This window comes from Spermophilus citellus (assembly GCF_964194105.1).
Source record: "Spermophilus citellus genome assembly, chromosome: 14".
In the NCBI taxonomy this organism is placed as follows: domain Eukaryota; kingdom Metazoa; phylum Chordata; class Mammalia; order Rodentia; family Sciuridae; genus Spermophilus; species Spermophilus citellus.
In genome coordinates this window covers 95412424-95484512 of record NC_138194.1, presented here as the reverse complement: position 1 = coordinate 95484512, position 72089 = coordinate 95412424, and positions in this window count along the sequence as shown.

Sequence of the window (72089 nt, the reverse complement as noted above, 5' to 3'; positions counted from 1 at the left end):
GGAGGTGTCAATTCAATCTGCAACAGAGGCAGAAGCTCTGCTAATCTGGGCATGAGCGAGGGTGAAGATTTCAGTGGAGATGTCATTTCTCCAAGAAGTCATGACTCCATCCATTCCCAACATTGGCTAAACACTTGCCTTTGCCCATTTGTACTGCTATAACAAAAGACGGAGACTGGGAAATTTTTAAGAAACAGAAATTTATTTCTCATGGTTCTGGAGACTGGAAATCCAACATCAAGGTACCTGCAGACTTGATGTCTGGTGAAGGTCCCAGTCTCAGCCTCCAAGGTGGAGCCTTTAATATTGTGTTTTCATGTGGTAGAGGGGGCAAAAGGGTAAAAAGGGCCTAATCTAGTTCCTCCCACTCCTTGTATAAGGCACAAATCCACACTCGAGGGTGAAGCCCTCCTGAATTAGTCACTTCCCCCAAAGCCCACTTAGCCTCACCAAAATTGAGATTGTTTCATTCTGATTTTTGGAGGGAACACATCAAAACTACAGAAGCATCCATTGTATGTGACTCATGCTTCCTGCACTGACCTTATTGCTTGTCCTGTAGTACTGGAATCTCTTGGTACTTCCCTCCCACTTATCAGAGTGTAAGTGCTATCAGGGCAGGAACTCCGGCTGCTCCCTGTTTTGTGGGCAGTGCATAGAATATAGTTCTCATCAAATCCATGTGAAGTGCATGAGACCACCTTTCAATCTCTGGGACAGGTCCATGTTCTCTCACTACTTAACCCTTCCAAAGACGGTATTTGCTGCTCTTCGCCTGAAGGCTTCTCTGGCCACCGGAGCAGGGCAGGCTGGAAGTGTCAGGGTATCGACAGCATCTGGGTGAGCCTTAAGATGAAGGCTAAGTGGATAAACACCTTAGGCAGCCTGTACCTTGTATATGCACTGTCCACTGGAGGACAGTGTCCCCATAGTCTGCCAACATAATACACACAGCCCCCTTTCCCACAGCAGAATTCAGCCTGCCTTCCCACAATGGGAATCCACTTGACATTGACCCTTGATCTGCCTCCTTCTTTTCTTTGTCCCTGCTATTTCTCTTGGATGTGGAGCAGTACTCAGTAGATACACTAGTTCTACAGTGATCTCAACCAAGGATCTAAGGGGTCATCTCAGGGAGGATTGGGGGTAACGCTTCTCCCCAGCAAGCCTGTGCATGTTTGCTTGATGTGTAAATTGAGTATTTTGTTTCTACTTAGAATTTAATTAAACAGAAAGAAAAAAGAGAAATTAGAAGAAATCTTCATTTTAGAAGAAAGCCGGAGACTCTAAGAGGAGGAAGGATCTTTCTGTTATTACTCAACTCTTCAATGGCAGGGTCAGGAATAGAATTCAGCTGCCACCTGGGAACTCCTTCAGAGCAGGAGCAGCCGCCATATTAAACGTATGTAGTGTGCATCTACTGTTTCTGCTCATCTCACATACACACACGCTCCTTCTAGAAAGACATTTTCCCTAGGAAAATTACCCATGTCTTAGTGTTCATGTGAATTCTGTGTGTCTGATACCATCCCAAACTACTAGTGAGTTGTCCAGCATTAAACAACGTGCGTATTTCAACAACCTTGGACAATTAATAGCTCAGGACAAACACGTTACCCAAATCAGTTCAATCAAAGCTATTCTTAAAACCTTGTCAGGCTGGGCACAGTGGTGTATGCCTGTAATCTGCTAAGAAGGCTGAGGCTGGAGGATCACAAGTTCAAAGTCAGCCTAAGGTCCTAAGAAACTTAGCGAGACCCTATCTCAAAATAAAAAAAGATGTGGAGATGTACCCTTGGGTTCAAATCCCTGGTATCAAAAGAAAACATAAAACCCAAACCAAATATACAAAAAACCCTTTCCGAGGGTTTCATCACACATGAACTGTGAGTATGACCTTGAGCTATTAGGAGCTGCAAGAGAGATATTGCTGAGAATGAACCCAAGTTGAGAAAGATGGAACAGAGAAATGTAGCATTAGAGACAGTTTTGGAGACATTGTTTGCCCCCGGATCAGGCCGTGTCTGAAGACATCTTAACTCTGAAAATAAAAAACAAAAATTATTTTTTGTTTCTTTTTATCCAAATTGAGTTGTTTTTCATACATTTGACCTGAAGAGAACGAAATGACACATTACGTACCCACCCAAAGAAGAACCTGTAAGTGTTTGGTAAAGGAGCTTGGACTTCATGGAGACTCAGTGTTCAATAATGGGTGGTTTATTGCTGTGTCCTGGGTGCCGAATCCTTTGTCTAGCACTTCAAGACCGCTTCTTATGTATCTGGATTCTGAAAAAGCTTGAATCGCCTCCTTACCGAGGCCCGTCTTGTTTCACAGGATTAGTGAGGATTCTAGCATATGAGTCTGATTGTTATTTTCTTTTTTGCCAAGGTCAGATTAAAGCATTTTCAAAGGCGTCTTGGAACCCCCAGTGCATTCTGGGGTCAAACATGCCCTGTGCCTTGGCCGGCAGCTGGTCTCCAGGTAGAGCCTTTGCCATCTGCAGTGAATGCATTGGTCCCAGAGCTCCTGATTTGCCACTGGCTGAAGTTTCCTTTCACTTTTGCAGGAGGCTTTTGGAGCAGACAGGGATTATTTTTGGCTCAGACCCGTCTTGTCAAGCTCACTGCCATCTACAATTCTCAGCCTGGCAGTCCTGGGGCAGCCACTGAAGCCTCCTACCCAGTGGGTAGCTATTCTGGGATGTCTGTGCTTGACATTCACAGTGGCTTCCTGGCTGATTCACTCCCCAATTGAGCCCCCATTGTGCTGGGCCAGGGTGGCTCAGCAGCCTGTTTGGATGCCCCTAATCAAAGAGCGACATCCTGAAATCTTGCAGTCAGCCATGCAGACTGGACCGGGAAGCAATTGTGGGCTGCTAAATTTAACCACAGCCACTTTAGAAATAAAGAGCTAGGAGACTTTGAAATTGGAAACTGGGGATATTCTTTGTTTTTCTTCTGCTTTTATTTTTCTTCTGATGTTTGAATTAACTGGCTGAACCAGTTCGTTCTAGCTGTGTTATCTTGGAAAAGTTATTTTATTGCTCAGAGCCCTAGTCATCCTTACCTTCATCTGCCACTGGTCAGATGGTAATGACAAAACCCACACAATGGAGTTCTTTGCACAATTAGAAAATATTTACTTGTCTAAGGGGGCTTAATCTTTCACTCTTGCTTCCCATTGAATTTCCAGTGTTTACATTAGAGACTAACACCTACTAGTTGCTCATTGAATGTCAAGAGAATAAATTGATTAAAAAAATGAAAGGATGAATACATGAGTGAATGTTGACCTCATAACCTTATTCTTGTTTTTCTGCCCTAAACTTTAAAGGAGTCAGTGATCCACATAGATGCACACTGAGGTCATTGGATCATCATCGATCTCAGCAAATACGCACATTCCATCCTGACACCTGCATGTCAACTCATAATTTCTCCTCCGTCTTCTCTAGCACTCAGCCTGGATTAGGCACTCCCAGGCTCTCCTTCCGCATGGGATCACTTCCCCGAGAGCTGCTTTGCACACACCACTCTGGCTCTCCCTGAATTCTTCTGTTTTAAGACCCTCCCATGGCCATCCTTCACCTGTCCCTGGAGCTCCACTCTTTCTCCCCTTCAGGGCAGGAGGTGGCAACTTGGTACCTGAGAGGATCCTATCTTTCCATTGTACAGGTCAGTAAACAGGGGCTTAGTGAAGAGACACCAGCAGGCATGGGGTGCAGAAACAGTCCCTCAGATTAGCCACAACCTCCTCTTAGTTTAAATACTTAGCCACAACCTCCTCTTAGTTTAAATACTTAGCCACAACCTCCTCTTAGTTTATAGAGAAGATTAAAAACGATAATCCCTGTAAAGGACTTGTCAGAATGCCTGGCACATGGTAGCACCCGTTAGTGCAGGAAAAGGTGTCGATAAGGACTACGATTGGCCCTCAGAAACACACATGTGATCTTTGGATTATTAATTGGCCTCTCAGTCTGAAAGGCCTGGAACCTTCATTATGCTCTCACCCGTTCTTTTCTGTTAGATTCTGTCTACCTGGGCTTGTAAGCTCATTCACAGGAAAAGAGAAATAAAACCAGCCCAGCTCTAAAATTCTGCTTTCCATGGGCCTCCTCAGTTTCCCTGTCTGGAACTGGAGGCTTGGTATTTCCTAAGAACCTTCCAAATATGTCATTCTCTGATTTTATAAATGCTATTTATTCTGGTCTCCCCCACGATGTGACTTCTACCTTACACACGATAATCACTCAATAAATACGCCTATGTGCACTGAAATTCTTGGGAGGAGCACTTCTATAATAGAGAACCTGCAGGTTCTGTGGATCTTGGCTGACTAGACCTTCAAGATGGTGGAGAGACAGAATATTGTATATTAAGAGCCAAAAATCATCTTGGACTGTCTTAGGCCCTTGAATAACCATTTACCTTTTGTTGACATTCTTGTGACTATTATGCAAACTTCTTGGACTGCATCACTGAGCTTGGCAGATTCCTATCCTTCAGCAACCCTGAACGTAAATGCTATAAGACAACTCTGAAACCTATAGAGGAGGTTCCCCACCCAGCTGTGGCCCACCCACCACATGCCCCTACTGTATAACTAGAAAAGTTACTGATTTATGACTTCCTTTTGTACTGTGACTATAAAAATTCATGGAACTTCTTCCATGGTGGAACATGTCATTCAGGTAATTTGAATCCTGGGCATGCTCACTCATGTTTGGCTCAGAAGAAACTATTTTATTATTCCCTGGAGAATAGCATCATTATTTTACTTTGACACACTAGAGGTGAAATCTCAGGTACAGGGGAGGTTCTTTAATTTGGACTCTGTTGAAGGAAGAGGAGAAAGGTATGCCTGAGTTCTGAGGTGCAAAGTAGTGGATGTCTAAAGACCTCAGCTGAGGGAACTGGAAACTGGGACATTTATAGGTGGCGAAAATGATGTGAGCTTTGAAAGATGAGGAACTTGTTTTCCCAAAGGGGTAGCCAGCTTTCCCTCTGTTCTGTTTTCAGCCAGTTCTGCAATCGTGTCTGCCACTCACTAGCTTTAACAGTCCTGTTGCCTGGCTTCTGCTGAGAAGAAAGGGAAGGGACAGGAGAGCGAAGGGGAGTTAAATTTAGCAAACTGGCACAGGGCTGCAGGCAGAGGCAGCAGGCAGCTCCTACTTACTCAGCCTCTCCTGAGGACAGGAATAAAGTTTTCCTGAAAACAGGGAAGAGGGAGCAGTGATGCACTGTGACATGTGCCAACTTCTCTGATCATTCCCTGTCTTTAGAATTGAGATCTAGAAATAGCCTCAATTGAGGGCTTACCATGTATTGAATACCCAGTGGTAGGTCAAGTCCCATGTTGAACTCTGAGGTGCAGAAAGGAATCGGACACTGTCCCATTTTCATGACTCACCATTTGGCAGGGTAGACAGACAGGAGCATGTGTCAAACTATGATGACTTATGGTACATGTGGAATTACGCGGAAGGAGTGCTGGCATTCTTGAACACACCCGGCCTGGCCAGAGGCAGGGATCAAGGTGGGGCCTCACAGTGGAGCAGGCATATGTGTTGGTTCTTTAAGGATCAGGGGACTGGAAGTAGCATGCAGCTGATGATGTGCAGAGGAACAGCATGTGCAAAGACATGGCTACAGAAAAAGCCATAGCCCATGGTCACATGTCACGTTCGGTGTCCTCTATGGAGACGACAGTCTTCTTCTTCAGAAGAAGCTGAGTGGAAGGCAGCTTCCCCTGCCCTCCAGGGTGGTTCATCTGCTTCTGTTGGTTTTCCTCTTTCTTTCCTTGTTCACCTTCCAGCTTCCGTCGTCATGCCTGGTTCCAGCTTTGTGCAATCGGGAACAAGGCTGCCCTGTTCATGTCTGTGTCCTGCACCCAGAACAGCACCCGGTGCACCTTCTGTTAATGCTCCTTAGTGATTCGATACACCCTAGTCCATTCTCTCAGGTTTCCCAGGGTTCTGTCCCTTGGGGCGTCCTAGGCAGAAGCCTTTTTACTCCCCAGCAAGCCTCTGCCCGCCCATCCTGCGCCAGTGCTTCCTATTCTAAAGAGATAATCTGTGTGAAGCACATGGAATCTTAACTCCCTGTCACTAAGTAGGTGCGTGATATGGAGCAGGTCATTGGTGCTGCGAGTGACTGTCCCTTTGCTGTCTGCAAAATATAGATGCTAAATCTTAGTTTTAGGTGTGTTATAAGGATTAGGTAAAGAGGGGAACATACCAACACATGGTAAGGCATAATAGCCACTTCCTTTTCCTTTTTTTCAGAATCCCCAAATGCCCCCCAGGAGGGCTAAAAATGTCTGACGGGAAGCTTCATCACACAGAAAATTATGTGAAGGATTTGTGGCGGACACAACCAAGGAGACATCCAATGAATCATGCCCTCCTATGATCCCCACTCTTTGAATGTGGGCAGAACCTATGATTTTCTATTAGGACTGGGACCATCAGTCCCTTGTTTAGGTTACATTATATAATACTTATTTTAGCAGATTGGAGGGAACGGTTCTTCTGGTAGCCTTTAACAAGAAGCAAGCTGCTATGAATTCTACACCTGCAAGAAAATGAATTCTACCCACAACCTGAATGAGAGTGGAGGAGGATTCTTCAGTGGACCTCCAGACACAGCCTGGTTGAGACCCCACTGCTGCCTGGTGGGACCTGACCAGGAGACCAGCCATACTATGCCTGCAGTCCTACTCCAAAGAGTGACATCGTCAATCACTATTGTTTCAAGCCACCATGTCTGTGGCAATTAGTTATGAATCCTTGAAAATCCATTGTGGGATAATAACAAGTGGTCAAGCTTCCATTCATTTTCCCAGCTATTTATCATGATGAGTGTGATCAAGATCCAACATTTCCCCACCCTGTACCTTTTATCATGATGGCCATTGTCACTCTAGTGGTGTTCTGAAAGATCATACATGTAAAGAAAATGCAAATTCTTGTTGCTTTTTACATTTAAAAAATGAGATAATTGTAGTTTCACATGCAGTTTTTTTTAAAATGCAATAATTCCATATGTTTAAGTCAGCCTTTTGTGTCACTGTGACCCAAAGACTTGACGAGAACAATATAAAAGAGAAAAAGTTTCTTTTGACTCAGGGTTTCAGAGGTCATCCAACTCTATTGGTCTGAGCCAGAGGTGAGGCAGAACATCATGGTAGAGGAATGTGGTGAAGGAAAACAGCTCAGGACATACTAGGAAGCAGAGAGAGCTCTCCAAGGACAAAGCACAACCCTAAAGACACTCCCCCAGTGACCTACCAGCTTACAGTTACTGCCCAGGTAGTCCATATTAGTGGATCAATGCACTGATTAGATCACAACTCTCACAATCTAATCATTTCACCTCTGAAAATTCTTGTTTTGTCTCACACATGAGTTTCTTGGGGACACCTCATATCTAAACCATAATACTGTCTACCTTTTATTTAGTTTTTCTTAAAGGGCAACATCTTGTATAATTGTAGTTTAATTCTACAACCAGAAAATTGATATTAAAACAATCCGTTGACCTTATTTACATTTTACCAGTTTTATGTGTGTGCATGTGTGTGTATGTGTATGTACATGTGCACAATTGGTTCCATACAATTTTACCACAAGTGCACGTTCATACGGCACTTGTGAGATCAAGACCAGGTCCATCACAAGGGTACTTCATGTGAGCTGTTTTTTTTACCCCCAATTTGTGTCTGACCTCCTGCTCTAGGGGGCCTGGAATCTGATTTCTCTGATCTGAACTAGAGGTCAGCTTTAGTCGGAGGGGCACTGATGAATCACTTGGGAGTTCTTAGTTCCAGAAATCCATGTATTTTTTTATGTTCTTTAAAATGAATATTTTCTGAATCTCATAAAGTCCAAAGGTAGTTCTTGCAGACTCCAGGCATGGCTGGGTCCCGGGAACCAAGTGCTGTCATCAGTCCTCAATTTCGTTGACTTCAGTCGTGATTCTCCTTCTCTCTGTGGATGCTCTGCCGGGCAGCTCTCTCCCTGCTGTGGTAAAATAGCTGCGGGCAGGCCAAGGTTCATGTTCCCACAGCTTAACCACCCAGAGGAATTGTGCTAACAGAAGTCTTGGGATTCTGTTGGTGGGAACTCATTGGTGACGACATCCCCTTGGCCAGTGGGGGGAGGTTCTGATTTTCCAGGCCTGGGGGATGAATATGGTTCATTTCACTTCAACCACAGCAGACTCAGAGAGAAAAGGAAGCGTGTTGGGCTGGAAACCCCGAGCAGTCCGGGGCCTCCTCCTCTCATTCCCTCCCTCCCCCGGGAGGAGAGGCCAGGACCCGTGGTCCCTATCTGCTTTTTGGTAGCCAGACACCAGAGGGAAAAAATACCTTTAAACAGCTGAAAGTGAGGAAGAGACTCAGAGAAAGAATAACACTACAAAAGAAGATCAATGAGAGAATAAGTGCACGAGGGCAATAATCTCCAATGGCCAACCAATTCCAAGACAAGTTCCCTAGGAAGACACCAGGGCCCCTCAGAACCCTTCCCCTGCCCACCCAGCTCTGTTCCTCTGAAGGCCCCAGGTGGGGCTGGGAACCTCCGTCAGGTTTGAAACATACCTTTGATCTTGCTGGCCATGCATTCTCATTTTCAGAAGGTGTGGAAGGATATGGAGGGACTATCTCCAACCACGAAGGGTCATGGGAAAACTTCCCCAGTATAGCCATTTAGGCAGCCACTTTGTTGGGCTTTCAAGAAAAAAAGCCCACTGAGCATTAAATGAATCTTAAGCCCAAACCACGCTTCCTTCAATTTTCCTTTGTATCAGATAAGCTATATAATTAATGATAAAGATGAGTGTCCAAATATTTGTGTGAAGAACAATTTGAAGTCTCTGTTTTATATTCATGAGTTATTAAGTAACTACTTTGTTCTTAGGTACTTTTACCCCTTAGCATAATGATTAATTGAAGTTTTAATGTAGATTTAAAAGATATTTTTCCAATTTTGCTTGGAATGCTGTCTTCTTCTTTCCAGAAATAGCAATTATTCACCATGGAACTTGGAAAGAGATGATAGAAAGGTAGGTTTGGGTTTTCTAGCTGTTATGGTTTAGATGTAAGGTGTCCCCCAAAAGCTCATGTGTGAGATAATGCGAGAAGACTTAAGAGGAGAAATGACTGGGTTAAGAAAGCCTTAACTCAGTGAACTAATCTCCTGATAGGGATTAACTGGGTGATAACTGTAGACAGGAAGGATGTGGCTTGAGGAGGTGGGTCCCAAGGGGCAAGCCTTTGGGTATATATATTTTGTCCTTCTTGAGGACAAAATATTCTTAAAATTTTTTATTTTTGGTTGGTGCTAGGGATTGAATTCAGGGGCACTTGGCCACCGTGCCACATCCCCAGCCCTATTTTGTATTTTATTTAGAGACAGGTTCTCATTGAGTTGCTTAGCTTTTGCTGAGGGTGGCTTTGAATTCAAGATCCTCCTGCCTCAACCACCCGAGCTGCTGGGATTACAGGCATGTGCCACCACACCCAGCCCCTAAAGGATTTTTTAGTATGCTGGGAAGATATTTGAAATGCTTGGAAGATATAGGAAGCACATAGACACACATTTTACACAGATATAGGTACTTGCCATTCACTGTAAGCTTCCAAAATGGCCTTTGGAGAATGTGGTCAGTGAAACCAGGAGAGTTGCCCTGGTTCTGAGTCCAAAGAATTATCATTGAAAAGATCCAGATAGAGATGGTGCCATAATGCATCCTTCTCCTTAACTCTGCGACTCAGACAGGCGAGGTGCTCAGCAAACTCTTTGATTTTCTTCCTCTGCACACATTAGCCTACACCTTTAAATTTTTCTTCCAGTGAGGGAGGTGGAGTAGGATTAAGTTATGATCAACAGGATGAAAGGAAGTGATATAGTCCACTACCCCATGTGACCCATAAAACTCACACAATTGTTCACATTCTTTCAACTATTTTTGGGCACTCTGAATACTTAGAGGATAACACAGCCCGGGCCCCAGAACTACTGCATGAAGTAGAGTCTCCCTGAACCTCCCACTCCTACCTCATCAGACTGTGGCATGAGCAAGAAATATGTTTTTGCTCATTTTGTTAAGACCCTGATATTCTTGTGTTGCTAATGCAACTAATTTTGGATAATCTTGGCTCTGACATCCCTTAGCTAGGAGCAAAATTAAGCAACGTTCTGAAGTGTCAATAGCAACTCCGTCTTCCCCTGATGTCTGCATTTTGGCCAACATGTTGGTTCTCTTACTCCTTGCTTACTTGTGATTTCTTCACCGAACTTGAACTGAATAATGAATAAGTGGCTGAGGATTTTTTAGTATGCTAGGAAGATATCTGAAATGCTTGGAAGATGTAGTGGAGGGACATTTTTCTAGTGCCATAGAAACTACAGATCTGACCCAAACAAACTCATGGAGACAGTTGCTCATCAGGTGCTGCATTCCAGGAGCACCCACCTGTGAGTTCCTTGGTAAGCAACAATTTGGTAGAATACCTGCTGGACCAAGGTCAACTATAGCAGCAGCCAAAGGAAGCTGGAGTCAGTGAATTAGTGACAGTTGATGGGAGTCTGCAAGTAGGTACCCATTTCTGCAGATACAAATAATGTTCTTATACCATAGTTTTTGTTGTTGTTGAAGTTTCTTTTCCTTTTCCTTAAAATTAATATATTTTTTTCTCACTTTGGTGACAGGTGGCTGTGTTGATAGCTCTCACTTCTCTGTATAGACATAAGAGGAAAAATTAATACCCACAGTTTGGAGGGGAGAAAAGAGGTGACATGTTATTTGGATAAGAGGATTGCATGAGAGTACCCCAAGAGGACATAGGCAAGCTGCTGGACAATTAGTTGTGGGTCCTGATTGTGTGATGGAAGAAGGCTTCCTAGAAAGTGGGGAGGTTCCCAGGCTTCCTTGGCTCCATTCACTGAGTTTTTGGTTTTCTTTGGGGCTCTTCCTTACTTTATTACCCCACCTGGGGAGAGTCATTGCCCACCTTCAATGCTCGGGGGTGGGCTATATTTTCATAGTTGAGAGAGGTGGCCATAAGCAATAGATGCCCTCAAATCCTATGTAGCAAAAGAGGAACTTGTGGAGTGTATGGAACCTATGGATACTCACTAAGGATACTCACTGCACAGGCTGAAGTGTTCTCTCATCCCTGTTCCCCTGAGGGTCTCTCTTCTAGGGAATTTGGCTGGATTCTTGATTTTCAAGATAGAGATGTGCTTCTCTTATGTGAGTTCCTTCTCATGGAAACTCTGCCAGAGAGCTGTCTCACAGACAAGGACAAGAACTATTCTCCTCCTGTGTCACAGACAAGGAGGAGGGCTGTCCCCTCCTGATCAAGACCAAGGAAGATGAGATTTTCTTCACTCTTTAATTAGGGCCATCCCTTTCACTTTTCTTCTTGGTTAACTGGTTATCCTCACTTCTTCTGCTACAGGACTGATGTCTCACTTCAACTAAATCTGACCCAATGCATACAGAAAATGAAGTAACTTTTCTTATTGGTCCCTTTCTATCTTTAAACTATTCAGGGGTATGGGGGAGGTACGGGATTTAGCTCAGTGGCAGAGGGCTTGCCTAGCATGTACAAGGCCCTGGGTTCTGTCCTCAGCCCTGAAACACACACACACACAAATGAGCAATTTGGGGACCAGATGCAAATGAAGCATAGAGGGAAAGCAGATCTCTGTCCCATTCTTAGACTTTGAATGTCTTTCCCCAGAGTCAACAACTGTTAAATTTTTCTTGTGTGAATTTCATTTAATTAATGTCATTTAAGAGTCTGGGTCTGTGTTAAGCACTGTTCTGGGCAGGCCTTGTTATATTTAACTTCAGGATAGTGTGACATTTTTTTTTAACCATTTATCATTACCATCCTGGTCTAAGCCACTATTGCCTCTCCTGCTGATTGTTGCAATGTTCCAACAGGCCTCTTGCTCTCACCCCTTTCTCATTTACTCTATCTTTAGAAAAACAGTCAGGATAAGCTTGTTAAAGTGTAAGACAATTTATGTCACTTCTCTGCTTAAAACCATTTGATAGCCTTTTAATCTGTCTTTCCAGGGGACTACAGGGCTCCACACAATATGGTACCCCCATGACTTCTTTGATGAGATTCCCTATGACTTTTACCTTCACTTTCTCATTCCTGGCCACATTGTCCTCCTTTCTGTTCTAGATGTTCTGATCACTTGACAAACATAGGGCTTTGACAGAGATCCTGTTCTCTCAGAAATTCACAGTGATCCACTATTTCATCTTTGCTTAGATATTAACTTCTCAGTGAGGATAAACAATTTTAAATTGCAACATCTCAGATTTTCTACCTACTCTGATTTATTTTTCCAGTGTAAGGAATACAGCGCAGTCAATGTGCAGCTTTTGACCTTGTAAGACCATATGCAGAAGACAAAGCTCAGCTCACTCTAAATTCTGACCTTCACAAATTGTGAAACTGTAAATTTGTGTTGTTTTCAGATGCTAAATTTGTGGTAATTTGATGACCAAAGAAAACACACACAACTCATGCAATCAGTGTTTCCCCCAATTTATCAGAACTATTTAATTTTCAACTAACATTTCTTAATATTTCCAGAAAACACCTTGGAATTCAGTCTGAAAGAAAAGCAATAGTAAATACATCAGAAAATTCCTTGATTTATATGGCCCCATAATGCAGGAATGTTGAGGAAATGTAACCTACTCACTAACTCTCAGGAGCTGTTCAAACTCTTGGTTTGGGTGGATGCTCGATTCGTTCTTTAAATACTTTTCCATTTGAAGTATTTATAGGTTCATTTGAGGGTGCATAAAATGTACAAGACAATCCTAGGCTCAGTTTTCCCAAGTGGTAATACCTTAATAATATATTACACTATCAAAACCAGGAAATTGGCAGTGTGTGTGTGTGTGTGTGTGTGTGTCTATGCAATTCTATTGTGCATATAGATTCACGCAAGCAGCACTGTGTTAAAGGTACAGAGCAAAAGTTCAATCATCACATCTTTGTGCTATCCCTTTATGATTGTGGCTGTCTTCTTTCATCTTCCTTTAATCCTTGATGACTTCTAATCAACTCTTTGTCTCTACAATTTTGTTATCCCAGGAATATTATATAATCAGAATCATATAGTACATAACCTTTGGGATTGGCATATTTCATTGGACAGAATTTTTCAGAGACTCGCTGAGGACATTGTATATATCAGTAGCTCATTCCTATTCTTTGCTGAGAGATATTCTATGATATGGGTGCACCACAGTATGTTTAACTGTCCACCCACTGAAGAGCATTTGGCTTGTTTCCAGTTTTTAATTATAAACAAATAGTTAAATAAATCTATGAATATTCTTGTACAAGCTTTTGTAAAAGTATAAATTTCCATTTCTCCAGACTATATATTGAAGAATATAACTTCTGGGTTATATATGTGCATGATTACTTTTATAATAAACTACCAAATGGCCGCAAATAGAGTGCATCACACCCCGTGTACCGCGCCACTGCGCAGGTGAATAACGAGTTAGAACGACAAAAAACTATCTTGTTAGGAACTTACAGCAAATGGGGGTGCACCGAAACCTAGAGGAAGGATTTCCAGCACCGAGGTCCGGTAATTGAGTCTCATACACGAGCCAACTGTGCGACCAGAGATCTGGGCTGACTGATCCGCGCAGCCTGCCCCTCGGCTACAGATGGCGGGGAGCCGCCGAGAAGCGACCAGCAAGTAGGGAGAAACGTTGCTGCAGATTCTGTGGAATCCTGCCGCCTGAGCACTCACGGAGCCCTGGGCTGAGTTCGGGATTTCAGACGGGGAAGGAAGCAGGACAGTCTATCCCCCACAACGGAAACTCTATCAAGGAAACCAGCGGCCATCATCTTGGAGAGCTGAAGTAACCACCGCCACTCTCCGACGGGTTGCAATAATAAAACAGGTGCGTGCTACGCAGCTCATCTCCCATACAGCAGGGAATTCGCATAAAATCTCTCCTAGGCTCTCGGGGGAGGGATTATCAGAGCAAGCCTGCATAAAGACACGGGGAAAACTAGAGACACCCGACCTTCAACTCCCCCTCCCATCAGCCGGGAAAACGAAACCTGTATTGCCAGTGCGGGGGGAGGGGCAAGCGGAAAAAATCGAAACAATAGAGTGCGGGGGGGGGGAGTTCTCAATAGCCACCCTCCATGCCCAACAAACGCCAGGGCCAGAGTACAGTTTGAACTGCTGAGAGGCATCACTCAGGGGAAATCTGGTCTAGCAGGAGAAACCAGGGGTTTAGAGGCCAGGCCCTCGTGACTGGGCAGCTAGAGAACGCACGACCGCCAGCGAAACTCCACCTGCTGCCCGCGTGACTGGGCGGCTGGAGTCTGCCCCCAGCCGGCGACCGACCGCGCGACTGGGCAGCTAGAGATTGTCCGCCCACCAGCGACAGCCGGCCCGCTGCCCGTGCGACTAGGCGGCTGAAGACTGCACGCCCACCAGCGACCAATCATCCGCCCACTGCCTGCGCTACTGGGCGGCTAGAGATCACCCACCCGCCGGCGACAGCCCACCCGCTGTCCACGCGACTGGGCGGCTGGAGACCGCCTGCCTGCCGGCGTTCGGGAGCTGAAACCAACCAGAGACAGTCGAGTCCCACCCCCACATTCGGACACCCCAGCAAGGAGCCTGGGGCCTGCCATAGCAGAGAGATGACGTCACTGGAGCTCGGCCGTCGGAATTCCTTCCCAGCGAAATCCACTTTAGCAGGCATAGTCTATCAACACAAAGGAGAGACAACAGAAATATAAAAAAACAAAACAAATTTATAGAAGAGAGCAATCAAACAGAGCTGGAAAGTAGCGTGAACATCATGAAAAAACAAGGGAAAAAAGGAGTACAAACAATTCAGGACAACTTAAATCTACAGGAGGACCTAGAAGCATCAGAAACATGGACAGGGAAAGAACTCAAGGCATACCTAACTCAGATGGAAAGGAATATTAGAGAAGACATGAGACAGCAAGTCCAAGCAATAAAAGTATATTTTAAAAATGAATTAAACAAACAAATTCAAATGGCAAAGAACGAGATTTACCAGGAGATAGAGACCTTAAAAAAAATCAAACAGTAATCCTAGAAATGCAGGAAACTATAAACCAAATTAAAAACTCAAACAAGAATATTACAAATAGACTAGATCAAGTAGAAGTCAGAACATCAGATAATGAAGACAAAGTTGATCAACTTGAAAAGAATATAGTCAACACAGAAAAGATGCTTAAATCCCACTAGCAGTCTATTCAAGAGATATGGGATGTCATAAAAAAACCAAATTTGAGAGTTATCAGGATAGAAGAAGGCTTAGAGAATCAAACCAAAGGAATGGACAACCTATTAAATGAAATAATTCTAGAAAACTTCCCAGAGATGAAAGATGGAATGGATTGCCAAATCCTGGAAGCCTACCGGACCCCAAACATTCAAAACCGTAATAGACCAACTCCAAGACATATAATTATGAAGATAGCCAACATACAGAACAAGGAGAGAATATTAAAAGCTATGAGAGAAAGGAGGCAGATTACATTCAGGGGTAAACCAATTAGGTTAACGACTGATTTTTCATCACAGACTTTGAAAGCGAGAAGATCCTGGAACAATGTATTTCAAACGCTGAAAAATAATGGATTCCAACCAAGAATACTGTATCCAGCAAAATTAAGCTTCAGATTTGACAATGAAATTAAAATCTTTCATGATAAATAAAAGGTAAAAGAATTCGCAGCCAGAAAACCAGCACTGCAAAGCATTTTGAGCAAAATACTACAAGAAGAGGAATTGAAAAATAGTGCCCCAAACTAACAGCAGGAGGTATCTCAGTAAAGGGGGAGGAAAATAAACAAAAAGTAAAAACTAGCCAAACTAAAATAAATAAACAAATAAACATGACTGGAAGTACAAATCATATTTCAATTGTAACCTTAAATGTTAATGGCCTAAACTCACCAATCAAGAGACATAGGCTAGGAACCTGGATCAAAAAAACAAATCCAACAATATGCTGCCTTCAGGAGACTCATATGATAGGAAAAGACATACACAGGCTGAAGGTAAAAGGAAGGGAAAAATCATACCACTCACATGGCCCTCGGAAGCAAGCAGGAGTGGCCATACTCATATCGAATAAAATCAACTTCAAACCTAAGTTAATCTAAAGGGATAAAGAAGGACACTATATACTGTTAAAAGGAACCATCCACCAACAAGACATAAAAATTATCAATTTGTATGCACCAAACAATGGAGCTGCAACGTTCATAAAACAAACTCTCCTCAAGTTCAAGAGTCAAATAGACTACAACACAATAATTATGGGTGACTTCAACACACCACTGTCACCATTAGATAGATCCTCTAGACAAAAGCTGAATAAAGAAACTATAGAACTCAATAGCACAATCAATAACCTAGACTTAACCAACATATATAGAATATATCAACCATCATCTAGTGGATACACATTCTTCTAAGCAGCACATGGATCCTACTCAAAGATAAACCATATATTATGCCATAGGGCAACTCTTAGTAAATATAAAGGCATGGAGATAATACCATGCAACATATCTGATCATAATGGAATGAAACTGGAAATCAATGATAAAAGAAGGAAGGAAAAATCCAGCATCACATGGAAAATGAACAATATGTTACTGAATGATCAATGGGTTATAGAAGACATAAAAGAGGAGATAAAAAAATTCTTAGAGACAAATGACAATACAGACACAACATACTGGAATCTATGGGACACAATGAAAGCAGTTTTAAGAGAGAAATTCATTTCTTGGAGTTCTTTCCTCAAAAAAAGAAAAAAACAACAAATAAATGAACTCACACTACACCTCAAAAACCTAGAAAAGGAAGAGCAAAACAACAGCAAATGTAGTAGAAGACAAGAAATAATTAAAATTAGAGCAGAAATCAATGAAATTGAAAAAAAAACATTGAAAAAATTGAAAAAACTAAAAGTTGGTTCTTTGAAAAATAAAATCGACAGGCCCTTAGCCATGCTAACAAAGAGAAGAAGAGAGAGAACTCAAATTACTAACATATGGGATGAAAAAGGCAATATCACAACAGACACTACAGAAATACAGAAGATAATTAGAAAGTATTGTGAAACCCTATATTCCAGTAAAATAGAAGATAATGAAGATATTGATAAATTTCTTAAGTCATACGATCTGCCCAGATTGAGTCAGGAAGACACACACAATTTAAACAGACCAATAACAAAGGAAGAAATTGAAGAAGCCATCAAAAGACTACCAACGAAAAAAAGCCCTGGACCGGATGGGTATACAGCGGAGTTTTACAAAACCTTCAAAGAAGAATTAATACAAATACTTTTCAAACTATTTCAAGAAATAGAAAAAGAAGGAGCTCTTCCAAATTCATTCTTTGAGGCCAACATCACCCTGATCCCGAAACCAGACAAAGACACTTCAAAGAAAGAAAACTACAGACCAATATCTCTAATGAACCTAGATGCAAAAATCATCAATAAAATCCTGGCGAATCGAATACAAAAGCATATCAAAAAACTTGTGTACCATGATCAAGTAGGATTCATCCCTGGGATGCAAGTCTGGTTCAATATACGGAAATCAATAAATACTAATCACCACATCAATAGACTTAAAGACAAGAACCATATGATCATCATCTTGATGGATGCAGAAAAAGCATTTGACAAAGTACAGCATCCCTTTATGTTCAAAACACTAGCAAAACTAGGGATAACAGGAACTTACTTCAACATTGTAAAGCTATATATGCTAAACCTCAGGCTAGCATCATCCTAAATGGAGAAAAACTGAAGGCATTCCCTCTAAAATCTGGAACAAGACAGGGATGCCCTCTATCACCACTTCTATTCAATTTAGTTCTTGAAATACTAGCCAGAGCAATTAGACAGACAAAAGAAATTAAAGGCATAAAAATATGAAAAGAAGAACTTAAATTATCGCTATTTGCGGATGACATGATAATATATTTAACAGACCCAAAAGGGTCTACAAAGAAGCTGCTAGAGTTAATAAATGAATTCAGCAAAGTGGCAGGATATAAAATCAACATGCATAAATCAAAGGCATTCCTGTATATCAGCAACAAAACTTCTGAAATGGAAATGAGGAAAACCACTCCATTCACAATATCCTCAAAGAAAATAAAATACTTGGGAATCAACCTAACAAAAGAGGTGAAAGATTTATACAATGAAAACTACAGAACCCTAAAGAGAGAGATAGAAGAAGATCTTAGAAGATGGAAAAATGTACCCTGTTCATGGATAGGCAGAACTAACATCATCAAAATGGCGATATTACCAAAAGTTCTCTACAGGTTTAATGCGATGCCAATTAAAATCCCAACGGCATTTCTTGTAGAAATAGATAAAGCAATCACGAAATTCATATGGAAAAACAAAAGACCCAGAATAGCAAAAGCAATTCTAAGCAGGAAGTGTGAATCTGGAGGTATAGCGATACCAGAGTTCAAACTGTACTACAAAACTGAATTCCTTTCTCTCGCCATGCACAAAAGTTAACTCAAAATGGATCAAGGAGCTAGATATCAAATTAGAGACACTGCATCTGATAGAAGAAAAAGTTGGCTACGATCTACATACTGTGGGGTCGGGCTCTAAATTCCTTAATAGGACACCCATAGCCCAAGAGTTAATAACAAGAATAAATAAATGGGACTTACTTAAACTAAAAAGTTTTTTCTCAGCAAGAGAAACAATAAGAGAGGTAAATAAAGAGCCTACATCCTGGGAACAAATTTTTACCCCTCACACTTCAGATAGAGCCCTAATATCCAGAATATACAAAGAACTCAAAAAATTAAACAATAAGATAACAAATAACCCAATCAACAAATGGGCCAAGGTCCTGAACAGACACTTCACAGAGGAGGATATACAATCAATCAACAAGTACATGAAAAAATGCTCATCATCTCTAGCAGTCAGAGAAATGCAAATCAAAACCACCCTAAGATACCATCTCACTCCAGTAAGATTGGCAGCCATTATGAAGTCAAACAACAATAAGTGTTGGCGAGGATGTGGGGAAAAGGGTACACTTGTACACTGCTGGTGGGACTGAAAATTGGTAAGGCCAATTTGGAAAGCAGTATGGAGATACCTGGGAAAGCTGGGAATGGATCCACCTTTTGACCCAGCTATCGCCCTCCTCGGACTATTCCCTGAGGATCTTAAAAGAGCATACTATAGGCATACTGCCACATCAATGATCATAGCGGCACAATCCACAATAGCTAGACTGTGGAACCAACCTAGATGCCCTTCAATAGATGAATGGATTAAAAAATGTGGCATCTATACACAATGGAGTACTACTCAGCACTAAAAAATGACAAAATCATAGAATTTGCAGGAAAATTGATGGCATTAGAGCAGATTATGCTAAGTGAAGCTAGCTAATCCTTAAAAAACAAATGCCAAATGTCTTCTTTGATATAAAGAGAGCAACTAAGAACAGAACAGGGAGGAAGAGCATGAGGAAAAGATTAACATTAAACAAAGACAAGTGGGGGGAGAGAAAGGGAGAAAGAAGGGAAAGCATATGGAAATGGTAGGAGACCCTCAATGTTACACAAAATTACATAGAAGAGGTTATGAGGGGAAAGGGGGGGAAACAAGGGAGAGAATTGAACAACAGCAGATGAGGTAGAGAGGGAAGATGGGAGGGGAGGGGAGGGGGGATAGTAGGGGATAGGAAAGGTAGCAGAATACAACAGTCACTAATATGCCATTATGTAAAAATGTGAGTGTGTAACTGATGTGATTCTGCAATTTGTATTTGGGGTAAAAATGGGAGTTCATAACCCAATTGAGTCAAATGTATGAAAGATGATATATCATGAGCTTTGTAATGTTTTGAACAACCAATAAAAAAAAAGAATCTATCAAAATTTTTCCATAGTACTCTATGTCATTCTATTAACAATATGGAATTGGTCAATATAGCTAATTTATTTTTTAAATTAGAGAAGCCCACTTTTCCTATGAAGATTCAAACAAAGGCTTGTGATAAGAGGTCCCAACCCTCACTCTCCTGGAGCACCCTTTTCACTCCCTAGAAGTACCCTGGGTTTCGTTTCACATCATTCCAGGTTTTTTTTTTTTTTTTTTTTAGTGAATGTACAAGCAAATGGTTGTGTGTGTGTGTGTGTGTGTGTGTGTGTGTGTAAAGTATTTTTAAAAAGATGACAATATAATACTGTTTTGTAAGTTGATTTTTTTTCTGAATATATAACTCCACCTCACTTTTAAAGTAGATTTTAACATTTATTGAGGTATAATTACACTCAATAAAATGAACATATTTTAAGTGTACAATTCAATTAGAATACATAACCATCTATGTCCATATATTGAGCACCACAATCAAGTGTCAGAAAATTTCTATCACCTTCAAATTTTTTCTTATTTCTTTTTACAATTAATCTCTTTCCCTCCATGCCCTCCCCTCCCCTACAACTTGAGGGAATGACTCCAACATGCAGAATAGAGAAAACTGATTCAATTGTGTATGTTTTAAAGCATTCAAGTCCAACCTCAGGTCTTAGCATGTAGGATCTGGTGAAATTATTGAAATGCATAGTTCACAATTTATCTTTACCAATCTTCAAGGAAATCTTCCAATGAGTTAACATACCCACATGATAGTTGTTAACAACTGGGAAAACCAAAACTAAAGTAAGGTTATGACCTAAAAAGAGGAAAAGGGGAAGTTTGAATTCCTCACCTTTTGCAGCCAGGTTGAAGATAGACATACAGGGTATATGTCTATCTCTTCTTTGTGGACTTTCTCTTAATTATGAAAACACCCAAGTTATTGGACAAAGAGAAAGACAACAGGTTATGGTATTAAAAGTCAAATTTTGCTAAGGAATAAACCTGATCAGAACTCAAATCTCAGTCAGCAAATATAAACAACACTAAGGATTTCAAGAGATATTTGGAGCTCAGATTCATCATGAAACTGACTTTGTTGTTGCAGTAGATTCTTGAGCAGGTGGTTACTCAAGGGTCTTATGTAGGCATATTAATTATGAGCACCTATGATGTGTTGATAGGCTTCTTGGTGAAATCTTGGAAATATAAAGGTCATTGATGCTATTTGACCAATGACCAATGGAAACATATCTAAAATTTTAAAAAATAGATGTTTTAAATACTCCAGGGGAACTCTAAGAGACCTCAGTTAAGAGGAAATTGGGAGAGGCTTCTTAAAGGATTTGTGCACTCATTGAGTGATTTCAAGGAGGAATAGGGAAGCAAATTTGGAGTAGAATGTTCTCAATTTGGTAAGTAAATATTTAATAACTTTTTGCCTCGCATACAGCTATTTCTCAACTTGTAATGGATTTGAATCCCAATAAATCCATGATAGGCTGGAAAAAATCATTAAGTAGAAAATACATACAGCTAACTATTGAATGTCATAGCTTAGTAACACACTACACCATAGCATATTGGTGGTTTACCTTCATGATCCAGTGGCTGAATGGGTACTATGGCTTGCTGCCAAAGCCCAGTATTGTGAGAGAATATAAAATTGCATATTTTTAGCCTGAAAATAGATAAAAATTGAAAAAGGTACAATTTTCACCAAATATGTAGCACTTTTGTCAGTAAAAAGGTCAAATGGTAAAGTCAAATAATTTTAACAACCAACAGAAGTCAGGACCCATCTGTATTAGTCAGTTCAGTCTGTCATAACAAAATGTCATACTCTGGGTGTTAATTTTTTTTATAGTTCTGAAGTCTGAGATCAAAGTTCCAACATGGCCAAGTTATGGTGAGATCCCCCTCTGTGGCTTGAAGGTATCGGGTGGCCATTATCTTCTTTTATAGTCACACAGTGAAGAGAGAGAAACAGAGAAAGAATGGATAGGGGGAGGGAGAGAGAAGGAGGGGGGAACTCTGGGGTATCTCTTCTTGTTAGGGCAGTAATCCCATAATGAGAGCCCCACTCTTGTAACTACTTCTAACTTAATTATCTCTAAATACCATTACACTGGTGGTTGAGGCTTTATCAACATATAAATTTGGGGAGGGATGCATTTCAGTTCATAGCATCTAGGAAGAAGGGAGATTAAAACACATTGGAGTGGTCATGTTAAGATGCAGCAATGTAATGTTGTTCAGAAGAGGGAATGCATTTGTGTGTGTGTGTGTGTGTGGTTGCAAAGTAGCATTATCAAAGTATTGTTCCATACAGAATCATAAGTTGGGTATCTTGTCCTGAGCAGTGTTTATGTTTTGGGGGAAATATCAATATCTGGTTCTCAGATTATTTTTCTTTAGTTTAGAAATATCTCTGTTGTTATTTATTGTTTTTAGTTCCCCTTGTTCTTTGTCTTTGGTAAATAAAATGAATATGCAGTCAGATATTATTCAAGTTGATTGCAAGTTGATAAAGATTTTGAGAAAAATACAAGTCAACTTTTACCTTTATAAAAGTAATTTATATTCATCATAGAAAAATAGAAAATATAGAGAATCCTCATAGTTCATTTGCAGAAACAAACTACATTCCCATGATGATTTTTTGATTCTGTGGACCATTTGTAGAAAATAAACTACATTCTCCTGTCTTTTTATTCCATGAAACTTCAAACTTATTTTTATAATTTGGACTTTCCTGAATATAGATTTTTGTTGTTGTTGTTTTGGATGTTTTTGACAAAAAAATATTCAAACCACCTAATCTTAGAGTGTGAGGACCTTTGTAGGTAGAAATCCTGGGAGCCACCAACTTTATCTGTACCTTAATTTATTCATGTGAAAACAGATATAGAAGCAACTAATTCTGTATTATCCAAAAGATTGTTGTGAGACTTTTATATTTGTGTAGTGATATGTAAATATGCTTGGGGAACAGTAACATGTTGTACTTTTAAATAGGAATATAATTCACATTGTGGAAAGTGGAGGAGAAAGACTGGAGGATTCTGATTTGCAAGTTGATTAAGGCAGAATAATAAATGGTGTTGAAGTCTGCCTTTACAAGTAATTACTCTAAATTCTCCGCTTCTCCAGCCCCGAGAGGCAGCAAGCCAGGCTATTTGTCAACTTAATGAAGCTGTTCTCTCTTTTAGCCTTAAGAAATATTTTTTTCCAGCCTTAGGTGAATGGATGACCCTCTATTTGCTAGATGGGAATTTGTGTCCAGTTTGTTGAGGGGAAACTTTTGTATTCTCCCAACAGCTCTGCTCAGGGATATAAAAAAGCAGGCAGTGTGCCAAAGGAAGGGCACATAAAGAAGAAGGGAGGGGCCATTCCTGGCGTGTAGACAGTTATTAACTGGTGAAACTCAGAAGCCTTAATACAATAACATGATCTGGAAATACTACTTCATTCATCTTGGTATTTTCAGTGTCTACCATAGCCTGAAACATTAGTAATTGCTTACTAAATAAATGAATAAATAAATGAAATAAAGAATGAAGGCATAAGTGATATTTAGGATTCAACTGGAAGAAGGAAGGGATGGGCCCATTACATACTGAGTGATGATGCTGTGTCAGTTGCCATGGAGAAAAGATGCTCTTTGATGCTCAGAGCATTTTGTGAAGGTCAGTATTATTATCCCTTTTATGGTTAAGGCAACTGAGGTTGAACCCTTCCTTCTTAGTCTCTTTTACAGTGATAGATATTATGGGAGAGAACTTTACAAGCCATGAAGTGCTACCTACATGTGGGGCATTAATGGTGTCACTTGACCTAAAATAAACTTAAAACATGGATATCATCAAGGCAGAAACATTGGGAATAGATTACCTTAATGGACTGTTGTGTAATGTTGATCATATGCTTACTGCAAGACTGGATATTTCAATTTTGAGTCACAGTTTTACCCAAGTTTTCTTTGATAAGTTATAGTTTATTAAAAGGTCTTTGATAATAACACAGAAAATTTTCATAATTTCCTTGTTTAACTGATAAAAAAGTTATCCAATAGGAATAGTTATAATCCCTTTACCTATAAAGAAATTGAATGATCAGGCAATAAGCCCATGATCTCATAATAATGTATTAGGCAAGGTAAACTTTTAATCTTGTTGCCTTCAAAATTTTATTCTTAATTATTGTATAACTCTGCATCACTATTAATGTAAAATTATAACTACAACCTGAAGTCATGAATTTCTAGGTTCAGGGCTCAACTCTTCATAAATTATCCCAGATTATTAGCATACATCGGACTAAACCATTTTATAGAGGAAGAATTGGAAGATTGAAGAAACAAAGGTTATTCAATAACAGGATTTGAATTTGCATTTCAGTCCACAGCTTCCCCAATGATTTCTGAATGGAGCCTTTTGAAATCCTAGGAGTCCCAATGGGGACTCCCACTAGTACCCTGGCTGAAGTCTCCACTAGAGGATGAAGTCCCAGGCCAATTTTTGGCTGAGGGGCAGCCAATGTTAGGAGATGGATAATTAATCTAGGTGGCTTGAGGTGTGCAGAAGAATTGAAAGAAGGGTGGTGGTGATTTGCTAGGCTACTCAGTGTTTTATTTGGAATTTTAATGAGAAAAAAATGTGGGGAAAACCAGCTAATAAATAAAATAAGATAAAAAGGGCACAATTAAAATATAGAACAGGGGCCTAATGGAAAGACATTAAGGACAGAGCAGGGAAAGAAAGATCCATCCAGTAATTAAACCAAAAAGCTATTGTGGATCCTGACTGTCCCTGGATTGCCTGCTGTCCTGTATTTTTATGGTAAACCCTCATTTTCTGTGGCAATTTGCATTAGTTTTAGTCTTTCCAAACAAGAGTCAAAGTTAGCTACATGTTAAGATATGAGATGAAGTATCTTTATTAAGTCTCAAGGCAAACAAGGCAAAACTGGGGATTCCTACATTTTTGTTATTGTTAAAGACAAGTAGGAAAGCTGTAGAAATCAAAGCAATACATTTCTTATTGTCACAAAATCAATGCACTTATGGGTAAGGTGCTGAGTAGCCTCTGGGTAGACTGCTTCCCAGAAATTCACCTGGACACAGAAAAGGAGAAATGACACTATTTCCTGAAGATGGTGATATGGGGGATTGTCCATTATTGTAGCAATTCTGTTATAACCTGCAAATATAATTAGTTAGGATTTGGGGTTGTTGCAAGTCATGGAAACAGACTGAAGGTCTTTTAATCAAAATGAAAATTTACTGGAAGAATGCAGAGTACCAAATGGAATCAGAGGAAATCTGAGCTGCTACCATTTAGAAGAGGTTCCAGGTCAGCTCTGATGATGACACAGAAAGGAACAAGCAGCTACTCATGTGTCCTGCAATCTACTCCAGCCACTTTAGGTCTTCTTTTCTGTGCTTAATATTCAGATTTCTTGGAAAGAATGTCAGCTTTACTGGTTTGAGGGTCATCTGTTCACACTTTGGCCAAAGAAAGGTAGGAAAACTTGACAGATTGTCCAACAAAAATTATATGCAATGGGATCCAAGATGGTGGGCTACAGGGAGACAGCATTCTGTGTCGCTCTGTGATCTTGGACTCAAGAGTGAGAATACTGCTTCTCTGCGAGCGATGCTCCTGCTTCCACACAGGAATCAGGGCCACCATGCCAGTACTGAGCTCTAGGCCTCAGTGTCAGAGTAGGTCTCCCAACTACTCACCCATGCAGGACTACTGGGTACCCAAGTGGGACCATCAGCATCATGCAAAACTTTCAGCCACCAACACAAGCAGAAATCCCAGACACAGCTCCCATGTAGGACACCTGTCAGCCACCCACACACTGGATCTCCAGCCGTCACTTCTGTGGGGACCCCCATCAACCAACATGGGGCTCCCCCAGTGGCCTCCATCTTGGGACTTGGCAACAACAGAGATAGATCCCTATGTGCAGTAGCCCATCTGCACCAGGGACTTCTCAAAGGACCTGAAGGAAGCCATAGCCATGCACTGCATGCCACAGACCCAGTCTCTGAACTCACTGTCCAACTCCATCACTTGGCTCCTCCCCATCTGACCCGACACCCCATCACTGAAGCAAAGGCCTGTATCTTGAGTCACCTTCATCACCATCTTTAGTGGAGGCAACTCCCAGTTTGGAACTCCGGCTGGCCAGGTACCCAGTTTCTAACTCCCCCCTCTCCCCAGTAGCCGCTTATCCAACACAGTGACAGCCCAACACAAAACAGCTCTCAGTGGGGAAGTTGCACAACATGCCTAAAGTGTCACACACAAGAGCCCAGAGAGAAAGGGAAGGGAGAGCGGGTGAGTGCGATATAGTTTAGAGACTAACACAGAGACCAGGAACTGAGACGTCTTCAGGCATGATAAGGAGATAAGACCACATGCTCACATCAGAGGGGCAGGGCCAAAAGGAGATATCTGAGGTGCAGTCTCCTATTGGGGACCAGAGGTGCCATACCCCACTTCCAGGGACCCTCCACCCAGGACCAACCCTCCCTCCCTGGTCACATTCATCATCCTAAGGACGGAGATACCAGCTAACAACAGACAATCCCATCTATTGGATGAGAAGAGAAGCGAGAAAGATACTGATCTCCAACCAAAACAATTTGTACTTCTTCCTATGAGATTATTTTTTTCTTTCTTTCCTTTCTCTATTCTCCCGCCCTCACATCCCGAACATATGTGAAACCAAGTACTTTGTATGAGTTAGGATATTGAGAACTGGAATGAGTGAATAGTATATTATAGTAGTGTTGTATATTCTTTTCTTTTTCTTCAATTTTTACTATTTTTAACATTTTAAAAATTTTATTAATATATATGTGTGTTTGCTTCATTTACTCTACTGTCTTCCCATGTACTTGTCTACCCAAAATTACTTTCTCTCCCTTCTTCTGCTACTAATCTTCCTCTTTAGATTTCTTTTTCATATTTCATAAGATATAATAACTATACCCTCACCTCCTACCTCCTCAGCATATTGTCTTACACCTCACCCCAGGTTCTTTGTTCATCATCAGAAACTGTAAACCCTTTTACAAACTTACTTATTATATTGTAGATAATAATTGAATTTACCATTTCTGTACATTGTGACCAAACTATAAACATCTACTAGCAACTGTTTGTTTTTAGGTGGTATACTATTTACATTGGGATGTGTTAACATTGTCCTTCCCCTCAAAGGAGAGGTATTGGAACCCTGCAGGGGTACTAAAAGCATGTAGGGTAAAAACAGTAATTCCTCAGATCCCCAGTGCTAGAAGGGAAGACACACAAGCAACATGAAAAGACAAGGGAAGAAAGTGCCCCAAACAAATCAAAATACCACATTATTAGAATCCAGGGCCATGATGAAATGACAGATAAGGAGTTCAGGATGCACATAATTAAAATGTTCTGTGAATTAAAGGATGATATAAAAGAGCAAATACAGGCAGCAAAAGATAATTTTGGTAAAAAAAGCAACATAAACAAATACAGGAAGCAAAATATTTCTTCAATAGGGAGATAGAGGTTCTAAAGAAAAGCCAAACAAAAATCCTTGAAATGAAAGAAACAATGAACCAAATTAAAAGTTCAATTGAAAGCTTCACCAATATATTAGACCACTTGGAAGAGAAGACCTCAGACAACAAAGACAAAAATGTATAATCTTGAAAAGAATGTAGACCACACAGTGAAAATGATAAGAAACTATGAGCAGAACATTCAAGAAATATGGGATAGCATAAAAGTACCAAATTTAAGAGTTATTGAGATAGAGGAAGGCATAGAGGTCCAAACCAAAGGAATGAGCAAACTTTTCAATAAAATAATATCAGAAAATTTTCCAAAAATGAAGAATGAATTGGAAAACCAAATACAAGAGGCTTATAGAACACCAAATGTACAAAATCACAACAGATCCACACCAAAGCACATTATAATGAAAATGCCTAACATACAGAATAAGGAGAGAATTTTAAAAGCCAGGAGAGAAAGGAATCAAATTACATATTGGGGAAAACCAATTAGGTTATGTGCAAATTTTTCAACCTAGACTCTGAAAGCTAGAAGATCCTGGAACAACATATATAAAGCTCTGAAAGAAAATGGATGCCAACCAAGAATCTTGTACCCAGAAAAATTAAGCTTTAGATTTGATGATAAAATATAAACCTTCCATGATCAACAAAAGTTAAAAGAATTTGAAGCTAGAAAACCTACACTACAGAACATCCTCAGCAAAATAGTCTATGAAGAGGAAATAAAAACCAACAACGAAAATCAGCAGAGGGAGGTATTACACTAAAGGAAAAACTAATCAAAGGAGAAACCAAGTCAAGTTAAAAAACAGAATTTTCAAACAAAAACTGGCTGGGAATACAAATCATGTCTCAATAATAATCCAGAATGTTAATGGCCTAAACTCACCAATTAAAAGACATAGGCTAGCTGATAGGATCAAAGGGGAAAAAAAAGACCTAACAGTATGCTTCCTCAAGGGGACCATACACCAACAAGACATAACAATTATAAATATATATGTCCCAAACAATGGAGGATTCACATTCATCAAACAAACTCTTGTCAAGTTCAAGAGTCAAATTGCCCACAATACAATAATTCTGGGTGACTTTAACACACCTCTTTTACCACTGGATAGATCTTCTAAACAAAAGCTGAATAAACTAATTATAGAACTCAATAATACAATCCATATCTTAGACTTAACAGACATATATAGAATATTTCATCCTTCAACAAGTAAATATTCTCAGCATCATATGTATCCTTCTCTAAAATAGACCATATATTATGCCACAAGGAAAGACTTAACAAGTTGAAAAAGCAGAGATACTATCCTGCATTCTATTAGATCACAATGGAATGAAATTAGAAGTCAATGATAAAATAAAAAATAAAAACTACTCCAACACCTGGAGACTAAATGATATGTTACTGAAGGAACAATGGGTTGCAAAAGACATCAAGGAGGAGATTAAAAAATTCTTGGAGGTAAATGAGAACACTGAACCATATATCAAAATCTGGGATACTATAAAGGCAGTACTAAGAGGAAAGTTCATTGCATGGAGTTCATTCCTCAAGAGAAGAAAAAGTCAATGAATAAATGACCTAACATTCCATCTCAAAGCCCTAGAAAAAGAAGAAAAAATCAACAGCAACAACTGTAGAAAAACAGGAAATAATTAAAATCAGAGCTGAAATCAATGAAATTAAAATAAAAAGAAAAAATCGAAAAAATTTACAAAACAAAAAATTGGTTCATTGAAAAAATTTTTTAAAAAAATGACAAACCCTTAGCTATGCCAACAAAGAGAGAGAAAAAACTCAAATTACTAACAACACTACAGAAATACAGACGATAACTAGAAATTGTTTTGAAAACTTGTACTTCAATAAAATAGAGAATATCAAAGGCAATGACAAATTTCTATACCTATAGGAGTTGCCCAGATTGAATCAGGATGATATACACAATTTAAACAGATCAATTTCAAGCAATGAAATAGAAGAAAACCAAGAAAAGCCTGGGACCAGATAGATACACATCTGAGTTCTTTGAGACCTATAAAGAAGAACTAATACCTATATTTTTTATATTATTTTGTGAAATAGAAAAAGAGGGAGCACTTCCAAACTCATTCTATGAGACCAATATCACTCTGACTTCAAAACCAGGCAAAGACACATTTAAAAAAAAGAACTTCAGACAAATATCTCTAATGAATATAGAAATGCAAAAATTCTCAATAAAATTCTGGCAAATTGAATACAAAAACATATCAAAAAGATAGTGCACCATGATCAAGTGGGGTTCATCCCCGGGATACAATGGTGGTTGAACATATGGAAATCAATAAATGTAATCTCTCACATAAATAGACTTAAAGATATGAATCATATAATTATGGATGGAGAAAAAGCCTTTAACAAAATACAGCACCTCTTTATGTTCAAAACACTAGAAAAACTAGGGATAACAGGAATGTATCTCAACATCATAAAAGCTATCTATGCTAAGCCCCAAGCCAACATAATGCTAAATGGAGAAACATTGGAAACATTCCTTTTAAAAACTGAAATAAGACAGGAATGCCCTCTACTACTTCTATTTAACATAGTTCTATTTTTAAAAAGAAAGAGAATTTTTTTAATATTTATTTTTTAGTTTTTGGCAGACACAACATCCTTATTTGTATGTGGTGCTGAGTTTGATATAGTTCTTGAAACATTGGCCACAGCAATTAGACAGATGAAAAAAATTAAAGGGATACAGACAGGGGAAAAAAAGAACTCAAATTAGTACTATTTGCTGATGATAGAATTCTATACCTAGAAGATCCAAATAATTCCACCAGAAAACTTCTAGAACTAGTAAATGAATTTAGAAAAGTAGCAGGATACAAAATCAATACCCATAAATCAAAGGCATTTCTGTATATCAGTGACAAATCCTCTAAAAGGGAAATGAGGAAAACTACACCATTTATAATAGCCCCCCCCCAAAAAAAATAAAATAATTGGGAATCAATCTAACAAAAGAGGTGAAAGACCTTTAGAACAAAAACTACAGAATGCTAAAGAAAGAAATCAAAGAAGACTTTAGAAGATGGAAAGATCTCCATTGTTCTTGGATAGGCAAAATTAATATTGTCAAAAGGACCATACTACCAAAAGCACTATGCAGATTTAATGCAATTCCAATCAAAAGCCCAATGACATTCCTCATGGAAATAGAAAAATCAGCCATGAAATTCATCTGGAAAAATAAGAACCCAGAATAGCTAAAACAATCCTTAGCGAGAAGAGTGAGGCAGGTGGCATCACTATACCAGACTTTAAACTATACTACAGAGCAACCATAACAAAAGTGGCATGGTATTGGCACCAAAATAGACTGGTAACCCAATGGTACAGAATAAAGAACACAGAAACTCACCCACATAATTACAGTTATCTTACATTAGACAAAGTTGCCAAAAACATACATTGGAGAAAAGATAGCCTCTTCAACAAATGGTGCTGGGAAAACTGGAAATTCATATGCAAGAAAATGAAATTAAACCCCTATATCTAACCTTGCACAAAACTTGACTAAAAGTGGATCAAGGACCTAGGATTTAAACCAGAGACCCTGCATCTAATAGAAGAAAAAGTAGGCCCAAATCTTCATCATGCCAGATTAGGCCCCAACTTCCTTAATAAAATTCCTACAGCACTAGAATCAGTAAGTGGGATGGATTCAAACTCAAAAGCTTCTTCTCAGCAAAAGAAATAATCAGTGAGGTGAATAGAGAGCCTACATCTTGGTAGCAGATTTTTACCCTTCACATATCAGATAGAGCACTAATCTCTAGGGTAAACACCAAAAAAAATCAAATAGCCCAATCAATAAATGGGCCAAGGAACTGAACAGACATCTCTCATAAGATATACAATCAATCAACAAATATATGAAAAAATGTTCTTCATCACTAGCAATTAGAGAAATGCAAATCAAAACTACTCTAAGATTTCATTTCACTCCAGGCAGAATGGCAGCTAGTAAGAATAAAACAACAATAAGTGCTGGTGATGATGTGGGGAAGGCACACTCATACATTGCTGGTGGTACTGCAAATTTGTGCAGGCAACATGGAAAGCAGTATGGAGAATCCTTGGAAAACTGGGAATGGAATCACCATTTGACCCAGCTATCCCTCTTCTCAGTCTATACCCAAAGGACTTAAAAACAGCATACTATAGGGACACAGCCACATCAATGTTTATAGCAGCACAATTCACAATAGCTAAACTGTGGAACTAACCTAGATGCTCTTCAGTAGATGAATGGATAAAGAAAATGTGGTATATACAATGGAATATTACTCAGCAATAAAAGAATATAAAATCATGCATTTGCAGGAAAATGGATGGAGTTGGAGAATATAATGCTAAGTGAAGTTAGCCAATCCCAGAAAACCAAATGCTGAATGTTTTCTCTGATATAAGGAGGCTGACTCATAGTGGGGTTGGGAGGGGGAGTATGGGAGAAATAGTTGAACTCTAGATAGGGCAAAGGGGTGGGAGGGGAATGCAGAGAGCATGGGGGTAAAAAAATGGTGAATGAGATGGACATCATTACTCTAAGTACATGTATGAAGATACAAATGGTGTGACTATACTTTGGGTATAATCAGAGATATGAAAAATTGCGCTTTATATATGTAATGTGAATTGCAGTGCATTTTGCTGTCATATATAACAAGTTAGAATAAAAAATAAATTTAAAAATGGTATGCAATGGAGAGATAATTTCCAAAGGAAAAACATAGCCTGGCTATAAAACAAAGAAACAAGCCATAATAAAAAAAAAATGATTAAAAAAAAAGCTCTAGAGAGAAAACGATGGTGTCCACCACACATTCTTTGTGTCACTGTATGGTACTGCTTCTGTCTCTGAAGTTTAATTCTGTCATGTCACCTAGACTAGTAACTGCTTGTCCAACAGTGGATCCTTGGCCTTCCTTGAATGTCCTTGCCTTTGTCTTAGCTGTGAGAAATCTCCAATGTACAGACTGAGACTCCTGAGACCATTTGACTTCCTCTAGCCTATCCCGGTCCTTACGTACCCTCTTAAAGTTGGTGGGAGCATGAGTTTGTTCAAAATTGAATAGCTCATGATTCTTTTTTCTATTTATATAAAAACACTACTGGAATTTTGATAGGAATTGCATTGAGTCTGTAGATTTCTTTGGGTAGTATAAACTTTTTGGCAGTATTCATTTTCCAATCTGTGAAATGGGATATATGTTCGTTATTTTGTGTCTTTTTTCAGTTTCTTTAATCAATGTCTCATGGTTTTTGCCTCCATAATTAAATTTATTCCTAAATATTCTATTTTTTTTCTGGTGAAATGGAGTGGTTTTCTAGATTTCTTCTGTGAGTTATTTGTTGCTATTGTACAGAACACGACTGACTTTCATATGGTGACTTTGTATCCTAAAATCTGTACCAAAATTCTTATGGCATTTTTCACAGAAATGGAGAAACAATTTTGAAATTTGTATGGACACAACATTCACTGAAAATCCAAAACAATCTGAAGAAAGAAGTCCAAAGCATCACACTTCCTGATTTCAAAATAGATCGAATAGCTACAATAATCAAAACAATGGGTTACTGGCATCAAAAAGACATGTAGGTCAATGGAACAACAAAGAAAATACAGAAAAAAAATTCACCCGTTTGTGGCCAACTGATCTTTGACACCAAGAATACAGTAGGGGAAGGACAGTCTCCTCAATAAATGATACTGGGAAATAAGATATCCACATGCAAAAGAATGAGATTGGACACTCCTCTTACACTATGTATAAAAATGAACTCAAAATGGATTAAAGACTTAAATTAAAATCTTAAACCACAAAACTCCTAGAAGGATACAGAAACGTTTCTTGATATTGGTATTGGCTATGATTTTTTATATGACTCTGCAAGCAAAAATAAACAAATGGGGTTACATCAAACTAAACAGTCTCTACACATCAATCAGCAAAATGAAAAGAAAAATATTCACAAGCCATATATATCATTAAAAATTGATGTTCAAAATATATAAAGAGCTCATCAAATCTATAGCAACACACAAACAAACAAATAAAACACTAAACAATCTAATTAGAAAAATGGGCAAAGAACCTAAAAAGGAATTTCTTCAAAGAAGTTCTGTTAGTGAACAATAGGCATGAAAGTTGCTGTACACTACCAATCATCAGATAAAATGCAAACTGAAACCATGAGACATCACTTCACATCTGTTCAAATGACAATTATGAAGTGAAGAAAGTGGAGGGGATATGGGGATAGGAAGGATAGTAGAATAAAACAGACATTATCACCTTATGCATATATATGACTGCATGACCAATGTGATTCTACAACATGTACAATCAGAAAAATGATCAATTATACCAATCTATGTATATCAAAGTACATAAATTCATTTAACTGTCATGTATAACTAATTAACACAAATTAAAAACTTAAAAACAGCAAAAGCAACAAAAAGATCATTTTGTAGACAGCCACAGTGGTGTACACCTGTATTTCCAGCTACTGGGGCTGAGGCAGAAGGATCATGAGTTTGAGGTCAGTTTCAGCAATTTAGCAAGACCCTGTCTCAAAAAAAATAAACACAAAACACAACAACAACAAAATCGTGTTTTATATAACTTAAATATTTACAATAAAAATTAAAATTACTATAGGGAATCATTAATGAAATTTCATCCTTATGTACTGCACAGTCTGTATAGTGGGGTATTTTTTCTTAAGCTAATAAAGGAAAATAGATTTAAAGGAGGGGGCAACAAGTCTTCATGTGGACATGGAGGAACAAGAACCCTTGTACCTGGGAATGTAAACTGGTACAGCCATTATGGAAAACACTACAATAGTTGCTCAGAAAATTAAAACTAGAACTACACTGTGATCCAGGAATCTTACTTCTGAACATATATCTAAAGGAAATGAAATCAGTATCTTGAAGAGATATTTGCAGTCCTATGTCCATTGCAGCATTGCACACAATAGTCAAGATAGAGACACAAACTCAACAAATGAGTGAATAAAGAAAATGTGGAATTTATAGGCAATGGAATATTATTCAGCCACAAAAAGAAGGAAATTTTGCCATTTACATCTGTGCAGATGAACCTAGAGGTCATTATTCTAAGTTAAGTAAGACAGGCATAGAAAGACAGATACTGTATTTGTCATTTGTATGTGGAATTTGAGAAAGTTGAACTCAATAGAAAGAGTAGAAGGGTGAAACTGTGGGAGAAATGATAAGGAATTGATTAGAGGGTACAAACTTTTAATAAGAAGATAAACAATTCTTGGGTTCTAATGAACAACAGGGGTGGTGATGGTGGTGTTAATTAATTTGATTATGAAAACATTATGCAACATATATGCATGTCAAATAAATTACCTTCAGTCTTTATCAGGTCTAAGTCCATGAGACATGGATATGCACTGGCATGCTCCATTAGTAAGGAGCTCAGCCATTGCTGTGGACGCAAAGGCTTAAAGAATATTTATGAGCCTAAGTATCAATTAATGAATACACTGAATTAGGATTTCTAGCCACATAATCATGCTACCCAGGAAAAACATCCCAAAATAATTAGAATGAAAAATTAGTCTGGTGGTATATTTGACAGTTAGCTAAGTGCAATGTTCATTAGGAAGATAAGAAAATTATTCTCTCTCCTTTCCAAGCTGGGAGACTGTTTAAGTGCTACAGTGATTTTTAAGATAATTTTTCTGTCTTAATGTTTTTCCCTTTGGTCACATGGTTACTTCCCCGCCAGAAGTTCTTGGCAAGCTTTTTCAGTGTTGCAGGTATAGGGGCTATGTCCATTTACAGCAACTAAGAGAATGGATTTTTGAGACATCGAAAACCCAGAAAGATTAAATGCTGCTGTTTTCTTCACAACTGTGGTCCTCCATTATGGAGCACACCTGGGGGAATTTTGGAAATTCTATTCATGCTGCAGACTAATTGAATTGAGTTTTCAGAATAGAACTCAGGCATGAATATCTTTTTAAAAACTCCACAGTTCATTTCAGCACGTGACAGGATTAAGAAACACAAATTAAAATAAAAAGGAGGCTGAAAGGTTCCTGTCCATGAGAATCATCTAAGCTTCTGTGCCTGCAGGAGGCTTTTGGTTTCCATCAAACCTACTGAACCCAAAGGCAAGGACCAAGGCCATCATTAGGGAATAGTAAGTGCTGCATCCCAAAAGCCAGGCATTGGTCCTAGGAGGAGGAACAGAAGTACACTTGCCCAACCATTGTGGTATTTCTGTCAAGATATTGTGTTCTAGAATGTTATCTGGAATGAGAATTTGGGTTCTGATTTGACCTACAAAGCAAATGGATGGAGAGAATTCCTTTTCTAACTCCCATTGGACAAATGACCTGATACTGGTGATTGAATGTTTCCTTCCAGGACTTTGAGTTGGAGGGAAGCAAACTATGAAGCAGAAGAATGTTAGAGTGCATCTCAACAGAAGTGGCAAGAGATGCAACAGAGTGGGGCATAGACTCACCTGCCAGAGCCGGGGGCAGCAGTGGGCTCATAATGCCTTCGGGGACAGGGGCTGGGCTATTATTTTCATCTCCAGGCCTGCCGTGGACCCTGCCTGTCTTCTGAGCCACATTCTCCTCCCCTCCTTTTGATTTTATAGGCCCTCCCTCAGATATTCTTTCAAAATGATTGTTTTCTGTCTTAATTAGAGTGATTTCTTTTTTCTTATATATCTTTCTTTTCACAATGAAGGGTGTTGCCTAGTATATCATCTTATTTATAGTAGTGGCAACAAAAATAATACTAATATTTTGTAGTTATTTTATGGTTAAAAAATGCTTTTATCAACAATGATTTTTCCTTTTCTGTACTTTGGCTTTCTGAAATTTCAGGTATTTGTGGGCAACTGTGGTCCAAAAATATGATTTGTCTTGACATTTTTAAGAGGGAGAGAGATCACATTCACATAACATTTATTCTAATATATTGTTAAAGTTGTTATATTTTGTTTTTAGTTATTATTGTTAATCTCATCCTTTGATGGTTTATAAACTAAACCATCATAGATATGCATGTTGTGCATATCTATGTTAATATGCATATCTGTGTTAATTGGCTTCTATGCAGTTGTGACCAAAATACTCTACAAGAACAACTTAGAGAAGGAAAAGTTTATTTGGAGCTCATGGTTTCCCAGGTCTCAGCCCATATCGGCCACATGCATTACTCTGGGTCCAAGGTAAGGCTGAGCATGATGGCAGGAGGGCAGGGCAGAAGGAAGGAGCAACTAGAAAACAAAGAGAGAGGAAAAGCACAGGGACATGGGGAAGATGCACTCTTCCAGGGCACACCCCAGTTACCCACCTCTTCTAGCCCTGCCCCATCTGCCTACAGTTACCACCCAGTCAGTCTGTTCAAATTAGAAGAACTTTCATAATCCAATGATTTTACCTCCAAATATCTGCAGCAGGAGATTTGGGAGGACACCTCATTCATCTCCAAAACAAACAAACAGATATATATATATATCGTATATGAGGAGTTCAGTACAATTTTATTTTCAGGTAACTATTAGGGTTCTTGGAACACGTATCCATGAATAAGGGGCTGACTAGTGCATAATAACCCTGTGAAAATATAAACATAATATCAGAAATATGGCTCACTACTTTTCCCACACCCACTTGGAGGGTTAGAATTTTAAAAAAATAGGTAATAACAGTTATTGGCAAATAAGAGAAAATTGGAACCTTCATAATTTATTGGCAAGAATGTAAACTGGTGAAGCCACTTTGGAAAACACTTTGGCAATTCCTTTAAATATCTGAAAATATTTGTCCACACAGAAACTTTCACATGAATACTCATAGTAGCATTATCAACAATAGCTGAAAAAAATGACGTAACACAAATGTCCATCAACTGATGAGTGGATAAATAATATATAGCTCTTTCATGCAATGGAATACTATTCAGCTCTAAAAAGAATAAAATTCTGATACATGACACAACATGGAAAACACTAAAAAGCCACATATTGTATGATTGTATTTATATAAAATTCTCGCAATGAACAAATATATGGGTAAAATATAGAATAATGATATTTATGGGCAAATGGGAGGGCAGAATGGGGAGTGACTATTAATCAGAATGGGATTTGCTGGGGTAGTGAAAATTTTGTAAAATTACATGGAGGTGATTATTGCAAAACACAGTGATTTCATACTGAACTGTAAAATTTGAAAGGATGATGTTTATGACATGTTACTTGTATCTCCATAAAGCTGTTATATGAGAAAAAGAAAGCACATATGGAAGAGTTATGCCATATGCACAATTAGCTTGCTGGAACTCATTTACATTTACTTGGCAAAAGAAAAAAAGTAAAATGGCATTTTTATATCACTGAGTTCCAAAATATGATTTTTTGGGGGGTACTCAAAGAAATAGTGATCAGTTTAGTATTGAAGGCAAAACTGGCTCTATCTAAAGAAATGAAACAGTATCACAAAGTCATGTGCATGATGATCTGTGGATGATCAAAAAGTTTTAAAGGTTAATTTTGTTTTTCTTATGCACAGATTTAACCCCTTCTTAAGATACAACTACAGGAGTTTTTCAAGAAGTTGGAATAGAGGAGGTCACTTTCCTGGATGCTCCATGGTATGAAACTAAGAAAGCATACAGGCAGTTTCTCAGTGACATGGGTGAAAAAGAAAAAGGAATTTATGGGGAATTAATAATGGACATTCAGAACAGATTATGGACTCAGAAGGTTGGATATAATAAAATAAGAGGAAAATCCCAGTGGCAGCATCAGCCAGAGCAGTCCCCCATGAGCAAAGTGTAGGGATAAGGGAATTAGAGGACCCCACATTTTTAGGATGCTTGAGACAGGTCTGCATGCAGAGAGACCAGAGATCAAAGGCAACAAAGTTTTTTAGCTGCTGTGACCTGCTGAGAGCCACAGCCAGTCAGAATGGCCCCTGGCATTTTGCCAGAAGTAATGGTTGAGAGGCGAGCCATTAAGATGATGCTGGATTGATTCAATTGTATATTAGACCTTTACTGTCCACCTGGGCACCCGCTACTTTGGACTTCTCCCGAGGAATGCCTGGGGAGTTTGAGTTGGTTGGGGAAGTTCCGGGGGAGGGAGTTCTGGTTGGTGTGTGGTGTGTTCCTGGAGGAGCCGAGTGGGTGGCTTTCGGGAGAGGTTCCCGGGGAGCGTGTGTGGAGCGTGCTGGTGGAGTTCGGAAATAAAGTTTGTTCCTGCTTGAGTGGCTCGTGATTTGTGCCCAGCCAGACTGCGGTAGTGACCAAAGGATGTGATCAGCATAACTGTAGGGGAGGAAAAGTTTATCTGAGAGCTCACAGTTTCAGAGGTCTTAGTCTAGAGAAGGCTGGCTGTATTCCTTGGGGATTGAGGTGAGGCTGAATATCATGGCAGGAGAGAGTGGTGGAGGGAAGTAGCTCACATTATGGTGATCAAGGAGCAGACAGAGAGAAACTCCACTCTCCAGATACAAATGTATACACCAAAGCCACACGCCAATTCCCACCTCCTCCAATCACCCTACCACTTTAGTTAACCCCATCTAGGATTAACTCAATGATTAGGCCCAGCAAAGCATGCGTCATTCAACTCATTACTGCTACTGATATTATGTTTTGTTTGGAGGCCACAGGGAACCTCACTTTCTCATCCTTATCCCTTTGGGATTTGCTTGGGAGGAAGTTAAATGATGGGAGACAGATTTTGCCTAGGATAAGAGTAGTCAATTCTGACTTTGTATCATAATTACATTTCTTTGAATGATTTTTATAAAAATATTAACATATGATAAAATTCAAAGGAATATAAATCTGCCAATAAGACCCTCAGTTAATCAGACCCCTCTGAGAGGCAATTACTGTTATCAGTCTAGCATCTCTCTAAAATATGACAGATGCATACACATATTTGATACATCTTATGTGGGCATGCTCTGAATGCTGTTTTATATTTCATGCTTTTCTTAGCAATATTATTTGAGAACATTTCCTCTCAATATATGAATTGATATATATCCCATTACATGGATGTTCAAAAATTTTGTGAGCCCCTTCTCTGGTCTAGTAAATTGAAGCAGTAAACTGTCTGATAGACATTGAGTTTGTTAAGAAGGACAATACTGAGATAAATACTCTACACATTTTTGTGCACATAACATTGGGAGGCTAAATCTCTTGAAATTGAATTGTTAAATAGAATGAGGAACTTTTAAGTAGTAAACATTTTCAAATTGTCTTCCAAAGATATTTTTATTTACTATCATGAGTAACTTTCATGCCAACTTTATGTTTAACAATCAGATAAATTAAAATGGCTGCTCACTAGAGTTTTAAATCAAACCTAAATTTATGACACATAGTAAGTATGTGTTCTTAAAGAAAAATCTATTTTTTCTGTGTGAAATTCCTTTTTTTCTTTTTTTTTTTTTTTTTGCTATTTTCCTATAAATTTTGTTTTGTTTTGTTTAGAAGAATTCAGTATAACTAACACATCTTGGAAATTCTTTCTTGTTTATCTTCTTCTTTGACTTCATGCCTATTTTTATGTGCTGAGGTTTTTAACTTTTATGTTGTCAAATGTATTGATTTATTAATGGCCTTTAGGTTTTATGTTTTCAGAAATGCCTATGTCAATCCAAATTTATTTATTAGGGTTATTTTTCTCTTTTCTAATGATAAGGAGAAGTACCACATACATTTATCACTGTTTTTAGATTTATTACCTTTTTACAAATATCTTATAATCATTGCTTCTATTTTTATTTTCTGAAATAGTTTCAATAAATTTTAGTTATTTGTGCTTTGACCATCAAAACCATCCAGGAACAATTTGAGTGTAGTGTTTTGTTGGGAAGATTGTTATTTTGACAAATGTTTCTATGTCTTCTTTGATTATTGGTCTGTGCACATGCTCAGCACCTTCTGAAGTGAGGTGTGGCACTATGCATTTCATAGAAAATTACTTATTTTCCACTTAGCCAAATCTTAACTAACAAAGTTAAGCAAAATAATCTTTTATAATTCTTTGTTATTCACTGTGTAGGTAAAAAAGTAATTGTTTTCCTATTTGTGATTTTGCTTCCTCAATTAGATTTGATTAAATTTTATCTAATTCACTGCCATTTTTATCCTAAATAACTTTTAAAATTTAGTATTCTTATTGTTTTAAATTTTTCTATTTTAGGGCTGGGGATGTGGCTCAAGCGGTAGCGCACTCGCCTGGCATGCATGCGGCCCCGGGTTCGATCCTCAGCACCACATACAAAACAAAGATGTTGTGTCCGCCGATAACTAAAAAATAAATATTAAAAAATTCTCTCTCTCTCTCTCTCTCTCTCTCTCTCTCTCTCTTTCTCTCTCTCCCTCTCTCCCTCCCTCTCTCTCTCTCTCTCTCTCTCTCTCACTCACTCTCTCTTTAAAAAATTTTTCTATTTTATTAATTTATGGATTTAACTTTGTTAATTGTTTTCTTCTTTCCTATGTTTAATTTGTTGTTCATTATCAAACTTTTCCAGTTGAATGCTTAATTTATTTATTTATGCTCTTTTTTTCTTACCAATACAATTATTTATTATTTTTTTCCTCTGACCATTCTGTAAGCTAAATCCTATTGGATCACATACCTGATTTTATTATTATAATGTTCCAGTCATTTAATAAACTTTATTTTCCTTTTGGTTTACAAATTGCTTCAGCCAGTTATAAATATTTTTTGTGTAGTTTTGATATTAATTCAAAACTTTATTGCCCATGTCTTCAAAGACTTTAGTAGTCTTTATTCCTTTTAAAATTTAATGAGGCCTTCTTGCATCCTAGTATATTACCAATTTTCAGAAATGGTTCTTTGACTTTAGAAGGAAGCATTTTCTTATCTCTGCTCAGAGCCTCAAGTTAGTTATAGAGGAATAGTTCCACTTCCTTTATTTTGCTACCTAGATCTTCTACAAACTCACTTAACTATTGGCCTATTGACTTGATATGTACTGAAGGAGGTGAATTGACTACTACAGATTATTAAATTCCTGACTTTCTTCCGTATAAAATTCATAAAGTTTTGCTTTATGAATTTGGATGCCATATAATTGGGTTTGTTAAAGACTTACATGTTCAGTAAGTAGTGAAATAATTTTTTATTTGTTTTAATAAAGTACCCAATTTAATGCAGTTGTTCCTGCTCAAACTTCACCTATTATTTTTTAACAGCTCTCCTGCTCCTTTGTCTGGTTTTCCTGGAAGTTTGCAGTGCATTCTTCCCCCATCACTTCTTCTGCTTCCCCTCATTTGAGAAGAGCTTCTTAGCACACAATTAGCTTCTGTTTTTTGAACTAACCTCAGAGAATGAATTTCCTTTTTATGGTGAATTTATTTTAATCACCTATTTTCTCTTATCAGTGTCTCAAGTTATGCTTTTAATATAGTTGGCTTAGTATTATCTTTTGTTTTAATGCAATTTTTAAAAGCGAATTAAGTATTTCTATTTTGTTTTCTGCAGTTTTGGATTCCTTTCCCAGCTCACCCTGAGGAAGGGGGTGGAAGGATTTCCCAGAAGGTGAGTGGTCCCTGCCCAGCATTTACAGACCAAGGGCTGGAGTGCATGTCTTAACAATTACACTTTGACAACCTATTCTTTCTCTAAACAAAAGCGATGACCTCACTTGTGATTCCAGGGAGCATATAATCTCATAAATCTAGCCAGAAATGTTTTTTGGTATTTGAGATACTGACAGGCATGAGGGTCAAGGAAAACTCAACTTTTGCTTTTCATTGGAGTTTTCATTTTCTGCTGAGTAAAATAAGGATTGAACTAGAGGACCTTTAGAAGAATGATCCTCTACCTGTCTTTGTGTCCAAACATGCACTCATTTCATGTGCTTATGTGTCTAGAATTGTCAATTATGCATCGTGGAGTTTATATTTGAAGTATAACATTAGTTATAAAATAATAAATAACACTAATTTACAAAGTGCTTCGAACTGTGTTCCCAGCAGGGAACTATGGGGTTCCAGGCTTACATTTGCACCAGCACAATGTTGCTAGTTATTTATGATTTTAATCATTCTGTTCAATATGTGATTGTACCTCATTGTTTAGTTGCTTTTCTTTGATTCATAATGACTTTAAACACAACATTTACATATTTATTGACCATTTAAGTATATCTTTGTTTGAAGTGCTTATCAAAAATTTAAACTGCTTTCTATAATGTTATTTGTATTTTTAAAATTGATTTGCAGGAATTCTTTGAACAAGAGCCATTTTTAAGTCATATGGCATCTCCCATCTTTGGCTTGCCTTCTAACCTCCCAAGGGTATCTCTTGAGGACCAGCATTTTTAATATAATTAGAGTGTAAATTTGTTATAGTTTCCTTTATTGTTAGTGCTTTTCACATATTGTTTAAAAAACTCATTAGAGCCAGGTGTGGTGGTGCTGTAATCCCAGTGGCTCAGGAGGATAAGGCCGGAGGATCCCAAGTTCAAAGCCAGCCTCAGCAATTTAGCAAGGCCCTGAGCAACTTGGAGTCCCTGTCGCAAAATGGAAAACAAACAAACAAAAAAAGAAAGCAAGAAAAAGAAACGCATTAGACAAAAATGAAGAACCACAGAGAGGGGCACTCTAACCAAGATTGGTCTAAAGTACTAGAAACCAAGTACTGAGTTGCCAAACTACTAGAGACTGAGCTACAACTTAAGAGAGAATCAGACGTTAGACAAGAAAGCCTGGGACAGGAGAGCCTGCTGGTCATTAGGGACGGGTGAGCAGTGGCGTGCAACGGTCAATGTGAATTCCATGTTGACATCAGTGATGTTCAGAATTAAACTCTATGAACATCAGTCTTCCCTGAGTCACCTGAAAAAAGCCTTGTCCTCCGTTTCTGTATGTCCAACTCACAGGACTGTTGTGAGTAGACAGAGTAAGTTAATGTGTGTCAAAACAATGTGTTAAGTGCAGAGCAAACTAAAAATTAAGTTTTTGATTTTTTGAAGCAGCTAGGGACAAGGAAGAAACACAGACTCTAATGTTAGTAATAAAATTAGTTAAATCCACTGGTGATGTAACAGTTGAATTATCTTGGGGCAAATTAACATTTCAGAGTCCCATCTGTGAAGCAATGATAGCTAAAACACCTCCTTTGCAAAAGAAAGTAAATGTAAGTTCTTTCTAAACTGTTAAGCATTGTATAAATATTTGGTGATTTTTTTTCAACTTTCTCCTTATTTTTTTCCTCAGGCTATAAAATAAAAAGACAAATTAGATACACTTTTATGTTGGTTATAGAATCTGACTAATGTGTATTTGGCTTCATGTTTTAGTCTTATGTATATTCATGAAAATAAGTGAGAAGAAAATTGCTTCCTGACCCACATATTCCAATGAGGATTTTGATAAGCAGAACAGTCATTAGTTAGTACATTTCTATTTCTACTGGAGTCAGGCTGGGACAAGCGGCTCCTTATGCAAAAAAAAGAGGACTGGGAAAATGGATGCTGATTTATGGATTAACCCATGACATGTCAACATATTTTTCTGTCCCTGGGAATTCTGCTCAAACAGCAAGGTCAAAGACACCAACTCCAAAATGAGACACCATCAAAAGGATTGGGACCAGGATGGATTGATGATATCCTAATCTACTTGTTCTTGTTGTATAGAGTAGATTGTTGTAATGAGTAGATTGACATTTTATTATTATAAAATGATACCATTATAAAATGTCTGTCTTTGTCTCCAGTAACAGAATGTGCTGTTATGCATTTCTAGGGACTGAATTATGTTCCCCCAAGTACATGTGCCCCAGCCTTAACTTCCAATATGACTATATTTGGGCATAGGGATTTCAGAATATGATTAAGGCTGAATGAGGGTCCAAATCTAATAGGACTGGTGGTATTATGTGAAAAGGAAGACACCTCTTTCTGCCTGTCTCTGTCCCTCTCTCTTTTTCTGTCTCTTTCCACGTGCAAGTACTGAGGAAAGGCTAGGTAACCACAAAAGTACATCACTCTCTGCAAGCCAGAGAGAGAGAGTCCTCACTGGCCTGTGACTGTGCTGGCATCCTGACCTTAGACTTACAAAGTCCAGTAGTAAGAAAATGCCTTTCTTTGAGTTAAGCTGCCTAGTCTATTTTATTTTGTTATGGAGGATTGTGCAGACTGAGACATTCATGAGTGAAATGGTCATTCATCCATCTGGCAAATTCATTTCAGTGAACATAGCCTGTTCTAAGGGGACACTAGCTCTTTGGTTGGTGAAGGCGTTAGAAACTGGGTTTTGCTGTCTAGTGATTCAGAATTCAGTGTTGTGGGCAAGCATGATGGACAACCTCAAGTTGGACATACGATAAGAGCAAAAACGAAAGAACCTGGGCACATGTAGGAGAACATGGCTTGGTGTTACCAAATGCTGACGTGAAGGAAATCTTTTAGGGAAATTAGGGTATCCTCAACAACAGCATGCACATGGAAGGGAAATGCTGAAAGGGAAATGGAAATTTGAAGAAATACAAAGTATCTTGTGTGCATGGCACACAGGGTGGTAGGAGAAATGGCAGGAGAAAAGATGGAAAGTGTCTGATGGGAAAAGACAGAAGGACATGGCACGAATTATCTTGCATTCAAGACACAGAAGTTTGAATTTGGGGGATTTATACTGAATATAAAAAGAGGTCTTTGAAGGTGTTTCTCCTCCATATATTTTGGAGTACCACAGCTACATGCATATATGTGTGTAAATGTCATATTTTTCTGATGGATTGACATTTTATTATTATAAAATGATACCATTATAAAACGTCTTTGTCTCCAGTAACAATTTATGCCTTAATAAATATATGTTGTCTGATATTATTTTAGTGACTTGCAATCTCATTTGGGGTCTGTTTCATGCTATGTCTTTCTTCATTCACTTACCTTTAACAAATTTGTCTCTAAAGTGTGTCTGATATGAACAACTTGTAATTGAATAATGTTTTGGGGGTTGCTTGTTATCATTGTCAATCTTTGCATTTTGATGTGTTTGATTCATATTGTTTGATTAAATTTAAGGTAGGGTTACTGTCTGCTGTTTTGCTATTTGTTTTATATATGTTTGTTTATTTTCCCTTCTCTTCCTCCTTTTATGCCTTATTTTGAATTAGATTTTAAGTGTACCATTTAAAATTTCTTGCTAGAGTATTCCTTTTACCATATTTATTGAGTTTTTTTTATAAGTTGCTCCAAAGATTGACATTTTAACTTACAACAATATTATTCAGGCTAATACAACTTGATTTCCACCATATACACAAGTTTGCTCCAATACAGCTCCATTTCTTTCCCTCTCCTTTGTGCTATTATTGTCATACAAATGACATCTTTATACATTTCAAGCCAACCAAGACATTTGTGTATTTATTGTTTTGTGCAGTTAACTTTTAAGTCAGAAAGAGAAAGAGTCACAAATAAAAACAAACTTGTTTTTACAATTACCTCTTTAGTTACCTTTATTGATGCTTGTTATGTCATTTAATTAGAGTTAATGTCTAGCATCTTTTCATTTCAGTCAGGAATTCTCTTTAGTATTTTGTGTATGAAAGATCTCTTGGGAGGTGTTTTCTAAATTTTACTTACCTAGGAATGTCAAAATCTTACTTTATTTTTGAAAGACAAATTTTTCTGAAGATGGATTCTTAGTGAAGATGCCATTCCACTATTTTGGCCACCCTGGCTCCCAGGAAGAAATCAGCTGTTATCCTATTGGAAGGTCCCTTGGATGTGATGAGGTGCTTCTCACCTGATGCTTTTTTGACAGTTTAATTAATGGCATATCAAGTTGTGGGTCTCTTTGAGTTTATTCTACTGTGGCTTGCTGAGATCTCAATGTTTTTCACCAAAATGAGAAGTTTCCAACCATTATTTCTTTTAATCATATTTCTTCCTAATTCTATCTTCTACTTTTGGGAACTCCCATCAAAAACATCTTGGTACACTTGATGGAGTCCCTTAGGCCCACTGAAGTTTGTTAACTGTCCCTGATTCTTTTTATTTTCTTTTCCTCACACAGGATAGTTCAAATGGACTGATATTCAAGTTCACTGATTGGTTCATCCACCATGTCAAATATTCTACTGAGCCCTTTAATGAATGTATTTTATTTCAGTCAATCCACTTTTTAACTCCAAATATCTATTTGTTTCTTTTTCTAAGAATTTCTATCTGTTTGTTGATAGTCTCTACAGTGAAACATTATACTCATTCGTTCCTTTAATGTTTTAGGCGTGTTTCCTTTTAATTCTTCAAACATATTTAAAATAGAAAATTTAAAGGTTTTGTCTAGTAAGTTCCTTAGGGACAGTGTCTATTGACTGCCTTTTTATCCTGGCTAGAGGAGGTAGTGTATGCCTTTGGGGTTTGTATTAAGTCCCTGGTGAGTGGAAAAAACTCTCTCTCCCTTTCTCTCTCTCTCTCTCTCCTCTACATCTTTCTACCATGATGATCTGCCTCACCTTGGGCAGAGAGCAATGGAGCTGGCCCTCTATGGGCTGAGACCTCTGGAACTATGAGCTTCAAATAAACTTTTCCTCATCTAAAATTGTTCTTGTCATAGTGGCAAAAAAAATCTGATTAAAAACAGTCATGCTTTGTTGTTCAATGCCATGCCACTTAATTTTGTTGAGAACTGGATATTTAAAATAGCATAACAAGGTAATTTTGATAATTAAATTCCCTGGGGTTTAGTACTATTGTTGTTGTTTATTGTAGCTGTTTTTGCTGTTGCTTAGGAAATTTCCTGGACTATTCTTTAAAGTCTATTTTATTTACTATGGGCAGTCACTGAAGTCTCTGCGTAGTCCTCTTTGTGGTCAAGTAATAATTACAAAGAAATATTTTTATATACATTAAATCTATAAGACAAAAGATTTAACTGGCTTTATGTCTTCTTGCCACACACCTTTTGAACTCTAGAACCAGGCAATACTCTGTGCTTTCCCAGTGTTCAGACATCAGCCAGAAGGGACAGGTTAGGATGGTACACATGGAGGTATCTTGGAATATACTGCAGCTTTTCTGAGGCCTTAAGAACATCTCATTTCCCAGATTTTTATTTTAATATTTTTAACCAGTGTCAGATTTTTTTCCAACTTCTAATGTTGCCTCAGGCAGGTATAATGTTAAACAGCTGCTTCTCATTGTTTTTAACAAATTTCCCAGGAGTAGGTACTTCTCTACTGGGTGAGCTCTGAGTCAAGTCACATAAAGATGAGTTCTGTGAATGGGGCTTTTCCAGACAGGTCACATAGAGACATTTTTATGAAGATAGGTATATTTCTTTCTGTCTTTTTTTTTTCTTTTCTTCTTTTGGGCTCCCAATCAATTTTGCCTTCTTCAGTGACTTACAGTCTATTGGTTCACACAGCTCTTGTGATCATAAATCTATTGGTCTTATAAGGCTACCAGAAAGCTGGAAGAAAGTGTAGAAATATATGTTATGTTTCAAATGTAGTGCCCCCCAAAAGCTCACATATGAGACAATGAAAGAATAATGAATAATGAAAGAATAACATAATCAGTAAATTAAACCCTAATGGGATTAATTGAGTGGTAACTGGAGGCAGGTGTTGTGTGGCTGGAGGAAGTGGTCCATTGGGGGTGTGGCTATGGGGTATATATTTTGTAACTAGAGAGTGGAGTCTCTCTCTGCTTCTGATCACCCTGTGAGCTGCTTCTCTCTGCCACACTCTCCACCATGATGTTCTGCGTCACCTGGAGCTCTGAGGAGTAGAATCCGCTGTCTATGGACTGAGACTCTGAAACCGTGAGCACTTAAATAAACTTTTCCTCCTTTACAGTAGTTTTGGTCGGTTTCTTTAGGTACAGTAGCAAAAAAGCTGACTAAAACAATAGAGCACGTTAAAATTCATTCTATTATCCTGTTTGTATTCAGCAGTTTTTCTTAAATGAATGCTCACCAGAGTTTTATAAGGCTTTGGTTAGTGTCCAGGTGCTGAGAAAGGTGATTTTGACCTTTTAATTTTATTTTTGCCAGTAATTCTTAAAGCTTTCATGGGTGGGGGAAATTTTTAGACACCCTTAATATTCCATTATGGAAGCGATTCTTGTATATAGGAAGCTTAACTGTCTTTGAAGAGGTTTGACCAGAGGAATGATAGAATTAGATTTGTTTTTGCTTGACGTTTCACCAGTTGGAGAATGAGTATGAAAGAAAAAGGGATCTGATTAAGGTTTGATCACACAAGTAATCACCCAAGTAAGAGGTGGTATATACTTGAACAAAGCTGTGTTGCTAACTAATACTCTTTTCTAAGTAATTAGGAAAGGGTTAACAAGAGACTTTCCCCTACTGCATGAAAATGTGGTATGCTGTTGGTGGTCTTGTTAAGTATCCCTAGTATTCAACAATATATGAACATCAGCTGTTTTGGGGCAATAACTGTGCCTGGACTGAGAGAGCTGTAGATACCTGATTGGTATTCCCTGTTTTTGAGTTTTCCTGAGCATGGTGCTTCTTGCAACTGGACACATCTCTGATGACCCAGGAAGTCATGAGTGTGGAATTGTTAGGAGATATTGGCTGCCTTGGGACAGGGTGTTATTAAACCAGGGCTCCCTTACCTACGCAACGTGGATCTTATCCCTAGCATCTGACTCATCCTTTGGGTGTGGGGGAGGTGGGGAGATGAATGCCTGGTACTGCACGTTAGCAAGCACTGGTTTGTTTGTCGATCTTTCTATATGAATCTGTTGCCTGTGTGGCTAGGATGGTTTTGTGAATCTTGCTGTTTGTTGACCCTAACAAGATGAAAGGTAGACTTTGCAGAGACTATTGTGATATGACTAGGCATTTATGTAACTGGGGGTTGTCCATGGGGGTATTTGCATTCTTGTCTCCTGGGCTGGACCTTATGCTTCCACAACACTTGTAGATTGTTGTAGCTCATGTTCTGCTTCTCATACCAACCTAGCTCACTTTTGAATACATGTGAAAAATGTCATTTCATTCCAGTCCTCTTTGTAGGTCAATAGTAATATAATCCCACATTTGCATATCAATAAAAATCCACTGGATTTGTTGATCTTTCAGTGCTTTCAAAGTGCTGTCATCCTTATAGTGTTACTTCATATTAAAAAAAAAAAACATGAAGTTGATGTTACTGTCCTCATTTAAACTGGAAAATTTAGTTTCTAACATAGTCAGTGGAACCTGACTTGAAACATAGGCAGTAGATGTAAACAGCCATTTCTTATAGGAAGGTGTACAAATGCCAATAGTTATGTAAAAATTTGCTCAGTGTCACTAATTATCAGAGAAATGCCAATAAACTCCATAATGAGACATTTCTTCACATCACTTAGAATGACTATTATAAAAAGACAAGAGATAACAAGTGCCAGTGAGGACATGGAAGAAAGAGAGGCCTTGCATACGGGATTGATACAGCCATTTTGGAAAATAGTACTAAAGTTTCTCTGAAAACAAAAAAAAATAGAACAAACATGTGAACTAGCAGTTCCATTATTGGATAGGTATCCAAGGAAATGAAATAATTTTCTTTGGATATGCATTCCTTGCTTACCGTAGCACCATTTACAATAGCTAAGAAATGGAAACAACTTAAGTGTGCATCAACTGATGGATGAATGGATAAAGAAAATGTAAATTTACACATTGGAATGCTATCCAGTTTAAAAAAGATCAAAATCTTATCTTTGTAACAACCTGAATGGAACTGCAAATTTTTATGTTAAGTGAAATAAGCCAGACACAGAAATACGAAATACAAGTACTGCATGATCTCACTCCCATGTGGACTTTTAAAAAAATGTGCATTTCATAGAGAGTATAATGATAGTTTCCAGAGGCCAAGGAGAGGAGGGAGGAGGGAGAGATGGGGTCAGTGGTAACAAGTCACAGAAAGAAGTTGTTCTGGTGTTGTATTGCACCATAGATGTTGATAGATAACAGCAATGTACATACAGTTCAAAAAGCTAGGAAAAAAAAAGACTTTGGAATGTTTTCACCCTAAAAATTTTATAAACAAATTGATAAATATTTGAGGAGATTGATGTGTTTAACCTGATTTAAACATTGCATAATGTATGCATCCATTGAAGCATCACCTGCTATTCCATAAATATGTACAAATTTTGTGTTTCTGTGTATCAGTTAATTTAAACTTCTGTGTATCCATTAAATTTAAATTAGAAGACTGTTCAGTGGCTTGCTTGGTGAGGCAGATGATTAATAGCAGCTCTGTGATTCCTTCCCTGGTCCTTCAGCCCTCAATTCAATGTTCTTTCCACTGCCGCATGAAGTGGCATCTTCCGGCGGTGCCACAGAAGTCTGCATACCAAGGGAAGCCAGGCTCCGCTGATTTTGTTTCAGGTGGTTGTTAGAAAGTGAGACACTCGCCCACAGAGCCAACAGGAAACCCTGCCAGATCTCCAACCTTCCTGCTGAAAAAGGAAACTCTGCTTCCTCATTCTTTAACACTCCTGTCACAGTTTTGGTGAAGGCCTTGTCACAACTGGCAAATTCTTTTTCAGCTCAGAGCTGCTCATGCATATTCAGAAATGCAAATTAGAATGTGTCCCCTTCAGTGGAAAGAAGTTAATAACCTGTAATCGCTGGCACTCCAACGCTCTGTGTCTTCATTCAGCAGTGGCAAGAGAGGGTGGTTTCTCATGGAAACCAGCTTTGTCTTTTAATGTCTGTGTACTAACAATGCAATGGTTTATGTTTTTGATAAATGGAGACTTCTTTCTTAGACTCTCGTTCTGCCTCTACAATGTAAAAGAAAAGAAATAAGCTTTTCTCTTCAAATGATGGGATCTTAGGGCTGGAAATCATATTTAAACATTTTTTTCCCTTTTATTAGCAGAAGAAACTGAGTCCTAGAGAAGCAAAGCAGTTTAGACAAGGTCACAGAGTCCAAATTAGGAATTCTTTATCCATCATTTATTTTCTTTGCTATGCTGTTTTACATTTGTGTCTCCTCATGATTAATTTATAATTTTTTAAAAATATGTATATTAAATATTGCAGATCATGTATTGGGTCATCTCTTTGGAATACTGAGATGCACAGGTTCACAATTAGAAAAAAAAGACAAAAGTTAAAAGGAAAATGCATATGAATGGAGTAGGACATACATATCTTACCTGAGAGTACATCTACCACTGCAAAGTGACAAAAGATTTAGTCCTTTCATTTGTTGAGCCCATATTTTGCACAATGCAAAGTGACAAATGCTGTGGGAAATAATGTGAATGAATTGCAGATTCTGTCTGCCTAGTATCTGCAATTTAAGAAGGCAGCCCACATGTGAGCAGATAATTAGTTCTGATGTCACTGCATACACCAAGTTAGACACAAACAAAAAGTCAAAATGACAATCTAGTCCTACACAGCTTACAGATCTCCTGTTGCATCTTTTCGTTATTTAAGCCATTTTCCCTTCCATCAGCCCTCTCTTCATACCACACCCTGAGACAGTCTGGTTTAGTATGTAAGTGTATGGAGATACAGTGCCTGGTTTGTAATCCAGATCTTCTGCTTGGTAATCAGGTGGCATGAGCTGACCTCTCTGTTCCTCTATTTCCTCATTTATACAGTAGATCTTATAATATTATCTACTGTATAGGGTTTGTGAGCAATAAATAAGGAAATGCTGAGATTTTAGAATTGTTTCTGGCCCATCGTTAGCACTGAAAAACTAGTATTGGTATTAGTAGTAATAGTGTTACCTCAACAAATCTTGCAGGGTTGGATTCAAATGTTAAGCTTCCTTGATTCTCACTTTCCTTCCTAATTTATTTCCTCTTCCCCTTCATTCTCTCTCCATTCTCTGCTTCCCTCCTCCTTCCAACACAATTTTATTGAATATTCACTGTGCACTATTTTCCAAACACACTGCCAAGAGTAGGAGAGAGACAGGGAACCCTCCTATACTGCTGATGGAGAGGTAAATTGGTTTGGCTACCATGTAATACAGTATAGAATTTCCTCAAAAATTAAAAATAGAATAATCTTTTTTTTATTGGTTGTTCACAACATTACAAAGCTCTTGACATATCATATTTCATACATTAGATTGAAGTGGGTTATGAACCCCCAATTTTACCCCAAATGCAGATTGCAGAATCACGTCGGTTACACATCTACAATTTTACATAATGCCCTATTAGTAATTGTTGTATTCTGCTACCTTTCCTATCCCCTACTATCGCCCCTCCTCTCCCCTCCCATCTTCTCTCTCTACCCCATTTACTGTAATTCATTTCTCTCCTTGTTTATTTTCCCATTCCCCTCACAACCTCTTATATGTAATTTTATATAGCAATGAGGGTCTCCCTTCATTTCCATGCAATTTCCCTTTTCTCTCCCTTTCCCTCCCATCTCATGTCTCTGTTTAATGTTAATCTTTTCTTCCTGCTCTTCCTCCCTGCTCTGTTCATAGTTGCTCTCATTATATCAAAGAAGACATTTGGTATTTGTTTTTTAGGGATTGGCTAGCTTCACTAAGCATAATCTGCTCTAGTGCCATCCATTTCCCTACAAATTCTATGATTTTGTCATTTTTTTATTGCTGCATAGTACTCCATTGTGTATAGATGCCACATTTTTTTTTATCCATTCATCTATTGAAGGGCATCTGGGTTGGTTCCACAGTCTAGCTATTGTGAATTGTGCTGCTATGAACATCGAAGTGGCAGTATCCCTGTAGCATGCTCTTTTAAGGTCTTCAGGGAATAGTCCGAGAAGGGCAATAGCAGGGTCAAATGGTGGTTTCATTCCCAGCTTTCCCAGGAATCTCCAAACTGCTCTCCAAATTGGCCGCACCAATTTGCAGTCCCACCAGCAATGTACAAGTGTACCCTTTTCTCCACATCCTCGCCAGCACTTGTTGTTGTTTGACTTCATAGTGGCTGCCAATCTTACTGGAGTGAGATGGTATCTTAGGGTGGTTTTGATTTGCATTTCTCTGACTGCTAGAGATGGTGAGCATTTTTTCATGTACTTGTTGATTGATTGTATATCCTCCTCTGAGAAGTGTCTGTTCAGGTCCTTGGCCCATTTGTTGATTGGGTTATTTGTTATCTTATTATCTAATTTTTTGAGTTCTTTGTATACTCTGGATATTAGGACTCTATCTGAAGTGTGAGGAGTAAAAATTTGTTCCCAGGATGTAGGCTCCCTATTTACCTCTCTTATTGTTTCTCTTGCTGAGAAAAAACTTTTTAGTTTAAGTAAGTCCCATTTGTTGATTCTTGTTATTAACTCTTGTGCTATGGGTGTCCTATTAAGGAATTTGGAGCCCGACCCCACAATATGTAGATCAGAAGAAAAAGTTGGCTCCATCAGACGCAGAGTCTCTGATTTGATATCAAGCTCCTTGATCCATTTTGAGTTAACTTTTGTGCATGGAGAGAGAAAGGGATTCAGTTTCATTTTGTTGCATATGGATTTCCAGTTTTCCCAACACCATTTGTTGAAGATGCTATCCTTCCTCCATTGCATGCTTTTAGCCCCTTTATCAAATATAAGATAGTTGTAACTTTGTGGATTAGTCTCTGTGTCCTCTATTCTATACCATTGGTCCACCCGCCTGCTTTGGTACCAGTACCATGCTGTTTTTGTCACTATTGCTCTGTAATATAGTTTGAAATCTGGTATCGCTGTACCTCCAGATTCACACTTCCTGTTTAGAATTGCTTTTGCTATTCTGGGTCTTTTATTTTTCCATATGAATTTCATGACTGCTTTATCTATTTCTACAAGAAATGCCATTGGGATTTTGATTGACATTGCATTAAACCTATAGAGAACTTTTGGTAATATCGCAATTTTGATGAGGTTAGTTCTGCCTATCCATAAACAGGGTATATTTTTCCATCTTCTAAGATCATCTTCTACTTCTCTCTTTAGGGTTCTGTAGTTTTCATTGTATAAGTCTTTTACCTCTTTTGTTAGGTTGATTCCCAAGTATTTTATTTTTTTGAGGATATTGTGAATGGAGTGTTTTTTCCTCATTTCCGTTTCAGAAGTTTTGTCGCTGATATACAGAAATGCCTTTGATTTATGCGTGTTGATTTTATATCCTGCCACTTTGCTGAATTCATTTATTAGTTCTAGTAGTTTCTTTGTAGACCCTTTTGGGTCTTCTAGGTATAGAATCATGTCATCTGCAAATAGTGATAGTTTAATTCTTCTTTTCCTATTTTTATGCTTTTAATTTCTTTCATCTGTCTAATTGCTCTGGCCAGTGTTTCGAGAACTATATTGAATAGAAGTGGTGATAGAGGGCATCCCTGTCTTGTTCCAGATTTTAGAGGGAATGCCTTTAACTTTTGTCCATTCAGAATGATGCTAGCCTGAGGCTTAGCATAGATAGCTTTTACAATGTCAAGGTAAGTTCCTGTTATCCCTAGTTTTTCTAATGTTTTGAACATAAAGGGATGCTGTACTTTGTCGAATGCTTTCTCTGTATCTATCGAGATGATCATATGGTTCTTATCTTTAAGTCTGTTGATGTGGTGAATAACATTTATTGATTTCCGTATATTGAACCATCCTTGCATCCCAGGGATGAATCCTACTTGATCATGGTGCACAATTTTTTTGATGTGTTTTTGTATTCGATTCACCAGAATTTTATTGAGGATTTTTGCATCTAGGTTCATTAGAGATATTGGTCTGTAGTTTTCTTTCTTTGAGGTGTCTTTGTCTGGTTTCGGAATCAGGGTGATGTTGGCCTCATAGAATGAATTTGGAAGAGCTCCCTCTTTTTCTATTTCCTGAAATAACTTGAAAAGTATTGGTATTAATTCTTCTTTAAAGGTTTTGTAAAACTCCGCTGTATACCCATCCGGTCCTGGGCTTTTCTTGGTTGGTAGTCTTTTGATGGCTTCTTCAATTTCATCCATTGATATTGGTCTGTTCAAATTGTGTGTATCCTCCTGACTCAGTCTGGGCAAATCATATGACTTAAGAAATTTATCGATGTCTTCACTATCTTCTATTTTATTGGAATATAGGTTTTCAAAATAATTTCTAATTGTCTTCTGTATTTCTGTAGCATCTGTTGTGATATTGCCTTTTTCATCCCGTATGTTAGTAATTTGAGTTCTCTCTCTTCTTCTCTTCGTTAGCATGGCTAAAGGTCTGTCGATCTTATTTATTTTTTCGAAGAACCAACTTTTAGTTTTGTTAATTTTTTCAATAGTTTCTTTTGTTTCAATTTCATTGATTTCTGCTCTGATTTTAATTATTTCTTGCCTTCTGCTACATTTGCTGTTGTTTTGCTCTTCCTTTTCTAGGGCTTTGAGATGAAGTGTGAGCTCATTTATTTGTTGGTTTTTTCTTTTTTTGAGGAATGACCACCAGGCAATGAATTTTCCTCTTAAAACTGCTTTTATTGTGTCCCATAGATTCTGATATGTTGTGTTTGTATTTTCATTTATCTCTAAGAATTTTTTGATTTCCTCCTTTATGTCTTCTGTAACCCATTGATCATTCAGTAACATATTGTTCATTTTCCATGTGATGTAGGATTTTTCCTTCCTTCTTTTATCATTGATTTCCAGTTTCATTCCATTATGATCAGATAAAATGCATGGTATTATCTCCACCCCTTTATATTTACTGAGGGTTGCCCTATGGCATAATATATGGTCTATTTTTGAGAAGGATCCATGTGCTGCTGAGAAAAAAGTGTATCCATTTGATGATGGTTGATATATTCTATATATGTCAGTTAAGTCTAGGTTATTGATTGTGATATTGAGTTCTATAGTTTCTTTATTCAACTTTTGTTTGGAGGATCTGTCCAATGGTGAGAGAGGTGTGTTGAAGTCACCCATAATTATTGTGTTGTGGTCTATTTGATTCTTGAACTTGAGGAGAATTTGTTTTATGAATGTTGCAGCACCATTATTTGGTGCATAAATATTGATAATTGTTGTGTCTTGTTGGTGAATGGTTCCTTTTAACAGTATATAATGTCCTTCCTTATCCCTTTTGATTAACTTAGTCTTGAAGTTGATTTTATTCGATATGAGGATGGCCACCCCTGCTTGCTTACGAGGACCGTGTGCATGGTATATTTTTTCCCATCCTTTCACCTTCAGCCTGTGTATGTCTTTTCCAATCAGATGTGTCTCCTGGAGGCAGCATATTGTTGGATTTGTTTTTTTAATCTATGATGCCAGCCTATGTCGCTTTATTGGAGAGTTTAAGCCATTAACATTCAGAGTTACTATTGATATATGGTTTGTACTTCCATCCATGTTTAATTATTTATCCTTTTTAAAAAAAAATTAGTTTGTTTCTCCATGATTATCTTTCCCCTCGCCCTCTGTCTTTACTGAGGCACTTCCCACTGATGGTTTTGGTTATTGTTTTTCATTTCTTCCTCGTGTAGTGTTTTGCTCAAAATGCTTTGCAATGCTGGTTTTCTGGCTGCAAATTGTTTTAACTTTTGTTTATCATGAAAGATTTTTATTTTGTTGTCATACCTGAAGCTTAATTTTGCTGGATACAGAATTCTTGGTTGGTATCCATTGTCTTTCAGTGTTTGAAATACATTGTTCCATGACCTTCTTGCTTTCAGTGTCTGTGATGAAAAATCTGTTGTTACCTTATTGGTTTACCCCTGATGTGATCTGTCTCCTTTCTCTTGTAGCTTTTAATATTTTCTCTTTGTTCTGTATATTGGATATCTTCATAACAATGTGTTTTGGCGTTGGTCTACTGTGATTTTGTGTGCTCGGTGTCCTGTATGCATCTTCAATTTGTATATCTGTTTCCTTTTTTATTTCTGGAAAGTTTTCTGTAATTATTTCATTCAGCAGGTTACTCATTCCCTTGGTTTGAATCTCTGTACCTTCTTCTATCCCAATGACTCGTAAGTTTGGTTTTTTTATGTTATCCCATAAGTCTTGGATGTTTTTCTCGTGATTTTTTACCAGCCTTTCTGAGTTGGCTAGACTCTTTTCAAGATGATATATTTTGTCTTCATTATCTGACGTTCTGGCTTCTACTTGCTCCACTCTGTTAGTGATACTCTCAATTGAGTTTTTAATTTGGTTAATCGTTTCCTTCATTTCTAGAATTATTGTTTGATTATTTTTTATAATCTCTATCTCCTGATAAAGATGCTTAACTTCTTCTTTATCTGTTTATGTAATTCATTCTCAATGCATTCTTTCGCTGCTTGAATATGCTGTCTTGTATCCTCTTTAAGGTTCCATTCCATCTGTCTAAGGTGTTCCTTGAGTTCTTTATATGACCATTTTTCTGATGACTCTAGGTCCTCCTGAATATTTAGGCTGTCCTGCATTGTTTGTACTCCTTTTCTTCCTTGCTTTTTGAAGCTGCTCATGTTACTTCTTGTTCTGTTTGACTGATGAGTTACTGTTTACTCCTATAAATTTATTAGATGCTTGGGAGGAAAGGTATTAGAAGGGAAGGGAAGAAGTCACTAAAGAGAATGAGAGTAAGCAGGTAGAATTCAAGGAAGGGGGGATAAGATAATTGAAAAGAAATGAAAAGACAAATGAAGAAAAAAAATAGGAAATAAAAAAAGAAAAAAAAATTAAAAAATAATTTAAAAAATTAAAGTTAACAGTAGAAGGAAAAAAAATTTAAAAAAATTGTAAAAAAAAATTTAAAAAAAACAAAGAAAAATGAAAATGAAAGAAAATCCCAAATCAAAAAAAAAGAGAAAAGAAAAAAAGAAGAAAAAAACTGATAAATGCAGTCTTAGAGTTTGATTAACTTCTCTTCCAGTAGGTGGCGCTGTGCCCACCAGGCCAAGTTTCTCCTGTCAATACGCGGGAACCAATTACTGTGCAGCAGCTCCTCCCAGACTGGGCGAGTCTCCAATCCTGAGTGTCTAGGGCCTCCTCTTGTGTCTAGTCACTTCCCACTTTTCCTCTAGCCAGGCCCCTCTCACCACAATACTGGCTACACGCCAGGTCTGCTGCTCCCGAGAGCCCTGTTTTTATGAACGACTGGGCACACTCTTCCAGTTTGCCATTCCCTCAGACCCTAAGTTTGTAGAGCTTGGGGCTGAGAATCCTAAGCGCATTTTACTTGCCCTCCGGTAGCCATGCCCCCGGTAGCTGATGCAAGAGACCTCAGCTGTCAGCACTGATGGGAGCGGTAGTTCCGCGCTGGGGGTCCCGTGCCACCTCTGATTCCCTGGGTCTGGCTATCGTGCTCACGGGAGCGCTGGGAGGGGCCCTTACGGGAGAGCTGGGAGGGGCCCTTAAGGTTTCCCCGATGTGTGGAGAGGGAAGGCTAGGGAATTACACACCTATAGCCGCAGGTTTCAATGAAGTTATCTCCTCCACCGCAGTCTGATGACGTCAGTTCTCTGCCATGGTGGTATCTCTTGCAAATGGCGACAGTTCGTTTCCCTTTGCAGGGCGACCAATGCAACGGGTGGGTCCTTACTGTCTCTCCCAAGCCCCGTTTCAAACCTGTGGCCACTACCTATGAAGGCTCGGTAGGCATTTACCTCTGTAGGATGAGAAGGGCTGACCAGTTGTTTCAGCCGGATGGATTAGTGCTGAGTCACAGCTGTTTGTCTGTGGGAAGCAGGTGAACAGGAGCTTGAATTCAGCCTATCCAGGCTCAGAGTCAAAATAGAATAATCTTAAAAGAATTAACTTTTTTTTTTGAGAACTACAGAAAGTATCCTGTTTAGTTATTCTGTCTGAGGTGAAAATATCCACTCAGGTTGCAATCAGCCCCATAATTTGAAAGCATGTTTCAGAGTCATCTGAATCAGACCACTCATCCTCCTGTAGCACAGCACGCCCATCTCTACTGTTCTTGCAGCCATGAAAGCACATCTCACTGCCCTGGGCTGTGTCACTGATGTGCCCCATCTCTCAAGTCTGTCATGTAGCCACTCAAGTTATCTTCTTAAATTCCAGATCTGAGTGCAATGGGATACTGAGTGGAACTTACTCTATTTCACTGTGATTTATGACTAAGATTCAAGGCTAGGAAAAAAATGAGCTAAACATCCCACATAATAAAGAATACCGGAATCAATTGGAATCAAGTGTCTCCTGTGGCTTTGCTAAGAATGGCACTGCTCCTACCAGCCAACACCTTACCTACCTCCACTCTTTCCTCCCAGCTTGCCTGTGGGGCCAGTGGGGACTGAGACTTCAGCTTGGCTGGGGACAGTGCTGTTCCTTGTCTTCTGTCTAGCAGGGTGCTTTACTCCCAGCCTGAAGTCAAAAGAGAGGATCCTCCAAAAGGTTGGCAGGGAAAGCCAGGTGTCTCCCTCTCTGCATGGGTGCTTGCTAACCTGCACAAGGCTGCATCCCTATAATGACCTTGTTGCTGTCAACTGCATTTAGCACTATTCTGTGGGGGACTTGAAGTTTGGGCACATTTGTTAACCAGAGACTGGATATTTCTGGATGTGGAGTGATGTTTGCAGGAGCTGCAGGGCCAGGAGAGTGAAAGGGGACCATGATGTGATGCGCTTGTAAGTGGAAACAGGTCACCAGGTCCTCTCTACATAGCCATCGATGTTACAGAGAAACACGGTAGTTCCTTTGAGACCACACCAGGGAGAAGAACGATGAGGAAGTGGTCCAGATGGCTGCCATGGGAAAGGATGCCTCCTAAGAAGGGGGTTAGATGTGACTTTCCAGCCAGGAACAAAGAGATCGTCCCAGCATAAGGCTCCAAATAGATGGAGATCATCAGACTGTCAGCCCTCATAGGTGGAGGGAGGCCAGGATGGCTCTGACTATGAATAGTAGCCTGTTTGTGGTTCAACCTCTGCTCTATTTTCCATTTTTCTCTTCTTTTCCTAACATCAGTGGTACTAGATATAGAAGAGGAAAGAGGAGAAAATATTCCCAAGCCAATCCTCCCTCTTTCTCTCTCTCCCTTTGTCCCCAAATGGTAAGTTGCAGTATGAACAAAAAGAACAGAATCCATGCTCTGTCTTCTACTTCAGAGCCAGCAAACAAACTTGGATAAAGATAAGAGGAGGAGACAGTGTAAACCCAGTCTCAGGCTAGAGGGTTTAAAATTGATATATTATAATTGTACTTATTTATGGAATACAATGTGATAATCCTACATTGTATACAGTGTGTGGTGATCATGTCAGGATAGTGTTTCAGTCTCCTTAAACAGTTCTCTTTTCTTTGTGCTGGGAACATTTATGCTTTTCTTCTAGTTACTTATAAAATGTGTAATACATTGTTGTGAGCTATAGTCACCCCACTGTGCTATAAAACATTGGAACTTATCCCTCATATTCAGCTATTTTGGTACCTGTTACCCAACCTCCCCCTATTCCCCTCTCTGCTGCACTCTCTCTATCCTCTAGTGACCATTATTTTACTTTCTTCATCCATGAAATTAATGTTTTTAGTTTCCATGCATGAGAAAGAAAATGTGGTATATGTCTCTTCTTGTGCCTGGCTGATTTCTTTTGAAACAATATCCTCCATTTCTATCTATATTGCCACAAATGACAGGATTTTATTCTTTTTTATGGCTGAGTACTATAATATAGTGTGCATAAACCACATTTTCTTTATCTGTTCATCAATGGACACCTAGCTTGATTCATACCTTGGCCTTTGTAAATAGTGCTGCAATAAACATGGGTCTCTGATGCACTGATGTCATTTCCTTTGGAGGCACATTCAGGGGTGGGATTGCTGGAGCACATGTTAGTTCTATTTATTCTTTTTTGAGGAATCTCCATACTGTTTCCCATTATGGCTGTGCTAGTTTATATCCTTCTGACAGTGTATAAGATTTCTCCTTTCTCTGCATTCTCCTGAGTATGTATCATTTTTAACTTGTTTCTCTTGCCATTCTACCCTGGGTAAAATGGTATCTCATTATGGTTTTGATTCCCATTTCCTTTAAAGTAATTTGTACATTTTAAACATAAACTCATTGGCTATTTGTATATTTTCTTTTGGAAAATAGTAATTCAATCCCTTTGCTTAATTTTTTCCTTCAAGATAAAAGTAGTTTCTCCACAATAAAGGAAAAAATTACTGCTTTTAAAAATGAACATGACTTTTATAAAAAATGTGCATGCTTTCAATTATGATTTTTTTGATATAAAATTGATGTAAAACAAAAACTCTGGAAAAAAATTTCTTGCCTATTTAAAAAGTATATTCAAATTTTAAATTATGTAACAATAGAAATCCATATTTTAAAATATCAAAATGAAGCTTCTTCTGATTAATTGCTATAATATCTGATTGATAACAGAGGTGAAATTTTACTAATTATACATCCGTAGAAAATCTTTGTATACCTGGTGAATGAGTTTAAAAAAAATGAGCTTTAAAGGATGGTCATATAGCTGTTAAATATATATTAAAATGTGTATAGCATAAATGTTAAAGTATTTTAGTGAAAGCAGATAATCCTGTGCCATTAATTCAAAAAATGCAATATTTAACTTATATTTATCTTCTATAATTTAAATTTCCTTTAAAAACTATTTTGTAAGACAAGTAATTATACAGCAGAACACATATGTAATATGCAAATGGTACATATGTAACCATTGGGGGAAATATTGATTTTTTTTTTTCTTAGCAATTACTATAAAATTATTTTCATTCTTTCTCTTATAGTGAATTCATTTAAAAATAAGTGCTGTAGCATTTAATTTTTTTTTAATCATGGAAGTAAATGTTTTTATTATGGAAAATTTGCAATTGTGGAAAAAATAGGAAAAAAATGCATTTCTTTAATTTTATCCCCAAGATGTGGAAACTTTAAGCATCTTTATCTACAAGGATATATGTATGTGTATGTGTATGTGTGTATATTATTTTTCAGAACAAGTTAAACAGCATATCTGAGTTAGGTCAGAATTTTTACATACTTTTAAATTTGCTTCTAAATCATAATTTAAGTATATAACTGGAACATAGTTTATTAAACTAATCCTATCTGCTATTATGTGCGATACAAACAAGGCTTTGATGAAATTTTTGCAATTTTTTAAAAGCTGAGATGTGATTGCCTACTGAAAAATTCACCCTTTTACATGGTGTAATTATTGTTTTTTTTTTTTTTACTTTATTCAAAAAGTTAGGAATCCATCACCATTTATATCAGAACACTTCCACCACCCCCAAAGGAAACCACTTATGCCTTCACACAGGCCAGGGAAGCCACTGGTCCACTGTCCATTGTGATGCATTTGCCTGTTGTGGACATGTCATAGGAATGGAATCTGATGTGGGGTGCTTTGTGCCTGGCTCTTTCAAGCAGCATATTTTCAAGATTCATTGATGTTACAGCATGAATCAGAATTGTGTTTATTAGTGAATAAAATTTCATTGTATGGATATGTCATTCGTTCATATATATCTGCAATCAAAGGTGCAGTTCTACCATTTGAAGAGTCACCTTATTGATATCATGCTCAAATATATTTAATATAAATACTCGTGAAGCATTTCATGGAATGTGAACTTATTTTACATCATTTATAAATAAAATATTTTATACAGTATATCATTTAGCATATTTTTTCTTATTTTTCTACATTTTTAGCTTATTTTTCTACATGATTGGTGGATGCACACTTGGGTTCTCTCTATCTTTGGGCTTTTGAGAATATTGTTGCTGTGTACACTTGTATGCAAACTTAAACAACTGCTCTTAATTCTTTTTGGAATATACTTAAGAGTGCAATTGCTGAGTCATCTGATAATTGTTTAATTTCACCACACTCTAGGACAAAAGTATCATTTCACCTTCCCAGTTGCAACATATGTGGCTTTAATTTTATCAATTGTATTTTTTTCAGCTTGAACGAATTATTTTAAAAATTCAGGTAAGTCAGGCCTGATAGCAATTAATTCTCTGTTTTTGTTTATCTGGTAATGTCTTAATTTCTCCCTTTTTAAAAAAATGATGACAAAATATTTGTTATGTGCTGAATATAGAATTCTTGATTGCCTGTCTTTGTTGTTGTTGTTTTTAAGATTTTGAATAATTGCCACCTCTCTCCTTCTTGTCCTCTATTATTTTCTGATGAGACTTGTCTGAAAATGCCTTTTTTTTGTATTTGCTGAGACACTTCTTTTTTGTTTTTAAGACCCTTTCTGTCTCTTATCTGTTGACTGATATCTCTGCATGCAGTTCTCTCTATTTATCCTTGAACTTCTTGGACATGTAAGTTAATTTTTAAAAATCAAATTTGAGAAGTTACTTTTACATTATGCCTTCAAATACTTTTTCCTGCTCATTCTCAGTTTTTCTAAAAATAAATTGTCATGTGTCTATAGTTCCCAGTCTTCTATTCTTCCTATGACACCATTATGTTTATGTTGGTGTACTCGATTGTGTTTCTAGGACTCTGAGAAATTTTTTTTTTTTTACTTTTACTTTCTGTTCATTACATTGTATAATCTTTATTGACCTATTTACAACTTTGTCAGTCCTTTCTTCTGCCCCTCCATATCTTCTTTTGGGCCCCTCTAGTGAATTTTTTTGTTTCAGTTACTGTAATTTTCAACTCCAAAATTTTAAAAACATACTTTGATTCTTTACTGATATTCTCAGAGGAGACATCATTTTCATGAACATGAACTCCTTTAGTTTTGTGAATATGCTCTTTAAATACCAATTTAAAGTTTTTGCCTAGTAAGTCCAATATCTGGGCTTCTTCTCTCGAACTCATATTTTCCCACCTGCCCAGGATTTGTTGTAATTGATTTTTGCTCTTTCTTATAGCCTTTCTTTGCTAATTCTGAACAGTCTGTGTTCTTTGTCATGTGTCACCACTGAAGTTTCTGCTCAGATAACTTAGCAGTCATCTAATTATTGGATATGCATTTCTTTAGATGGTGTAGAACTGTTAAGCCTCCCTTTCCTTGCAGACAGATTCCTTGTGATTACCAGAGTTTGTCTTCAATACACAGCCAGGTAGTTTATAACCTCACCTTAGCCTTTCATTCCTGCTTGTGTTAGGGCCTCAAGGTTTATCATAGCTAAGAGTTTAGGGACTTCCAAAGTCTCTTCTAAGCATGTATAAGACCTTGGAATATCTATAGCTCAAAAAATTTGTGTAGACTTTTAGATTCCTAGAATTTTGTTGGAACTATTCAAAGTCACATATGAACATGTCCCCCAGCATCTCCTTTTAAGATTTCAGTCATTGTCCTAACTGTTGTCCACTGCCTCCATTTAAAACAGTTTCTTCTGTTTCCAGAATTTAAAAAAAAAAAAAGGGAAAAAGACTATTTGCCTTTGTGTTCCTTTGAGACTGATTCAATAAAGAAAGCTCTGAGATTTGAATCTTTCAGTGAATTCTCAGACCAACCAAACAATGTTACTTCTCTGAGAATGGGCCTTTGAAGGAACTATGGCCACATTCTACCCTCTCCAATGGCTGCTGTCTGCTGTGTTTTACTGCAGTGGAGCTATCATGGATGATATGGGCATGAGATTAGGTTAGGTACCATAAACTCACAGGTGTACCAATATGCTGCATTTTTTCTATGAATAAATAGTCATGAGTCTGTAGTTACCAGGGTCTTGAAAAACTTGATCCTGAAACTTTTTGCTAGGGATCTTATTGCTTTTACTGGGGAGAAAAAAAATTTTGGAGGCCTTAATTCTTCTGTATTTCTTGATATCACTCTGTCAATCCACTTTTACACTGAACTCTTGTTATTTTCCTTCAAGGGTTTTTAGATATATGGGCCAAGTGTCCTTCCAAAAAGTTCCACTGATTTTTATTTCCTTCAACAACCACATGAGTACCCTCAAATAATAGTACTTTCTGACCACAGTGACTCCTTCCAAGTGATCTTTTGTGAGTATTCAATGATGTAGGAAGCTGAGACTAGGGCAATCTGAAGAATTGAACTTGAAGCCACTGCACTTTTTCCCTGAGAAACTGTTACAGGCTAATGGGTCAATTGTTGAAATATTGCTTCACAGGTCTTTGACGCCTCTGCACACAGATTCTCTTGATATATTTTGCATTTAGAGAATTGGAATTAGGCAGAAAAGTAAACTAACATATGAATACAGCATCTCCCACATTCCAGGACATATAAACCTTCAAGTAAGCTCACTGCCTAGTGAATGAGACAGATAATTAAATGGAAAATTGCAATACTATGTGATATTTTAGGTCTGTGCATCTAATAAAAACATAATTTATTATGTATTTATTACTGCCATGAATTTTACATGCAGTGTCCCACTTAGTCCTCACAATAATCCTATGAGTATATGTGCTTTGTATTGAAAATGGATGATTCAATTACTCCTTTTCCAATTATAGGTTATATGACACTGGGAAACTTGCTTATTATCTGTAAACCTTATTATCCTCAGAATAGGGGTTCAATAAACATGAATTATTATTAATATTGTTAGGGTTATTATTTTTACTTTAGCTTTAAAGGTGGAAAACTTAAAGCTCGGAGAAATGGAAGAACTTGTTCAAGATGTTTGGACCACACAAATAAGTGGCAGAGTATTTTGGACTCAGGTTCTGTCTTCAGGTATTGTCTCACTGAGTTATATGGGGAAAGTCATTTAATGTTTAAAATCTGTGTTTACAAAGGTCACAGTTACAAGATCTAGGTATTAATGTGTTTTCACAACAAACATTTCTTGAGCATCTATTCCATGGTTGACCTTGTACAATAATTGATACAGGAGACAAACTGATAAAAGGGATCAATTGAGAGTCATTCTTGTGTGTTGATTGTGGTGGGGTCATACAAATTTACAGATGTGATACAACTACATGTAACTAAATAAACATGCATGCAATGACACACACATGTACACACACTCAAGTGCATATAGAACTGCTAAAATCAGAATAAAGTTAGTGGATTGAAGAACTGTCAACTTCCTGGATGTGATACTGAACTATAGCTATGTTAATAGTGGGAGAAGTTGGATGAAAGGTGGAGGGGATTTCTCATTATTATTATTAATAGATTTTTAATTTGTTCTAATTAGTTATACATGACAGTAGAATGTATTTTGACATATACTTAAATGTAATATAACTTCTCATTCATCTGGTTGTACATGATGTGGAGTTGCACAAGTCACATAATCATATATGCACATAGAGTAATAATGTTCAATTAATTCTACCATCATACCTATACCCCATGTTACCTCTCCTCCTTTTGATTCTCTCTGTTTGTTCCAAAATAGCCATATTCTCCCCCAGGCTTTATTGTGAATTAGCATCCACATATCTGAGAAAACATTTAGGCTTTGTTCTTTGGGATTGGCTTATTTCGCTTAGCATAATATTGTCTAGTTCCAACCACTTACCTGAAATTGCCATAATTTCGTTTTTCCTTAAGGCTGAGTAATATTCCATTGTGTATATATATCACAGTTTCTTTATCCATTCATCTGTTGAGGGGCACCTAGGTTGGTTTCGTAGTCTAGCAATTTGCCAGAATTTTATTGAGAAATTTTGCATCTATGTTCATCAGGGATATTGGTCTGAAATTTTCTTTCTTTGATGTGTCTTTGTCTGGTTTTGGTATCAGGGTGATACTAGCTTCCTAGAATGAGTTTGGAAGAGTTCCCTTGTCTATTTCATGGTAAAAATTGAGAAGTCTAGGTGTTAATTCTTCTTTGAAAGTCTTGTAGAACTCGGTGAGAATCTGTCTGGTTCTGGGCTATCCTTAGTTGGTTGGCTCTTGATGGTGTCTTCTATTTCATTGCTTAAGATTGATCTGCTCAAATTCTGTATGTCCTCCTGGTTCAGTTTGGGTAGGTCATATGTCTCTAGAAATTTGTCCATGTCTTCAAGATTTTCTATTTTTATTACAGTACAAATTTTAAAAATACTTTCTAATTATATTCTGTATCTTCAGAAATGTCCATTGTGATAGTTCCTCTTTCTTCACAAATTTTATTAATTTGAGTTTTGTGTCTTTTTCTCTTCATTAGCATGGTTAGGAGTTTATTAATTTTATTTATTTTTTCAAAGAATCTACTTTTTATTTTGTCAATTTTCTAATTTTTCCTTTTGTTTCAATTTCATTGATTTCATCTTTAATTTAATTATTTCCTGTCTTCTGATGCTTCTAGTGTTAATTTATTCTTCTTTTACTATGGGTTTGAGATGGAATATTAGGTCTTATTCATTGACTTTCTATTCTTTTAATTAATGAGCTCAGTGCAATGAACTACTTAGTACTACCTTCATGGTGTCCCAGAGATTTTGATATGTTGTATCACTGTTCTCATTTACCCCTTTTTATTTAATTTGCCTTTTTTGATTTCATCCTTAATCATCCATTTGTCTTTCAATAGCAAATTATTTAGTCTCCAGGTGTTAACTTCTATATTTTATTCTATCATTGATTTCTGATTTTATTGCATTATGATCTGATAGAATTCAAGGTATTATCTCTATTTTTTTTTTCTATTTGCTAAGAGTTGCTTTATGGCATATTTTCTATTTTAGAGAAGAATCTATGTACTGATGAAAGGAAAGTGTATTTGCTCATTGATGGATGAAATATTCTATATATCTGTTAAGTCTAAATCATTGATTATATTATTGAGTTCTATAGTTTCTTTCTTTAGATTTTGTTTGGAAGAACTTTCCAGTAGTGAGAAGTGTGTGAAAATCACCCAGTATAATTTTCCTGTGCTCTATTTGATTCTTGAAATCAACAAGGGTTTCTTTGATGTACGTAGATGCTCCATTGTTTGGGGCATAAATTTTTATGATTGTCTGTCTTATTGATGTATAATTCTCTAAGCAATATAAAATGTTCTTCTTTATCCCATATGATTAACTTTGGCTTGAAGTCCACTTTATCTGACATGAGGATAGAAACCCCTACTTGTTTATGTGATCCACATGATATGATTTTTCCCAACCTTTCACCTTCAGTCTATGGATATCTTCACCTATGAGGCAAGTCTCTTGGAGAAAGCGTGTTTTTGGTCTTGTTTTTTAATCCAATCTACCAGCCTGCCTTTTGATTGATGAGTTTAGGCTATTAACACTCAAGGTTATTATTGAGATATGATTTATGTTTCTAGTGATTTTGGTTTATATCTAACTTTTAATTTTAATTAGTTTTTCCCTTGATTGACTGTTCCTTTAGTGTAGCTTCTCCCTTTGCTGGTTTTCACTTTTTTTCCTTATTTTATCTTAATGGAATATTTTGTTGAGAATATTCTGAAGTGCAGGCTTTCTGGTTGTGAATTCTTTTAAATTTTATTTGTCATGAAAGGTTTTTATTTCATCTTCAAATCTGAAGTTTAAATTTTGCTGGATATAGAATTATTAGTTGGCATCCATTTTCTTCCAGAGCTTGGTGTATATTATTCCAGGACTAACTAGATTTGAAGATCTGGGTTGAAAAATCAGCTGAGATCCCTGTTTTGCCTTATACATAATCTGACATTCTTCTCTCACAGCCTTTACATTTTTATCCTTATTCTATATGGCAGGAATTTTCATTATAATGTGTCTTGATGTGAATCTGTTGTAATTTTGCACATTTGGGGGTCCTGTTAACCTCTTGCATTTTATTTTACATTTTATTCTTTATATTTGAAAAATTTTCTGATATTATTTCATTGAAAAGATTGTGCATTCCTTTGGTTTGTGTCACTATACCTCCATCTATCCCAACAAATCTTATATTGGGTCTTTTTATATTATCCCATAATTCTTGGAAGTTCTGTTTATGGTTTCATATCATCTCTTAATGGTCCACTCTATTTTAAGCTTATATATTTTGTCTTCATTTCCTAAGGTTCTGTCTTCCAAGTGGTCTATTGGTGATGCTTTCCATTGGATTTGTAATTTAGTTTATTGTTTCCTTCATTCCAAGTATTTTTGTTTGTTTGTTTTCAGAATCTCTATCTTTTATTGAGGTGATATTTGCTACCTTTATTTGCTCTCTTTCAGCATCTTTTACTTAAGAGATCAGTTTAACTATATACATTCTAAAATCCTTCTCTGACTTGTCTTCCCCTGTGGTATCAATGGATTTTGCTATTGGAGTATCTTGGTTTGCTTGGGGGTGATTTGTTCCCTTGTTTTTCATATTGTTTTGGTGTGTACCTATCTAACAGTATGGATGTGAGGCAATAAATTTTCTACATTGTGGACTTATAGTGTCCCTGAAGGTCTCAGCTAATAACAAAAATGAATGCAAACACTTTATAGTATTAAACCAAATAGTTCCTACTATGATGTCTAAAGTGTTAGTTATCAGAATAAAGAGAAATGATATGACAAGTTATCAGAATAAAGAGAAATGATATGACAACAAGTTTGCAAAAGTATTTACATTTTCAAATAGTGGACAGAAAAAGCATGGAAGTGATATAGGATATAATGATTATGAGGGAAGAGGAGAGAAGACAGACATAAAGATTAAAGGAAAAGGAAAAGAAAGAACATTGGAGATTGGCTGTTAGAAGGAGGAAAGAGATTCAAGGGAAACAGGTAGGCAAAAAAATATAAAACGAAAATTTAATTAAAAAATAAAAATTAAAATAAAATACCAAAAAAATTAAAATATAGTAATCAAACATCCTAGTTTACAAAAAACTAATATGTGTAAAATAATTGGCTTCAAAAATGCTAGATATGAGAAGAAAAAATATAGGAGACTGGATAAGTGTCCATGTACCATTAAGGTCACAATTAAATAGTAAAAATGACTTTAATTTAAAAAAAAAAGCAAGGAAAAAAGAAGAAAAATCTTGATGAAAAGTAAAAAAAAGCCCTTTCTGTTGGAGTTCAGAATATTCTCAACTTCCCTTCTCAGCGGGTTTTAGGTTGGGTCTGTTGGAGTGTGATGCTCCACACTCTGGATTGTTGGAGTGAGAGAGGTCATTCTGAAAACGGGGTTCCTGGAAGCAGGGTTTAGGGTTAGTTAGGCTCCAGGCTCTTAGTTGAATGATAATTGTTCTGGAGATTTTAAATTAGTGCATCTCCAGTGTCTAGTTGCTGGCCCATGCTGGAAGACTTTACCCCAGGGATTTCCCCTGGGTTCTCCTTGTGTAGTGAGGGAGCTAATTCTTAGTCCCCAATGTCACCTGCAGACCCCATGTTTCCTGCCTGGTCTCAGGTTCAGTCTCCAAACAGTTTCTCCCACCCTTCTGAGTTCCCAGCCAAATGTGTCCCTCCTATCTGGTCCTATAAGCACTTGGGTTGGAGAGGGTGGGGTAGAGCCAGGTGGATTTCTGTGACCAGTTGTCCCCTGTGTAAACCTCTCTCCATATTTGATTTTTCTCCTGGTCACTTAAGCACACTCTGTTGTGTGGTGTGTGTTTACTTGTATTTTTGGCCAAACTTGAATTTGCCAGGAATTGGCTTCCTCCATTGCTGTACCCCCACCTGCAGCAGCTGCAGAATGGTTCTGTCCTTTGTCCTCCACATTCGGCCTAGAGACATGACTGCTTCTTTCCCCACACAGATATAATGCAGTGTGTCCTTCAGGTTTGTTGGGCAATGTTCTTGGTCTCTAAGCACTCTGTACCAAGACATGCCTTGGGCCTCCCCTTATCCCTCTAGAATGCTCACAGAGAGACCTCTCTGCCTGGAGCTTCAGGCCTGGTTGTGTCAGCTGCTATGCTGCTGGGGATTTTTTCCTTATTATATTCAACCTTCTGTGTCCCTAGCCTGCTTTGAATGTCCAGTTTTAGGTTCCAGTAAGGTCCATCCCCCACCTTTGGTTCACCCACCTTGTGGAGAAGCTGCCTATTTGTTTTCTTGGTTTCACACCACAGAGCAGCCAGGAACATGACTTCCTCTGTTCCGCCATCTTGGACCTCCTCAATATTATTTTTCACATTTGGTTGATTTTTATTGGCTTACTTATGTACTATTATGAAATATATTGAAGGTATCTCCTGCCTTGTCTCATGAATGAGAATCTGAGTGTTTTGGTGAGACCCCAATGAATTTGCATTAACTGAAGGAAGGCAGAGAATATGGGTCGAAAGGCAGCTAGCTGTAGAAGATGTGAGGGGGCATGGGAATGCTCTTTTTTCTTGATTTTTATTTTATCAGAGAAGTAGGAAGCAAGGTGAGGGTACTATAGGGAGGAGAACTTTCCAATATTAGGCTAGAGAAGATATGAAATAGTTATGAAGATGAATGGGAAAATCAAGCATTTGCCAGAAGAATAAAAAGGATTGCTACTAGGACTATGAGTCCACTTGAGGAGAATGACATAAATTTTTAAACATATTTTTGATTGCATAATTATATACTTCTATTGAGTTATTCTCAACTTAGCTGGTTCAGAAACTGCAGTCATTTGACCGAGGTATTTTTCCAAGTGAATTTGACAAAAGGTGCAGGGAAACGAGGAGCAGAGGATGTACTGATG